Genomic DNA, 71,475 nt, shown 5'->3' with positions numbered 1-71,475 from the left:
CAATTATCTTTTATTTTTATTATGAACAAAATGAAAGGTGTTGACGAAGGTGTTAAGGTGTCCACCTAGTGGAGATATCTGGCTCACCTGATATCTCTTCAACGGGAGCTCAACTGTTCCTTTTTATCGGACAACTTAAGACTCCCTCTTCTCCTACATCTCTTCTCTAAAGAGCTCCATCATCAAACGTAAGGTTATCCTCATTGGTATTGTTGCAAGTCTTTGGAGCCTTTGGACTGAGAGAAATAATAGAATTTTTGGTAGCTATCCCTATCAAAAATCTCAGTTAAGCATGTGAGAGGATTGTAGAAATTTCATAGGCTATTGGTGTAGTAGAGATTCTTGTTTTAAAAACTATTCGACTGCAACTATAGCCTTAAATCTTAACGCTATTTGTAATTAGCTTTTCGGGCTTATCTCTAGCACCTGCTATCCTATCAATAAATTTTTAGCGCTTTGTTCGGTCTTAGGCTTCTTTTTGAAGTCCTAAGTCTCCGGCTTTCGCTGTTTCTCTTTAAAAAAAAAAAAGTCTAGTTGACCTGGCATTGTATTTTTTTCAAAAAAAAAAAAAATGAAAAAATGAAAAGTGTTCATGGGGTTGGTTGAAAAAGACAATTTAAACTCAACCTAGTGTTGTTTGGGTGGTAAATTTTTTCAACCAACCTTAATAGAAAAATGAGTCCAACTCAACCTTACCGATAAACATTTGAATTAGGTTGTAGTTCGAAGTACTCATATCATTTATTTATTTTTTTAAAAAAATAAATAGAATGTTAATACATAAACATTTGATTTAATATATTTTCATATATTAAATCAAGATAAAAAGAAAAAAAAATCAAATTCAATTTATTATCTTTTACTACTAGTAGTAGTATATTTGTGTTTGGTACAATAGATGAGGAGAGAAATGCAAATTTAATTAGAGGATGATATATACTAAAAAAAATAATTAACATGGGAGATGATATATTTAATTGATTTATGTATATTTCAATGAGAAAATAGGAATATAATCTTATATTATATTAGAGAGTTGAAATAATGGGTTTAAAGATAATGTAGTTTTTGTTTACTATATATGTTAAAAAGACAATTGATAGGTAAAGAAAAGTGATAAAACCAACAATTCAAAACCCTAACCCTAACATATATGAACCCTAGAAGTTTTCTTATGCATGCAATATGTTTTCATTTGTAAACTTTATTATGATGGATGAACTATATGATGCATTTGTAAGTATACGCCTCCTGAGTTCAATCTCAAAGATAATTTAGTTCAATTAATATCCGTGCATATTGAGAACTAAAATGCTTATCGTTCAATTTCCTACCCAGTATTTGTACTAAAAACAGCTTTAATGAAAAAATAAAATAAAGAAAAGATGGATAAATTTAATTAATTATTAGTTGATTGGTAGATAAAAGAGAGAGATTTGTATTCTTTATAACTTGTATAGGTGCTTGATGTGAAAGTACTTTAGCTTTTACTACATGAAGTATATTTATATATAATAATAAAATACCTTATATGTGCTATAGTCATACACCCCAATAAAAATTGTATGCATCTTTTATCCAAAACTACTTTTAAAGTTGAGAAGTTTGTTTCTTTGTTTTTATTAGATTACATTACATGCTTCCTACCTTGTCCGGATATTAAATGTTCAATAATGTACTATATGATTAGTGGATGTGATCATACCAGCACAAATGCATTGGGTCCCATCAGAACTCTGCAGTTAAACGTGCTTGGGCAAGAGTAGTACTAAGTTGGGTAACAACTTGAAAAGTCCTCGTGTTGCACCCATTTTTAAAGAATAACGTACTATATGAGTTATATATCTCATTAATGCTCAAAACCATGCATGGATAATATTTAAAATTTTCGAGAAAAAAATACTGAAAAGTTTTCGAGCCTTTTTTTTCAAAATCTATTTTCTTTAACCTCTTCATTAGCTTCTCATACTTTAATTAAGTGGGAGGAATGCACTCAATAATAAATTTGAATCTCGACTTTAATTAAAGTAAAACTTAGATTTTTCATTAAGATCTTATTATTATTATTATTATTACCCTAGAATAATCAAACTTAAAATTTCAATTGTTCTCATACATTTTTTGAATATTAAAAATAACACTAATGAGCTAAATCTTAAAAAAGAAAAACCAACTTCACGATATTTTGTGAAGTTAAGTAAGAAATTACTATTACTTTCATTTTTTCTCATTTTAACCCAAACTTCCATTAAATTTTATTTATAATTACATGCATATAAATTTCTTAAAAATCGTTATAAATTTCTTAGAAAACCAACTATCATAGGTTGATCTAGTGGTAAAATGGGTTATCGGACGATATATTCCAAGAACATCAGGACAAGATTTAAATATAAAGATGCAAATTATAATTTCTCCAATGGCACCTCTCATTTTCTTTTTCTTTTCTTTTCTTTTTTTTTTGCAAAGACTGATTTTCTTTATTGAAGCTAAACAGCTTGGCAACTAAATAAAGGGTATGGGCAGATATGAAATTTGACTTTTGTTTTTTCTTTAAAGAATATATTTATAAACATATAAAATAAAAAAAGAATTAAACTTAAAAACCTCTAAATATTATTCTACAAAAATATGGAAAAGACTAAATTTTATACCTTCCAAAGTTATTTTGTTTTCTAATTGGGATGTCTGATAAAGTTTCTAAAGTAAATTGTACTGATCTTAATTATAAAAGTAAAAAGTAAAGTCAGTTTGTGCACCACTAGTGATTCTTCCAAAATCAAATTTGATTTCTTGTCAAATATGATTATTATTTTAGAGCAAATTTATCTACAAATTAAGTGATTTTAGCTAGGGGTGTACAACTGATCCGAGTTGAGTCAATTTTCGTTCCAAACTGTCCCGGTTTTGTATAGATACATGACATTATAATTCGACCATATTCTACTAAACTGAACTAGATTGACAAATTCACACTCAATTGAGCTCCAAATACAAGTCCAACAATATACTATCAACTTATAAAAACTTGAAAGTAATCTTGGTGTTTGGGTTTTTACTGCATTTGCAAATTATGAACTAATTAATTTGTTATATATATTTCAAAACTTGAAATCAATTTCTCATATTTACAATTGAAACTTTATATAATTTTTCACTTACCCCTATTTTCCCCTATTTAAGCATGTTAGGGTTTCAATTTGATTGCTGATTATTTCAGGTCAAAATATCTTTTTTAAAACCCTATATTGTTCAATTTTAATACATGCAGTTTGAATAAATCTTAAACTTAATATCTTTTGCTAATTTATTTTTCATTTTTAAACAAACATTATTTGAAAACATATTCATATATATATATATATATATATATATATATATATATATATAGATATGACAAATTATTATTATTATTATTATTTACTTTTATGATTATTTTAATTATTTCTTTAGTGTGAGTTGATGGAAGAAGCAAGCATTGAGAAGTGTGCACCAAATGACCTAAATATCATATATCCAATGAAAAGAGAGCATGCGTGTTATTCATAAATGGATCGATAAAGAAACAAAGCCCAAAGAAAGACTTAGTATATATGGCCATAGAAATGGGCAATCAAATCCCTCCTGATTATAGCTGCAATCAGTGGTACCACATGTCAACATTGTCGATCTTTTCATTTTGTTTATGACAATTACAACATGTCAACATTGAATATCAATTAGGGATCAACATTCAAGTTTTGATACATCTGCTAAAAATTATGATTATAACAGCTTGAGCGACGACATTTTCATCTCCAACTTGATTAAGATCAACACCTTGAGCGACATCTTCATCTACAGCTCGGTTAAGATAAATAGTTTGAGCAACATCTTCATCCTCAGCTTGATTCAGATCATCAGCTTGAGTGACGTTAGCACGTTAAGAGCTGCTGTAACTAGCGAGTGATGTTGAGCCAATGCAAGAGAGGTATGGCATAGCAACAATCACATTGTTGGTAGCCTCGGTGGCAAAGCTCGACACTAGCATCAACTTCCACGTATGATGCAAAAATATTAGCTAGTTGATTGTTGTTTAGATACACTGCTACAACATGCATAAGGGCACTTGTGGCTTGAACAATTGCTATACCCAATTGCAAATTAGCCATGAGGCCGTTTAGAAATGGGATGAGAAAAAGAAGTGAACCAGAGAATGGAGAAGCTTTGGTAGTGAAGAAGAAGAAGAGCATGAATTAATTGACAGTGAAGTGAAGGAAGAAATTAAGATGTATTAAATAGATATATGATTTGATTGCCCATTTCTATGGCCATACGTCTTTCTTTAATTGGCTTTGCTTCTTCATCAATCCATTTATGGATAACTTTTTCACGAGCAACCTTCTTGTAGTACCAATACTTCATATATTTTTACCGGTACTACAAGAAGGGTATTCATTAGAAAAGTCCGTCAACCCATTTCTATGGCCATGCAAGTCTTTGAAGAAATTAAGAGCATGATTGCCCATTTCCATGGGCAATCAAATCATTTATTTAATCTATCTTAATTTCTTCCTCACTTCACTCCCATTTCATGCTCTTCTCCTTTCCTCCCAAAGCTAGCTCTTCTCCCTTCTCCTAATCACTTCTTTTTCTCTAATCTCATTCCTAAGCCTTAGGGCTAATTTGTGATTGGGTATAGCAATTGCTCAAGCCACAAGTGCCTTTGTTCATGTTGTAGTAGTATCTTCTGCAAACAACAATCAACTAGCTAATGCTTCTGCATCATATGTGGAAACTGATACTGCTGTCGGGTTGGCCATGGAGGCTTCCAATAATGTGATTGTTACTATGCCTAACACCGTCGATGCCTGTTGCGATGACTACAACATCACCCGATTCAACAACTTTTTATATTGCCACTGTAATTGTTGATGGTAAGGTGATGATTTGAACTAAACTGAGGATGAAGACGCCGCTCAAGTTGTTGATCATTTTAACCATGCTGCAGATGAAGATGTCACTCAAGATGTTGATCTTAATCATAGTTAGCTAGAGATGAAAATGTCGCTCAAGTTGTTAATCATAATCTTCAGCAAATGTATCAAAACTTGAATGTTGATCCCCTAGCTGATGTCCATTGCTATAATTGTCATACATCATAATGTAAAGACAGACAATGTGGATGTGCAAGACTACCAAAACGTTGCACTGCTGATTAATTGTAGCTGTAATCACGAGGGATATCCATGTCAAAAATAGATATTCACCTATGACCTAGTACCCATGTAATTTTTCTGCCCATTTTGGCACTACTGTCTTTAAGAAAATAGTTCCCTTTTGTTTGTGGTTGCTTTTTTCTTTTTAAATTTTATGTTTAGAAAATATGTTCAACTTTTTATCATCATCATTATTGTTATAAATAATTACTACTATTGAGTGTTATATTCTAAAAAATAATCAACAAGATTATTCAATTGATTGTAAATTTAAATGAGAAAATAGACAATGTGGGAGGTGAGGGATATATTAGAAAGTTTTAAAGAGAAACGACATAAGCCGAAGACTTAGGACTTCCGATAGAGAGTTGGAAATAATGGTTTAAACATAATAAACTTGGGTGACTGAGTAGTTGGGACAACTTATGGCTAGGGTTCATATTTTAGGGTTAGAGTTTGAGTTGTTGGTTTTATCACTGTTCTTTACCTTTTAAAAGTACATTAACTGTCTTTAAACATAAATAGTAAACAAACAGTACAATATCTTCAGATAGTCAGTACAATATTTTCTGAAATTGCAAATTTGCTTTTTCCCTACACATGTGATGAGTTATTACAATTTAATTCAAAGGGCAGATTCACCCCTTGTTAAACTTTAGGAATGCATGGTTGATCAAATTAAAAATTTAACGGTATAATTACAATCGAGTCTTTTATATTTTAGGAGAGATTTTAGATTTGTAACATTTTTTCAATTTTGTAATAATTTAGTCTCTAAATTTTGGTTTTGATATCACATTTGGACAATTCTCTTAGATCTTTTAACAAGATTGCAATGTTCAATATTGGTGGTTTAATTTTTGCCTAACTTTAGATGGGTAGATACCTTACTAATTGGTATATAGTTGGGTTTGAATTAAATATGGAGTTTCATTTACTCACTAAAAATTACAATATTCTAATTGTACCTCTCTTCATTCAATGGAGAATCTTGAGACTAAGAAAATGATTCTTATGAACATAAATTTGAGGCTTTCCACCCCATATTATTGGAGCAATCATCTCTAAATTAACTTTCCATTTCTCATTTACCAACTTGTAGTCTTGTTGTTTGTAAAACTTGGAATATAATCTTATTTTAGATTATGCTTCCCCACATTGTATATCGATACTGATCATAACATGAATTGATTTGAGGGTGATCGGTCATATATTGCAATTATCAATTCTCTTGATGACAGAATGAAGCAATATGTTACCATCGATTATTTTGGAGTTTTACTTATGTGAGCTTCAATTCAAGTCGGGATTAAGTTTAACTCACCTTAAGCATAAAACATTTAGTTTTAGTTTGGATTGAGATGAGTTAGTAAGTTATTTTAACACCTGTAATCATTTCCATTGATTATTAATAATTATTATCAACATTAATAATGAATAATTAATTAAATGTTTAGATTAAAATACTTAATTAACTAATTAATGACTTTTGTGAATATATTGAAAGTGAAGGAACCAAAATAAAAAATACACCAAAATAGAATTTAAATCATATAAAAAATAAATATCTCAATTAATTCTATATTTCCATTTTTTTAAGGATATTTGAAGGGTTCAATATTAGGGGATATTGGAAAAAATTCAAGTTTAGTTTTGCTAATTTTAGATGAGTAGTTACCTTATAAATTGGTTTAAATATGGGGTTTCACATTGGTTAAAAATTGCAATCTTGATCTTAATACCTCTCTCCCATTCTTTCATTGCAATGGAGATTCTTGAAACTAAAAAGAGGATTCCTATGAACATAAATTTGAGGCTTCCTCCCCATATTGTTAGAGCAATCTTTTCTAAACTCTCCATTTCCAATTTGCCCACTTGTCGAGTTGTTTGTAAAACTTGGAATAATCTAGTTTTAGAATATGCATCCTCAACTAAATTTCTTCCAACAACCACTCTCTTCCTTTCTATGGCCGATGAAATCTCCAATTACATTCCATTCAAATCAACACCTTGGTGCAATCCCAAGATACACTGCGTCGATATCGATAGTAAAACAAGTTATGTTGCCTCATTTGGGTTTGAGGGTGATTGGTCATATATCACAATTGTCAATTCCTGCAACGGTTTGTTGTATATTTGCAAGTTTACTTTTGACTCCCTCTGTGAAGGTATATTAAATCCAATGACAAATGAGTTCATGGAAATTCCTCAACCTGAAATAGAGTTAGATGTTCACTCCATTGGTTTTGGTTTCAGCCCTCGAACGAAGCAATACAAATTATTCAGAACTGAACCAGAAGTCCTTGAAAATTTGAAAAAGTGCCATTACATAATGGAGATTTTTACCTTTGATAACGGCTATAAGCAATGGAGGCATTTTGAGCGTCTACCTTTTGTAGTCTTCCATCATGGTCAGTACTTGAATGGAGTCATCTACTGGATCGGAAAGAAATTAGAAAAAGAGGGTGAAGCTGTGATATATGCTCTGGATGTGGATACTGAACAGATGGAATGCACTGCGACCTTAGAAATTGGACCTTCCTTGAAGAATGGTTCCATTAAGATATTTGAGGAAAGAGTTTATGCAATCATTTCTTTGATGGACAAACGAGTATCTCCAATATCTTATAAGATTGAATTGTGGAGGATGCAAAAGAAAGATTCATGGATTAAAGAATTTAGTATTGATGAGGAATCTTTTGGCCTTATTACAGTTCTTGAGGATGGAGAGTTATTAGTTGCTATCAAAGATAATATATTTCGTTTGGATAAGAGTAGAAAGAAGATCAAGATCAAAACATTGAATTCAAGTGAGAGTAGAATTAAAGTTATAGGGTGCAATACTATAAATTCTATTAATTTTGAGTGTTTTTCAAACATTTTGGCAAGAGATTGAACCTATTTTTGTTTTAGTTTTTGTATATGAGAATGTTTCTTTTATTTTTGTGGAATAAATCGTGGTCGATCTATCTAAACCTAATTTCTATGACAATATTAAATAATATAACAACCCCATATACATTCATATAGAAAAATAAAATACCCCATTTGAATATATTATTTATTTTTTTGAAATGTATTGTAATACAAGAGTTCGTGTCCTTTGGGTAAGTTGAGCAGAACTTATATTGGCAAGATTTTATGTTCTAACTATTTATGTTCTAACTATAATGACCTATCAAGATATTTTTATAAGTAACAAAATATTGAAACTATTTATACAATATAGAAAATTCATCGAATTCTATATCCTTTTAAAAAAAATTATTATATTGAGTAAATAGTTTCATTTTTTTATATCCATAACAATAAATTATATTCTAATTTTGCTCGTAATTGTATTTAGAATTCATTTACATATTTTATATACGATATTTTATTTAAAGATATGTTTTCTCTATCTTAAAGAAGTATAACAAGAAGATTGCTTTTTTTCAAATCTTCAAATTAAAATAGTGCCCAAATATTTCTATGACATGAAGAAATTAGAGATGCTTTCTTTTTTCGAAAAAACAAATTATTAATCCATTTTTATTTTAGAATTTTATTTGAGGAAATAATAAAGATTTTGAAAAAATGCAATAAATACGATAACAATAAGAACGAAGAATATGTTACTAACTCCTCCAAAGAGAAGGTGCAAGACCTTCGATTCATCTTTATTTTTATTTTAGAAAATATAAACTTAAATTACGTCGATTCAGTCTAATTGTTTGAGTAGTAAGGCTTTCAATATATATATAAAAAAAAAAAAAAAAAACGTTTTCTTTTATATTCGTTAGTGACTAGGCCTACTTAATTCCTAGGTAGATGGTTACCATAGAACCCATAACCTATTCATTAGTTATTGAGATCATATCTTCCTTTTTACCACTTGAATTAAAAAGAATAGAAAAAAAAACATTAGATTTTGTTATTTTCATATATTGAATTAGGATTAAAAACTCAATTTCAATTTATATTTGTTTTGAAAGCATTCAAAAAACTACTTTTAAGAGTCGTAGAATAAGTTATCCAAAAAAACAAAATTAAATAGAAGTAAATTAAATATAGGTACATCAATATTTGCAAAATTTAAGTATAATAAATTTTGTTCGATTTTTTTATATGTAATGAATAATTTTTTTTAGAAAACCAATTATGACAAAGATTATTTTAACAACTCAACTCGTAAATTGATTGGATTGATCAAATTTTTTAAGATGCTTTTTCCAACCTTTGAATCCTTTCTATTGAACATTAATAATTATTGAAAACAGTAATACTTGTAATTAAATATTTAGATTAAAAGACGCAATTAACTAATTAATAATTTTTTTTTTCTATAAATAAACCGATAAAATAATTCTACACTTAGTATTGACATAAAATGAATAGTTTGAAAGTTAAGGGAGCAAAATAAATAATAAGCCAAAGTACAATTTAAACCTTATAAAAAATATCTCAATTCTATATTTCCAATTTTTTAAAGCATATTTGAAGGGTTCACTATTAGGGGATATTGGAAAAATTCAAGTTTAATTTTGCTAATTTTAGATGAGTGGTTACATTACTAATAATAGGTTTAAATATGGGGTTTCACACTTATTAAAAATGACAATATTGATCTTCATAACTCCCTCTCCATTATTTCATTGCAATGGAGAATCTTGAAACCAAGAATTAACATAAATTTGAGGCTTCCAATTTGCTCACTTGTCGAGTTGTTTGTAAAACTTGAATAATCTAGTTTTAGAATATGCATTCTCAACTAAATTTCTTTCGACAACCACTCTCTTCCTTTATATGGTAGTAGAGGTTTCCGATTACATTTCATTTAAATCAACACCTTGGTGCAATCCCAAAATACATTACTTCGATATTGATCCTAAAACTAGTTATGTTGCCTCATTTGGGTTAGAGGGAGATTGGTCATGTATCTAAATTTCTTTGATGGTTTGTTGTATATTTACAAGTTTACTTTTGACTCCCTCTTCAAGATATATTAAATCCGATGACAAATGAGTTTATGGAAATTCTGGAATAGAATTAGATTTTCACTGCATTGATTTTTGGTTTCGGCCCTCGAAGGAAGCAATACAAAAAGTTCATAACAATTGGAAAAAGTGTCGTTACATAGTGGAGATTTTTACCTTTGATATCAGCCATAAGCAAGGGAGGTATTTTGAGCCTCTACCTTTTGTAGTCTTCCATCATCATCGTCAGTACTTGAATGGAGTCATCTACTGGATTTCAAAGAGGGTGAAGCTGTGATATATGTCAAGAACAGTAGCTATATATTGTTGTTAGTTTAGATCTAAATAAAACAAGTTTTAATTCTATTTTCATCTAATTGTAATACATCTGAGTTTAATTCCATCACTGTGTTTCAACTATTTAAATTACAAAAAAAAGGCAAGACAAAAATAAAAAATAATTAACCATTGAAAGAAAAACTTAGTGTATTTGGTACTGCAAGAAAGTATGATGTTCTGTAACCTAAAGAAAATAACTTTAGAAAAATAAAAGATCACTCAAATTTGATTTTGAAGAATACTTCTCTAATGACGAGGAAGAGGAATAGTGATTTTAAAAATTCGTATATAAACTTTTAGAATAAAATGTCTTTTACTTATCCTAATGAGTGTACTAAAACTTATTTAACTTTAGTCTTTGAATTTATTTAAATTTAAAATTTATTAATTTAAAGATATAATAACCAAAAGAAAGACATCAACTTCAAATAATTATGAGATGTTGAGAATTTTGAGAGCACATCTCAAGATCATGATATAATATTAAATTAATAGATGATTTAACTAACCCCAAATTTTATTTACTTCCTAATTAATATTAGTTTCTTACTTATTTACATATTTCAAACCCAAAAGCAAGAAAAAGTATTGAACATTTTACCTTCACCGATTAGTTTTAAAGCTTTTATGTCAATCTGTAATCTAACACAACATCTAAATCCACGTGGACGAAAGGTAAAGTTGACTATTTATAAGAAATCAAATAAAAAGTTGACTAATGAAGCTAAGAGAGTTCAACTCATAGGAAGCAAAGATGTCCTGACCAACAAACAAACAGAGGTGAACAAAATTATGGGTAAACTGAGAACCCATAATGAAATTGTGGTGTTTGATGGGATCCTCTTAGATTAGATTAGATTACATGAAACTTGGACAAACTGGTCCCTTGGACAGACCAAGGCGGACTTCCATTCCATGGTGCATATCCAATGGCCTCAATGATTCAGATTCCCTTGGGTCTGCAAAGTCAAGTGAAACGAGAACATAAGTATACAATCTATAAAACAGATCCGGTTCAAGTAACATCATGAGTTGTAAATTAACACTAACAGAAGTTGTTTATCTAAAATGAGTATTCTTTTAACCGTCAGATGGACTACAATAGAGATTCATTATGCTAAGTGCAAGAAAAAAATGGCCAAAGTAATTCATCAACCACCCCCCCCCCCCCATTCCCGAAAAGACAGCCTATAAGGATTTTAATAAACAAATGTTTTGTAAAGGCGAAGTAATTGATCCTTGAATACCATTTTCTAAAACTGAATTAATTCCTGATAGAGCTTGTATTATGTATCTACTACTTTGGCAATGCCGAAGAGAGTTTCCAGAGCTCCCCCTCTCCACATTGTTTCAACAAGAGCTACAATTTGGTGAAATAGAGAGGGAAAAAAAAAAAAAAAAAGAGAGAGAGAGAGAGAGAGAGAAGAAGATATCCTTCACCTGTCACGAAGGGTCTTTTACAACCTTTCTACCCACTATACAGACAACACTAACTATTAAAAAAAGCAAAACTACCCTGATAAAATGGGCACCCCAAAAGCACAGCACACACATGACACCCCAACCATGCCTTCCCACCCTCTCGCTTCTTCCCTTTTCCTCATCCATAAATACACTCGGGTGACTTGGGATTATAATATACAACCATACTTCATGAATAATAATTATCCCACCAACGCCAGATCATTTAATAAGAGTCCTAAAGAAACTAATTGAACTTAAAAGAAATGTTTAAGTTAATGGGAAAAAACTGCCTTATGATGCAAAGGGATATAGAGAACAGAATCAGTTGAGTCATATTGATCTAGGAGATTTCATAAATTCTCATCTTACCATTCAGATAATCTTCAAAGCCAAAGTCATCCAAGCTTCCAGTAAGAGCCTCCAATCCCAGCATTGAAGATGGAATAGGCCCAGGAGGCCTTTGAAATCTGCAACAGCATTGAGTTAGAATTGAAACTATCTTAGCTTAGTAATGACTTTCAAGTTCCAACTAGACAAACAGCGTAAATTAGCTTCACTCGGGTATCACACGTTGAAATGCTGAGGAAAAGTAGAGGTCAGATTTGAGCATCCCCAATGTAATCGATGCACATAAAACATCAATTCTACAAGAGACATCCTATTATCATGCACTAGCATATCATGGAATGAGGAAAAAGTGCTACATGAGTTGGAAGAGCTAGTGAAGAAGTGTAGCTGTTTTTCCTCCGACAACCGAGACATTATAAAACAATAACCACAAAAGTCATTATAGAAAATAAAATTCATAACAAAACTGCAGATTTTGATGCATTATAGCTTTTCAAAAGGTTATCCAATTTAGAACACGCCAAAAGAGATACAACATCTATACAAGAATTGCCATACCTAGAAAGAATTTGCCTGTCCAAATCCATCTTCAATGGAAATGCAGATCCATATGTATTCACAAGAATTTTCCTTTTCATTTCCTCCTGCGTTCTTCTTGTCTATATCAAGAAGAAAAAAAAGATAGGGATATACATGAATCAAATTGAAACAATTTTTGTTTTTCATCTTAAGCATTGAAAGGAACATATTCCATTTCGGTAAGAAGGAATCCTATTAGCAGATGAACAAAGACAAGAAGCATCCCAGACCCTGTAATCAAGCCAAGAGAGGCCTATTCAAATTGAAAGCGGCCCCTCTCCCCCTCCTCCAGGACTTTCAGTGTGCTAACAGGTTCACGACATGTCATTCTCAGTGGCTACTACCTAAAGTTCTGGTAGAATAAAAAAATAGGGCAAATTGCAAACCCCCCAAAGTGTGGTAAAAATTAAGCCCTTGAACTTAAACAAGTATTAGAATTGATTCTCCAACAATCGTAAGTTTGAGGGTCTAATTTTAACACTTCTATAACTTTAATGGCTCAATTTTTATCATTGAAAATTTAAGGGTGTAATTGCAACTACCACAGGGTAAAATATCATGGATGCTCTTAGCTTGGTCCTTTCCTTCATTGCCAATCTAATTGAAAGCAGAACCAATTTGCCCTAGTTTCCTTCACTAAAAAATGTTAATACGAGCTACTTGGAAGGTTTTATCCAATACCACACAAGACAAAATCACTCTTTCATTCATATTTCAGTACCCAGAGATGAAATTCCCACTACCATTTCACAATAATTTATAAAAACAGAACACAAGAAATTTTCAAAACATCAAGCTACAAGTTTCTAGTACAATTAACTTCATCGAACCCAGATTCTATTCCCAACAACAATCTATTTCTAATGGCAATTACTAAAACAGACGAATCTATATGAAAACGAAATGGATAAACTTAGAAAGACAGATTGAGAGGGGAAAATTACAGTTTCATAAAGGGATTCAACGGGATGAGACCCGACAAGATCGCTCTTCACGCCTTGAAGTCCAAATCGAAGGGCATCATTCTGGATCCCTCCGATTTCATGGGGAATAGCCTTCGAAGAGTCCATTTTTTTTCTTTTCTTCCTCTCTCTCAAGAAAACTTCTTCTCCAAGTAGCGACCGATTGCTTTGCCTCTCCTAACTCTGGATTGGTAAAGCTATGGTATTTATACAAAACATATTGACTTGAAAGAAAATTTATGAATTTTGGACAAATCATTTATTTATTTGTTTCCTTTTTAGATGAGGCTTAAGAAAAAGAAATTTGCTTTTGAAAGAAAATATCAAATATACCAAAATTTTAATTTTTATCGATAATAAATAAATACGATAAATTTAAATAAATATGTATTCATATAAATATTTATTAATGTTTATCTCGATCTATCAAATATTACTCATAGATATATAGTAAAATATTTTAGTATATATATATAAATAGACTCATTTTGTTACAGTATGCGAGTTAAAATCTTTAATATTATTTATATTCATATGAAAAATATTTTTTTTTTTTAATATTTAATGATTTTTTATGATATAAGGAAGTTGTTAGTATGTTAGTGAAAATTCAATACCATATTTACATAAGAGTCGATAAACACAAACAACAAATGTGAAATTTTGTAGTTCTAAGATTTTTTTTAACATCACAATGGCATGTACAATATGTGTTACCACTTATATATTAAAGGATCGCGTCCTGTCAATATCAATTGAACTTGTTCGATTAAGACTTTTACTTTTAAGATCATATTTATTTTATAAATTAATGAACGCCACTTGAAAAGTCACAATCACTTGGCAAATGAGTAACATGAGCGTTTGCGAAAAAAAAATGTAAGAATAAAAGAGAAATTGTTATTGATGGCACAAAATATTTAACTTCGTAAGAAATAATCCATGCTTCTTGGAGGCTTTGTGTTCTTATAGTTGGTGCTATAATTAATGCAGCAGCTATAAACATAGCCATATGCTCACATTGGTTCGTATTTGTTTGGGTATTGGTATTGGATTTTCACTCCAATCTATTCCACTACATGTTTCATGATGACCTCATCTAAATATGGAGGCTCTCTTAATGTTGTTTTTCAACTTTCTATTACAATTGGTATTCTAGTGGCTAATTTTGTGAACTATGGTACTGCTAATATTCATGGTGGATGGGGATGGCGAGTAAGTTCGGGTGGTGTAGTTGTGCACTGCATTGTTCATCACTGTTTCAGCTCTATTCCTTCCTGACACACCATGAGTTGGAGAGGGGCAAAAGAAATGCTCCAACGCATTCGCAGTGTGTCTGAGAAGGACATAAAGAAACATCCATGGAGGAATTTGAGAGAGAGAGAAAATAGACCATCGTTGGTAATGTCTATTTTGATACCATTTTTTCAGCAATTGACTGGTATCAATGTGATCATGTTCTATGCTGCTGTGTTGTTCAAGACCATTGGTTTTGGAGACAATACTTCTCTTCTTTCAAATGTTTATATCTAAACATGCAGATTATTAATATTGAAAGTTAAAAAGAGAATATATTTAATTTACCGATTTGTATATAGAACCCAAAACTAAATAATTATTTAATAAAACCGAAGAGAACAACTAATGTAGCCATAAATTAGAGGAATATTATTAATTAAGTGTTAATTAAATTATTTTATTTTATAATTAAATAATTTAATTTAGTCAAAATATTAATAATTAACTATAAAATCTTATATTAAACTGCTTTATATAATCAAGGTACCATAAACTATGAATGATACATGTATTAGTTAAAAGATTATTAGTATAAATAAATTGATATTAATTATATTTAACGATAATAATTAATTGATATTAATTTATTAATTAACCAAACTTCATTCATTTTTTAAATATAAATAATTAATTGATACCAATTTTTCAAGTATAAAAATACCACAAGTTTAGAGGGAAAAAACTTACGTTAGGTGGGTTTTAATGTTCCCTAAAAAATAAGACGTAGTACCTTTCTAAATTCTTAGGATAGCTCTTAAATTTTATTTTATTTTATTTAGCATTTGTAGGAACTCTATAACATTTAACATTATTGAATAAAATTTAAGAAAATATCAATTTATACTTGAAAGTTATATCAATACTACAAATTAATAATTATATCAATTTAAATTTTAAATTTTGAGAGTTGTATTAATTTAAGAGTTGTATCAATTTAAACTCTAAACTAATAGTTATATCAATTTAAACCTTAAATTTTCATAAATGTATCAATCTAAATATTGAACTCTTATGTATATATTAATTTAATTATAAACTTTTATTGGTGTATCAATTCATAAGTGTGTCCAAGTAAAACATAATATATTAATTAATATATTATATGAGTTTAGAATCTAAATTGATACACTTATAAAAGTTTAGGATCTAAATCGATACAGTTATTAATTTGAGGTTAAAATTGATGCAACGTCCAAAATTCAAAGTTTAAATTTATACAAATTTCAAAGTCAGAAATATAAATTTTAATTTTTCCTAAAATTTATATTTGCTCTATTGTTTTGTTAGTACCATTATAGATTCATGATAAACTTGTAAAGGTTAACATAAATTTCTTTCGATTGTTTATTTCTAAAAGAGAAATGTTTAAAAAATATTCCAATACTCTCTGGTAATTTTGCTATATATCGTAAATATTTTGGTTTTATATTTGAAAATGAGCCAAACAAGTTGGATATAGTTCTATAATTTTAAGGACTAATTTAACCTTGACCAATACTTGGAGATTTGGTAATAGAATATAATTTATAAAGTAATCCAAAACAATTATAAAACCATGATCAGAAGGGTAAAATTTGGTGTTTGTTTTTGGTTGAGAAAATGTCATAAATAATGGATAAAAACACATTTAGTAAAGATTTAGAAAGTTAATTAACTACTCAAACTTTTTGATTAATGAAAGATCATTCAACATCTTCTCTATTGCTTCGTCGTCATGCACTCTTCCTTTAGTCTGAAACCAATAAAAGTATTTATAAGCAAGTCTTTAAAATTTTAGCTGTCATTCAAAGGTTAAATTATAGATCATATCCCTAAATTTTACATTTTATATCAAAAATGCCTTTAAATTTTTAAAAGTTTCAAAAAATACTTCTAAATTTTCGAAAAGAGCTAAAAAAAAATACTCTTGCCGTTAAATTTGAACAGAAACCGTTAATCTTTTGTTTAAAAAATAGCATTTTTCATATTAGTACCTACTTATGACTCATCAAATGTCAATACCATTTAATATAGGCATAATTATAAAAAGTTGGCAAAAAAGAAAATACCTTCAAAGATGGAACTATGGAAGTAGCTTCCTCCACAGTTTCAGGGCAAAGGTTGCCAAGAACACATAACTGCAAATTTCAAGAACAATGCGATAAACCTTTCCATAGAACAATAATCAATAAGTTAATTTATATAATTGATCTCATACACATACCTCGAACTCAGCTAGTTGATATCTGCTTAGAATTCTATATGATAGTTAGTTAAGATTTAACCATACTTATGCCATTTTAAACAATGAAGCCAACTTTTCGGTTCTTAACTTAAATTGTATTTCCCTCCACGAATTAAATACCAAAGTAGTACAGTTTTCTCAAATGGATACCTAGGAAACCTACAAAACACTATAAATAGCATGGATGTGTGTATATATATATATAGCAGCTAATCAGAGAGTTATTGGTCTAGCAAGAAAATGACAAATTTAAATTACTAGTTCAAATGGGGTTAGTTATAGCATAGAGTAGATATACACAACTCATCCTCCCCACCATCCCATAAAATAGAAAACATTAATGTATATGATTTATGTTAAATATAACATTAATTTACCTTCATCCACTAGTTTAAGCTTTTGGGTGAACAAGTGATTTAAGATAGTATAAGAGTAGTGTGGTCCAAGTGCGTTGTTGTTTCTTCCCTATTTAATATTCATTTCCATTTATGTTGGATTTTTCTTCCTATTTCAAGTCCACAAGTGAGGGAAAAGTATTATATATAATATTAAATTTGTCTTCACCCACTGACTGAAGCTTTTGGATAAATCGATGATTTAAGAAAGGATACTCTCGAACTTGTCTAACAGCATCAGGGTTCTTGTAGCGACTGAAGCGTTTCACATACTGCAGTGACTTCTCGAACACTCTGCAAAAGAAGGCCAAGTTAAAAATCCATTGTTATTGTATGGCAAGTGAGAATGAATATCGTAATGAAACTATACATTTTAGCTATTCCAACAGAGAAGAGAAACTCTAACTTATGAATCAATAAAGAATAAACATAAATCTCACTGAGAAATTTGATTTGTTGGATCTTCGGCCCTTTGTTGAAGCTGCTCATACTTGTGTTCCAGGATCAAAGAAACCTCACAATTCATTAAACACTTAGCTTTTAAGAACTCTGCAAGTAGACAAAGAAAGTGTTAATTATGATGCCTTATATTTTCTCTTCATGGACCTTAGCAAAAGGAGCACAAAGAGCAAGATAAATACAAGAAAATGAAAAAGCTGCTAGAGTACTCCCCAAAAAGAATTTGATGGCAAATGCTTAAATTTTGAATAATTACTTATCCAAATCACAAAGGTTTGGCTAGTCTCAGGCCTTATCCATTATCCTGGAAAACCTAGCAATAGTTTGTGTGTCTTGCTGACAAAATGATCATAGATTAGATTTTGCGGAGATAAACACTCACATTTTGCTATTTTAACCTTAAACAAGTACGAAGTGAGGTATCTTAAACATGTCACAAGGACTAGGGCTTTTCAGATCCTATTGGCCAAGTTTTCACATCATTAAGGAATTGATGCTTCAACTAAATGTACCAACTAAAAATATTAAGAACATACATTACGGAAAATAATAGCATGATATCATAAAAAACAAATGGAAGGAGCATGCAAACAGAACTTTTCATAAACATGGACGTCCAAACTACCTACATAATGACTGTTTCTTACCTAACAATATTTGAAACAGGTAAGAGATTCTAAGATCCTGAATAGATGGGTACAAGATGCAACCACATAAACTAATGGCCTTAAAGAAACAAGGAAGTTTACTATATTTCTCCTTTCTCGACTAAGCAAAACAACCATCCACGAGGTATGTGATTTAATGAAAGAGATTGCAACTTCTTTGCATTGTAATCGAGGACTTCTTTTGTGGGATTGTTTGCATGCACCAGTACACTCTCGCTTTTCTCAATTAAATCTCGAACTCTCAGCCAAAAAAAAAAAAAAAAAAAAGAAAAGAAAAAAAGTCTTTTAAGTTACCACTCTAACCACAACATTTCTTTAAGATTAATTAATGTTTACATTGACTGCACATTCCCAATCCAAACTAAAGGCATTGTTAAAAACAGACAATCTCCACATTGGCAAGTAGAAGGTTCAAAGAATGTGCAATAAGGTTACATTAAGGCATGGGGAACAGCGTAGTGAATTAAGTTTCTCACTTTTAAGCAAATTAAAAGATCAAACACACGAATTGCTCAATAGATTTAAAAAAATCAAATATACGAAGCAACACATTGCAATGTAAGTTAGTGACTTAAAATCTCATTGAATTGAATAATGATAGAAAATTAGAGATGTACAGAAAGAATGGTACCATCCCCAATTTTAAGCTCTGCAGCATTTTCTTCCTCTTCTCCAGACATGCTTCAAATTAAAGATTTGTCCAACCTACACTATATGGAAACGCGTAGATCAAGATCAAAACCAAATCTACAAATTTGATATTACAAAAACCGCTCGAGAAGCTACACTAATTATAATTAATCAAAGCAAACTACACAACCAAATTGCAAGGCATCAGAAGAATAGTAAAAGAAGGGAAAATTTAAAGCCAGCAACTAAATATACATAAAACTGATAGCCTTAAGAAAGAAGAATTTGAATAAGGTATTACACAAGAAATTCCTTCATTCACTTTTACTCGATTTAGTCTATAACATTACAAATTGTCCTCAAGATGTAAATCATAAAACACAGAATACACTCTTATACCTCATGATTTCTACTTGGTTTTAAATTTAGAAGTACAGTTTACGAGGCTGTGAACATCACAACCTTTTAACTTAAATTCCAAAAACTGCATCAAAATCAAGTTTGTATGAACTGTAATAATCAGAAATTTTATAGATTAGAAAAAAAGAGATTCATAATAATCTTAATGAACGGAAATGAATGTCAAATTCTAGTGTTGAAGATTCAATCATCCTCTGAAATTAGAATAGAGAAATAACCGAGAGAGGAGAGAACGCAGCACAAAATGCAGAGATCTGGCGAACTGCAAAATCAGAGGCAGCTTCTTCGTTTTCAACTCGGACAAAGGGCAATAACGGTGATCATAATATTTGCACGTTCTTCGGCGGCATTTCTAAGTTTTGGGAAATATAGCCAAAATTTCAAAAGAAGTATTTATAAATATAACAAAATATTTTAATCTATTTATCGTTTAAATAATAATATTTTATTGTATTTTTTAAATATTTTAATTTATTTTATATATTTAAAAATAATTTTAATAATAATAAATTTCATGATGCGTAAACATTTTTATCATAAATAGAGTTTACAAAATTTTCTTGTCCTGAAAATAGACAATAAAGTGATTCCAAGAATTAATTATTGTATTACTGGATGTAAGCAAACTAACACGTTCTAAATTATTTTAAAATGAAACAAAATTTAAAGTATAAAGATTAAAATGTCATTTTATTTTTTTTTACTAATAAATTTGTATTTAATACCAAAAATTTAATATTCCTTAAAAATATATATTTGATTTTTATTAAACTACATTCTAAAAATTAATGCTAGTTAAGCTTGATGCAATAGTGAATTGAATCTTAACTCATTGTATCAAAGCATTGTGTTGTGATGGGTGGATTATGGAACGGAGGGTAGGACAAGACAACAAGAGAAGAACGAAAGAATAAGCCAAAGAAGTGTATGGCTTGATTGACCTCGGCCACACCAAAACTGAAACTCGAGCCCATGATGAAAATTTGTTGACTAAATGTTCAACTTATAAAATGAATAAAATATGAACGTACTTAGCTAGGATGCTGGGTCGATCAGTCTCGAAAATATGCATGTAATATGTCCAATGTAGAATCATAAAATAGGTTGAGGCCGAAGTTGATCTTTTCCATTTGACACGCCCTAGTCCATTCAACTTGAAAGATAACATATATTACACGAGACTCATATCCTAATTCTAGTTGGACAAATTTAACAAACTCTATATCAAATTTTCCATAAGTACATAAGGATTTCATATGATGAAATCGTAAACTTTTGGCTTCTTCTCTATTTTATAGTTATTTTTCTTTTATTACTTAGACATCATAGCCATTTTTCTCGTATTGAACGTGTATTTTTTCTTGACCAAGTTTGACATCAATTTAAATTAATAATTGAGTTATTAAAACATATCTAGAGTAAAGGTTATTTCAATCATCTAAAGAAAGAGAAGTTTTTAGTTTGAATTAAAAGAGGATAAAATTCATATATATAATATAATAAAACGAAGGTCGCATAATAAATAAATAAATAATTGGGGGATATTATTGGGACACGTAGTGTAAATTGGCGGGTTTAGAGAAACGAATCCCATTCTCGTTTCTTTCTAACCAACCGAGCTTAGCTTCGCTTCCTCTCCGTTCATCAGAGCTTCACAGACTCAACGGAGAGATTCAATGTCAATCACTGCAATATCTCCAACTCCAGGTCTTTCTACTTCCTCCCATCATCAATTCACTCTCTCCAATCGCCTTTCCCTTCTCTCTCTCCCTTTCTCTCGTCCTAACCGCCCAATTCCACTTCCCGGCGGTGGCAATTTCATCGCCAGAACCAACGTTTTTGTCCATTTTGAAACGAAAACGCTTCTGCACAAGCCTCACCGATTAGCTTTCACTTTCTCTACTCGTGCTGCTGATTCTACTCAGCCCTCTGCAGTTTCAGCTTCGCCGGATAAAGCAGTAGTTACTGACGATGAATTCTCGCTTGCGAAAGTACGGTTATGTTTCTTTATGATTTATGAATTACTGATAATATTGGCAATGGAGGAGATGTTTGAGATGAATGTAGTGTTTAAATTGTGCGGGAGTAGAATTCTGTTTTCACGTGTCTTGAAAATTGTCCGTGTTGTAGAGATTTGGATTTAAGATATACTTTGACAATGTTCTAAAATATTTGTTGGAATGAGTTGAGTTGATAATTTAAAACTACTCTCTCTCTATTTGAAAAATATAATATGGCCCAAATTTATATGGAATAAGTAAACTACGTAAGTACCTGATACTTTGTTATATCAATAAAATACTTATGGGAACTGGCAGGATGGTACCCCTGATTACAAATGTGAAGTAGTATCCAAGAGTATCGTGACAGTATATTGATTTTGATTGTTGCCTTTGAATGAATGCAATGTACATTTTCTTTTCTCACTATTTATGTAGACACCTTTTGTCTTTGTGAATTGTGATTAATTCCTTTTGGTCTATTTGTTCTGTTGTTGTGGTGTTTTACCATTTTCTTTTACAGGTTTCATTTGGTGTCATTGGCTTAGGTGTTGGGGTTTCTTTGTTGTCGTAAGTTGTTTCCTCCTGAGGCTCAAATTTTGTAAATTTATAACTTGTACATTTGATCTGTTTTGTTTTTATAGGTATGGATTCGGTGCATATTTTAATATTCTCCCGGGATCTGAATGGTCTGCCATTATGCTAACATATGGCTTCCCTCTTGCTATTATTGGCATGGCTCTAAAGGTACAACTCTCTATTTATTCACCTTTTTCAGTTTGAGAATGGTTTAGTGCAATAAATGTATGATTTGCTTCAGTAGCCACATCCATCTTATGATCGTTTTAGATTTTCTAGACTCTGTATATTATAGTTATAACTTGGTACCTTATCCAAATTCAAAAGTACCTCAAAGTTTCTATCTGGTGTTTTAAGAAAGGTAGTGTGATTTTAGTGTTCAACGGCATTCTATGTTTTGTTGGCTGTTTCCTTTCTCAAATGGCCTTGCAGTGTTGCTTATTTTTACCTTATTCCTTAACTTCATGAACTTGAGCTGAAAACAAAAAGAATTGACAGAGAGAATTGGGTAACTCATTCTAGCCTTTGAGTGTTTTGCAGTATGCTGAACTCAAACCAGTGCCATGCTTGACATACTTAGATGCTCAAAAACTGAGGGAAACATGCGCCACCCCAATTCTTAAACAGGTTTTTTTTTGGAACTTGATTCTTTTTAATGACCGTGATTGTAAAATATATGTTGTAAACATTTTCTCTTGTGATTGCTTGTTTTGATAGACCAGCCATTATTGTACATTTATTTATTTGTTTGTTTATTTTGTTTGGGAAGAATCTTATACATTTATTCTTATAGTGGGAGTAGAAGAACAGAATTGAAATTGGAAAATTGAGGAGAAAAAAATTTGGGCCCAAAAGTGTGGGTAGCAATTATACTTCGGTAGGAGGGCAGAAGAGAGACGTGAAGAGGAGTTGAAGTTGTGGGAAGAATGTGAAAGGGCAGTCTGATTTTTGGCTGTTTGTGGAGAATTTATCAGAATTCTTGTTTTTTCTATTTATTTTTGCTTGTCACTGTGAATTTCCAGTTGAGACTTGTTATGTTTTTCTATTTACTGTTCTATGAAATTTTGTTTATTTAGGTTTATTATCTAGTCAATTCAATTTTTAGGTTTGAACTTTCATGTTGTTGATACTGTACTACAGCTTGGGAAAGCATGAATCTGTCGTGTTGTGTGATTATCATCTTTTCCACGTTATAAATGAAAAGTTATCAATTAATTCAGAAACAACAAAAGGCTTGCCTATTATTTCACTTTGACTTTGCTTCAAATAGTAGCAACTTGCGAGTTTAACTTAAATTGTTTCTAATACATTGTCATTCTGTATACACACAAGTTTCATTCTATAAATTGTTTCATATTTCTGATTACTTCTTAACGTTTTCACTAGGTAAGAGACGATGTTATTAGGTTTCGTTATGGGGATGAACAACACTTGGATGAGGCATTGAAACGGATTTTCCAGTATGGTCTGGTAAGTAAATTGAGGTTACTTGAATCATCTTTATCTGTGATCTTTGATTGCATTTTTACTTGCCAGTAATTTCACTCCTTTTCTTCTTCTGTCTGTTTCTTATTTTGTGGATTCTTGTTAACTTTTTAGAATTATATCAATTCAAAAGACTCGTGCCTTATCAATTTAGAAACTGAAAGTTGGTTTCACTTTTGCTTAGCCGTTGCACTGTTTTGAAACTAGAATTTCTATACACCACTAGAGGCAAACTAGTATGTGAATCCCAGCTGTCTGAACTCCAATTCATGCTTGTCCCACCATAATTTTCAATTTTGGATCCAGTAAATATTCTAATACCTTTCTAGGACGGCACATTTTGATGTAATTTTGAAAGTGATGTTAAATAATGTCGAGGTAGCCTCTTATCATCCATTTGCGCTCTTCCTGAAGGATGAAGTGTGGCATCCAGCGCTCAAAAGAACTCTTACAATCTCTACTGAATACGAAAGAGTATTTAAAGAGATTTAGTAGTTGTTACCATTATATAGGCTATGATATTTGAGTCAATTGATAACGCCTAATATTGTAGTAATAATGAACTAATTGAACAAAATAACTACTCAGCAGATTGGTCAACAACTTAGAAGACTGACTAGTTAGTAAAAATGTGACAAACAGAAAAAGATAAAGTACCATGTGAAACTAATTTCTAGACTGCACTACATATTGCCTATATTGTAGTTTTAGATGTCTGTCACATAACAGACACCCAGGACTCCCAACATCCATGGGACGCTTAAATACACTCTTAAGAGGGTTAATAGTTATTATCTTGGCCCTTTACACAAATAAAAATATCAAATAAAATTTATGATGTCGAACAAAATATTATATCTTTTGTTTGGAAAATATAATTTTCTGGATGTATTTGTTCATGAATGTTATGTTCTTACAAGACATTGAGCCATTTAGAACTGTGTTTCTCTGATTTTAAATTTTCCTAATAAACCTTAGCATAAGATGGTGCATCATGGCTATGCATTTGATTACTTCAACTTCTCTTAGTTTTCGTGTGGTTCATATTGTATTTCAAATGTTAACATCTAATTCAAAAGTAAACTTATGTCAACTTTTGAGCATCGGAATTAACTTCATCAAAAGTATACAAGTAGATGTCGGTTCTAACTCTCAACTTTTTGATGATTATGTGTTGTCATGTCTATCTCCTCTGGCTGTACCCTACTTTCTAGCCAATTAGCAGTTTGATACATGATAGATTTATATATCATAATACTGTTAGATATGAACATTTATCATAATGTCTTCAGCGCTTATTCATAAGTTTGTTCTTAGATTGTATTTTAGATTTTTAATGTACATTTCACTGTAACGTTTTGTATGGCTAAGACTTCTCAGCTTATTACAAGTTCTCTTCTTTCCGTCATCTATTCCCCTCATTTCTCTTTGTCTATTTCTTAGCTTGGTCATCCTGCCTTTAATAACTTGAAGAAGGTCAGGCAGATACATAAATACAGATAGAAGTTTTATTCACAATCTTAATGTGAAATTATATCAATTGTGTATTTGAATCCTCATTTTTATGCTTTACATCAAGTTTTGTAAATTGATCAATGTTGCAATCTACTTTTGTATGCACAGGCTGGAGGAATTCCTCGACGGAGTGCACCTATCTTGGAAAGTATACGTGAAGAAGTATGTTTGCATGTCTTTGTTTTTGTTTTAGATATCATTTGTTGGCATATTTGTCACTGCAGTACTTATCAGGCTTCTGATTGTACCAACTGGAAGTACTACTATATATAATAGCATGATAACAACACTGCTAGTTCTAATATTAAGCCATTGGATACAATTCTAGGTCACAGAAGATGGGAAGTATTGCCTGGTCTTGGTGTTCGAAGCCAAAGCCTTGACATTGTCAGATTTTGAGCAAAGACAGGTAATTGACATATGCTTCTTTTTATTAAATGGTTGAAGAAAGCGTGCTGTCAGATTTCTTTACCTTCTTAATTCTACAAAAGATCAATTAAATTGCTCAAAACCCAAATTTTGCTAATGCTAATGTAGTCATGATGGTAAATGTTTATCGTCATTCTAAAGGAATAATAGTTTTCGAAGACTTGAAACTATGGGAAGATATTATATTAAAAGATGAACCTATAACGAACTTGCAGGCCAAATTTGCTTCTTTCTTTGGACCAGGGATAACTGCAGAAGTTGGTAAGCTTAACGCCTTGCCTAAGTTATCCTTTTCCTTTTCTTTTTTTTTTTTGGTAATTATACCATTGTTTCTGAAATTTTCTTGAAACTTTTGCAGGGAAAGGAGAGAATGATTTGTATGAAGTCCGGCTTATTTCTAACAGTATTCCCGGTGCTTCACCGTGATAAAGTATATGGTGTAATCAAATTCTGCTACATATAATGGTTTCATTTAGTATACAAACTGCTGTCCACTTGTGAAGTTCTGGTAAGTATATATTCCTTTCAATATCCCTGCAATGGAAATATTAAATTTGGTCTCTAATGTTTATAACACGTGAAAAACATATAGACAAAACTCAAAAGATTTAGAAAGAGAGGGAAAAAAAAATGACATCCAAATGGGTTCCTTCCTGAATTTTAGAATTGCAAAATTTCTTCATTCTTAAAATAGAAACCGGACATTCTACCTTAGCATTACCTATTCCGGAACTTTTTCACGTGAGGCATGCATAGTTATTTGATTAACGAACTTTCCCTTAGAATAGTCACAGAATTATGAAATGTGCCCTTGCGAACTGGAAACTACGGCCTAAAAAGCACCCAATGCGGAACATGTCCCATAAACATGGTGCATTTCGGGCTTGTGAATGCCAATGTTGATTATAGTTTTTGCCACAATTTACTAGAAGTAGTAGAGCCTTATACTTGTACATTGATACATAATCTTGACTTTCTATTTTTGGAACAATAGCATTTATTGCCATTAAACTGTTGCCGTTGCCATATAGTGTACTTTGAGGTCTTATTCATCACATTTCGTTGAAGATTTTTGCTAATGAGTGATTCATCAATAATTAGTCTCAAATGAAGTTTTACAGCTTCTCACGGGGCCTTTAGTATTAAATGCTGTCTGTATTTAATCAACCTCATTTTATAACCTTTCGATTGTTTAAAAGCAAAATAGTAATAATAATAATAGATTAAGCAGTATTTTCTTAGTACAGTTGATGTAGGGGATTAGGACGACTTATATTTCAGTTGTGCATTTGATTTTAAAAAACTAAATGGCTAAGTTCTTAAATCTCAGTTGACTACGTAGGTCTTTGAAATCCAAAGCTAGGGGCTTCTCTCCTCGCTTCTCCGGAAGTTCAGTAGCCATTAAAACTTAACTGGCACCAAAAGGGGGGAAGTGAGAAACACGTGTTTTTATGATCTTTTGCCTTTTGTATAGTCTCTCAAGTGTCAAGTCCACGAGAAACTTCCATTACAGGTATCCTATTGTCTCTTCTCTTCCACCTCCTCGCTTTCCAGTTTTCCTAATCGAAAAGTTGGCATCTCCTTCAAATCACCTCTATGAGTGAGAATTGAGTCGATTAAAGTCTTTAGACGGGCTAGAAAAATACTTTTATGGGAAAGTTATTTCAAATTGTTGCTTTAGAACGGGAATATCTGAATGTTCACTAGGGGTAGGAATTGGAGATCGGGTTAAGTGTGAAAACATAAATATTCGATGGGATGGTTCCTTTAACTCAAGTTGGAAGATATCTACCGTTGAGGCATTGAGAAGATTCTTTGCATCATGCCGTGTATGTATATATATTATTGCAAATATATGAATAATTGAAAATATTGTTTCACATTTGTTCTAATATATTTTTGGTTTTTTGATTTCTCTTATTTTCTATTTTGTCTTCACCTGGTGAATTTGTTTAGCCCTTTTTTCTAAAAGAGAAAAATATCTGTTTTTGGTGTTTGAACTTTAAGAAACTCAAATTCACTTTTACTTTAAAAATATGTACATAAAATTTCAACGGCTGAGACCAAATTTTAATGATTAATAAAACCTAATTAAGGCTCTTAATTAAATATACCATAATTAAGCCATCATGTTGTTGTGAACATTCTAAGTTTCTAACTAATGTGATGTGTATATTTTGAATTTTTTCTTATTGTGATCTTAGTTGTCCTCGATTGGGCTGTTTTATAAGCTCATGAAGCACGTGTATCGTGCAACTGGTCTGATCTTCTTTATTCCCTTACACTTCTTAGAGATCCACTTTATGATTTATGGTATTAGAATTGGATTTTGAATTGATAGAAGCTTCATTTCTTAGTAACCAGTGGAAGCTAATGAAACTAATAATCCTACTTATTAAAAGCTTTGCTTTTTTAAAGGTAAAGACAAAGGCATGCACGTGAAGTGAGGAGGTAAAGCTGCTCCCAATTTTCACCATCCCAATAAACGAAAAATAATATCACTCGGCACCAACACTAAAGCTCAGAACCACAAAACTAAAAGCCCTAACCTTTCTCCGCAGGCCTGAGGTCCCTCTCCATGATTACTCTTAATTTCTTAACGCAAACACAAACCCCACTAACACCTGCAAAAATATGCCTGAAATACAAAGCGAATCTCCTTTTACCATTTTCTCAGTAACTTTTCAGCACCCTTTCAAATGAGGTAAAAAGTTTTTCTTTCTTGTTTTGTGTTTATCTCTCTGTCTCGTTCTCATCCATGACAGGCACCCGCCTTGACTCCACGTTTGCTCGTTTGTACTGTTTCTATCTCCCTTTTCTTCTTTTGTCATCTCCTTTTCTTTTCTTGCTTTAATTGTCACCTGCACTTAAATTAGACTCATCACTGTTTTGTATGGGTCTGAGGAGAATGGGATATCTCTTATATTTGCTAATCTAGGCATTGTCATCTGTGAACATGACCCTTATGGAAAATTGTAGAAAATGCTCAAACTTTACTAAACACCTGGGGTTTAAGAAAGAGAGAAATGCAGTATCTCTGTGTTGAAATCAAATTTAATGCCCAAAGTGAGAAGATTAGCCACGTGAAGGACTGTACGACTAAACGATCTTTTGAGCCCCATTCATTTCATTGTGAAATTGAAGTTTTGATTAATTTAGAGCTGTTAACTTTTCCTCTATAACTGAAAGGTATAGTCTGTTGTTATTGGGGAGGAAAGGAAAAAAAAAAAAAAAAAGACAAACAAAGTTACAAATTATGACCACCCATTTTGATTCTTACCAAACAATGTTTAAAGCCACTGGTGAAAAGATGCATACCAGTAACACATAATCCACAAAGGGTCACTTCTTCTGCTCAACAATAACCTTTGAGAACTGTTTTTTCGTTTTTACTTTTTTGTTTCTTTTCACTTTTAGTGTTTCCCTTGAATCCCGGCCCTTTCACCTGTGGACTGATTTTGAGATTATGCTTATTGATATTGAGGTACAAGCATGTGGATGTCTAATGAGTGACAGATGCAATGATTCAGAGACTTTTCTTTTCATTATTTTAGCCATTTGACCATATCCTTCAAATGCATAACCATTTTTTCCAGAAAGAGAGAAATAAAGTAGAAATTTCAATATAAAGCAGCAGAAACTGTGAGAACCCATTTTGTATTTTGCAGGAAAGAATCTCTATGGGCTCCACAATAAAGCAAGTAGGGTGGGATGGTTGTGGTAAGTGGGATTGTTAAATGTTTTGTAGTACAGAGTTTATGGTAGTTGGGAATTTGTAAATAATGTTTTGTGAAATTGCCTTTGCTTCTGATACTGATATATTATTGGTTAGAGTAGAGTCATCCATTTTTTTTTCTCTTCTCTTTTTCGTTTTCCCTTCTGATTGATTCTTTTTTGCTGTCCGTAAAATGCTTCTCACAAACAGAGACAACCACAACTGTATGCGTTGTTGGGAAGCAGACAACCATGGGAGAAAAATCATAGGTCTGTAAGCTAGATAGAGTCTATAGGAATATGTGAAGAGCGTGGTCCCTTTTTTACTCTTACACTTCTCCATTTTGTTAGATCATTGATCTGAATCAGTCAAGCCTAATCTTGACGACCCCATTTGTAGAAACGCACAATCAACGAGGAAGAAACTGAAACATCCAAATTATCGCTGTTTCAACTCTTAGGTTTTGGGGAATGGGGTTAATCACCCTAAAATATCTTCCTACATTTCTTAATTAGTTACATTTGCACTTTGTTTTAAGCTTCCCATTTCAAATATTCCTTCTACTAAATCATTATTTATCATTTGAAATATCATTGAATGTACTTACCACTTTCTCTAATTTCTTTTTAGGAATGGAATAAGAATTTGATGAACCAGTTTGTTCTTTCCCACATTCCTTCAACGATCTCTCTTTAATGGGAGGCGTCGAAGCCGGACTAGGACTCGTTGAACTTCTATCAGGTGGTGTGCTTTGAGTTCCCACATCCTTGGTTCTCATCCCGTCCATTTTCTTTTCTACAATTCAAACAATGAACTTTGTTTGATATTGAATCCAACCTTTCAAACCTTGTGATAAGAAAAAAAGACAACAAAAGTGATGGTACCTGGAATTGGATAGTGATTAATTGCTTCTTCCTGTGGAAAACTAATTGGCCTTTCTTGGATTTGTCTAGAATTTGTAGAATAAACTAAAGGAGCAGACATGGTGATCCTAGTTCTGAAATTTCTGAATGACCTTGCACTTAGTGTTTTAGCTGATAAACACTCCATTGGAACTTCCCCTGAAAGAGGATTGCAAATATATTTCTCTGCTTCATACCATTTTGAGTTCAAAGCAAATCCCTCTGGTGACAAACTTTCCCAACTATTATAACTTGACCTAGCTTGCAATGCTGCACAAAAAAAAAAAAAAAAAAAAAAAAAAAAAAAAAAAACACCCATTTCTTTTATTTCCTTTTTCTCAACTCAAACCACAAAAAGGAATGGTTTCTTAGAGTCTTTGCACAAAGTCTCTTACCTTTAAGAGCTGTAGTGAAGGAATAGGTTGATGGGTCAATTTCATCTATACAAAATAATCCAAGAAATAAAAAGATGAGAATGAGAGAGAATCCATGACAGGAAAAAGAAAAGAAAAAAAACTGAGTTGAAACAGAAAAATAAAGAGGTACCTCTCATGGAGTAGCAGCCTGGGGAAGAAGCAGTGCTGGAAATGGTTAAGTTTGATCTAAAGGATCTTCCATCTTCTCTAAAGCTTCTTATATTAGAACCTGAAAACCTTCTAGAACTTGTGTTCTCACGTTTGATCCTTGCCCTAACTGGCCATTCTCTCAAATTCAACTCATCTGCTTCTTCTCTTCTTTGTGAACCATAATGAAATTGCTCCATTATTCTTTGAAGGAAATGAGTCACTAGTTGAATTTCAAGCCTTTTAAGCTTCCTTCCCTCCTTCCTTTCTTTCTTTCTAATATCACAACTCTTCTTTGTAGTTTTATAAGCCTAAATATTCTAACATTTTTATACTGTAAAAGCAAATATCATTAATTCCTGAATAATTGTCTCATATTTGTTTTTATCTGATTTGGTCTATCAACATTCTAATTGTTATTCCATATCTTAAAAGGAAAAAAAATATATAGGTGAATTCCTTTTTCCTAAAGAAAACAATCATCTCTGTTACAGCCCAAATTGCTTAGTTCTCCATTTGCAAGACAAAACAAGTCCATTTCAACAAATTTCAGTCTCAATTATTGGTCTTATATTGTTAGGATTCTGTTTCAAATCATGGGTCTCACCTTAAGTTGTTGTATAGCTCAATATGTTTCCCATGCAATTGTCACTTTGTTTATGGTGTTTTCCTCCTTTACAATTCCAACTTCCTTCCTAGTTTATTAACTTTGGATGTTGATGTCATGTCATCATCAAAACTTGTATATTCGTACGGTTACCGTTGTAGATTTTTAATACTTTCTTTTACATAAGCGTAGATAGTCAAATGAGTATAGTTCAACTAACGTATACTATCATCTTTAAGTCTAAGGTTCAATATTGAGTTATTCAATTTACATCATTCATTTTCATTAATGTATTCATATTTATTTGAGGGGAGATCGTCTTTAACTGTTTCTTTTTTCTATATATATATATATATATATTTTGCAAATGTAATATGGTTAATTATTCAGGTGACTATTTCCTTCCAAGCATTTGATATACAATCAAAATTAAAATTAAAATTTTTCTCTACATGAAAGAATTTTAATCCACAAATCAAAAGTGAAGGTGGAAGGCAATGTTAGATTTGAATACCATAACATCAAATCTAGCCTTTCCTTACAATTAATTTAGAGTTCTAAGGCACAGGGGCTTGACACGTGGCATCACTTCAATTGGTAGCAATTTAACTTTAGTTTTCTTTATAAAAAAAGAAAAATTGCAATTTTTACTTTATGATTAAAGAAAAGTTGCTTTTAAAAAGGTGTTAGCATGTGCTTCCAAGTGTTACAAAATTCATAAATTAATCTCATAAAAACAGCATTAGAACTGACTTGAATTTTTTTTTCTCTGTCTTGAAAAAATCATCTCACGGTTTATTTTTGCATTATCAAAACTTGAGTTTCTGAAATAAATTGATATTAAAGTTTAAAGCTTAATTTAGTATAATTATTAATTTAAAGCTGCAAAATTTTTAATTTATGATCTCCAAACTTTGAATATATCGGTGTACTAGTAAACTCCATTTCATATTTAATTTTAGACATTTATTTTCTCAATTAAACTTCTAAGCTATCATATAATTTAATCAACTTACAACTTTTATTAGAGGAAAATTCTCAAAGCATCCATCCTTAAATTCTTCAAACGCTTTGTTAGATTTAACATAATGAATCATTCTAATTCGCATGAACACATTGGAGGAAGAAATATTTATGGAAAGTATAAACTAATTGGGTTATTTAAGTTTAAAGATATAAATAAACAAATCACAATTTTTCTTTTTTTAATCTTCTTTACCATTTTGAAGAATGGTAAAGAAGAAATAGAAAGGGTTGGAGAGTGGACACGTGGGGATTTAGGGCAGAAGGAGGAATAGTAGAGTTAAAGAGTAGAGAGTAGGGGGTGGAGACTACAGAGAAAGAGAGGTCCCGTTCTGAAGTTTTCATCTCATCATTTTTAACTTTCTCCATTTCTTTCTTTTTTTTGTTTTGTTTGTTGTGCATGCAATCTTGGATTTATGAAAACCAATATGTGACCTTTTCTTTTCCATTTTTTTAAAAAATTTAAGTTTGGAATTATTCTCTCCAAACTTCCAAAATATCCCTATTACATATTTATACAACAGGTAGCTAAAAGAAATTTATAGTCGTGTATTAATCTATCTTGATCTATTGCAATTTATCGTAGATAGACATTGGTTCATATTTTGAAAATAAAATTAATACATAAAATTGAAAATGAAAATTTAAATATAATGAATTGAAACATATTCGTAAAAAAGAGGGAGAGATAATAACAATAATATATAAATATATAAGGGACTTTTTCAAAAATAGAAAAAACCGATAAATTATTTACACTTATAGAATAAAATCACTAAAAGATAAAATTCATTTCTCTTGGTTTTTTTTTATTAAATGTAAATATTTGGTCAAATGTTTTATTTTTGAAAATTTTTCTATTAAAAATTAATTGAAGAAACATAAAATCCAACAAGCCTTTTGGATAAATATTCATTTTCAATTTGGCATGTGGGATTGATGAGATCTAAGTAGATCTTAGGGTAATTTTGGATTGATTTATTGTTGTTGTCAAATGCCTAATAATCATAAGAAAAAGAATGTATGTATTTTAAAGCATCACAGGTTTTATAAATTAAAAATCAAACTTATGTATCTCATGCTATTGAAATCTTCTTTAGGTTTATAAAGTAATTGAAACATGAGTCAAACCAAATAAAATAAATAAATCTTAAGTATTTGATTTTAATCCAATGATATACATTATATTCGTTCAATATTTATTAGCAATAATAAATAAAGTGTATTGAGATTTGAAAACATTTCTAGTTAGATCTGAATCAGGATTTCATTTGAATATAGGTTTCAAAGCACTATTACTTGATAGTAAGTTTTAAACCTTTATTAATACGTCCGGCAGATGGAGATAATAGTTTTTAAAAGACTTAGATCATCACACATACTAAGCGTCTCTAAAAAAATTATGTATGTTCTTATGTTTAGTGAAACAAAATCTAACACAAAGATAACCGATCTTCAAAACCATAGTTTACATCTAGATGATTTCTTTATATGGTGATGTTTGTTTTTTTGTTTTTCTCGGTTGTTACTAAAAAGAGAACACTTACTTTAATAATTCTTCATATATTAATAAAATACATAATTAAAGCATTTATAAAATGATATGAAAACAATAATAATTGAGTGTTATAAATTTTATAAACCTAACTTTGATATTTCCAAAATTCATCCACTCTGTGCTGACATTTTCGTCGAGTCCCTTTCATATTATGTCATTTTGCATTACTCAGTTTAGTATCTTTATCGGTTTTATTTTTCTTCGTGAACCATTGAATTATTTTAGTGCACTATTGAGAAAAATAGCACAACAAAATAAATCATAACAATGGAAGATATCCATTTATATTCTTAATATTCAGAAATTGTATCTTTGACAAAACTTTCTTAGATAATTGTTTGTTCATTTACTCCAAGTGATCTAATCGATCTAATCAATCTAAATTGATTAATTTATAAAAATTTAAGAATTTAATTGATCCAAATCAAATTATAAATGTTTTACGTTACGGAATTTAAATATTTAAATTGATATGGTTATTAAATATATGTTTAAATTGATCTAACTTCTTTAAAAAAAATTGATATCTATCCTAGAATAAGCTAATCGTCGGATCATAAGTAAGAAATGTTAACCTACTTCATGGGATACAAAAAGGTTAACCAAGCGATCTTATTTTTAGTACGGTAAAAGAAGGTTCCTTTATGGTAAAAGATCCTATCAATTATTACTAAATTAAATTCACCTTGGTGAAACAATTTTATTATACACTGAAATTACAACCTCTATATCAAACACTCTTGATAGTCTACAAAATTACAATTCATATATGAGAGAAAATATCATAGCTAACTAGGCCAACGAATCGAAACCATAACTAAAACATAAAAGAACATAGTATAGTTGCAAACCAAATTAAATCTAACTAGTTAAGACATCTATCATCGCCCTACAAAGGAACATATGGTTTATAGAATGGATTGAGAAAGGAATCGAGAGGGCTAACCGAAGTAGGATTAAGTAACCAAACCCTTAGTCAGTGTAACCAGAGATGGTGGCATGAGGATGACAAGCCTTAGCATTAGGTGTGGGCTCAGCAGCCGGGGTGGGCTCAGTGGGCTTGACTACAAGTTCCGGAGGCAAGTCCCCAATGTCCTTCAAGTAAAAGGTATAGAAGAGTTTGAAAGGGAATATGATTTGTTGTAACTTAACCTGACCCCTAACGCCTTCGAAGATACCTGACCCACCAGTCACGGCAAGGTACGTGTCCTCGTAGGTGAGGTAAGGACCTTGAACTGCTATGTGACCGTAATCCCCGAAGTAAAAGCTGTAAATTGCCTCGTAATGGTCACCTTTCTTCTCCGGTTTGTTTTGCACCAATATGCATAGCCCCGACGTTATTCCTACCCGTTTTTGTAGATCTCCGGTATATAGCTGTCATTTTTCAAAATATACACATTATTGAGAGCTAAACATAAAATAAAATCAGTGCTTTTGTCCTAATTTTGGATCACCTTCTTATTTTATACACCTATCCATTGTTTCCTTTATCTCAACCTTTTCTTGTAGACTGTAATTTTGTTACTTTTCAAACACAAACTTACTTACTCTAACCTATTAATTCAAACTTATCGATCTTTTTTCATGACTAATTAAGCTCTAAGCAAGTTTTGAGTTTAGTTTCAATTTATCCTAGCATATTAAGATTTTACCTTATTGATTTGAATTTTGTTTCAATTTAGTCCTAATCTTAAAGATGTTTTAAGTTTAAATTTCGAGTTGTTCCAAATGCCCTTTCCTTTGAGTTTTATTTTAATTTTGTTCTAATTTTCAAAGTATCGAAGCTAGTTACCATGTCTCAAAATGTTATAATTTTATACAAAATTTGAATTTTATTTTAATTTAGTTTTTATATTAAAAGATTTACATTAATAATCTCAATTAAACCTTCGAATTATTTTAAATGATTAAACTTTTTTTTTTTGTTTAAAGCTTTAAAATTAATCACTATACGTCAACGTTAGATTACGAATGTATTTCAAAAAGAAAGTTAGAATTGTGTTCAAAATCTTTTTCATAATTATTTAAAATCAATTCATATATGTTGTTAGATTATCAATGTATTTCAAATACAATGTTGAGACGTCACATTTTCCAACTTTTTTCCTTTTTTAATGTGACAGAGAAGTGGGAGTATAAATATCGAAACCCAATAGAAAAGAAAAGATGAGATATTTTCCCTAAAATTAATAAACTATTATGGACGTGATTCCTTCTACTTTTTCTTGCTTCATCTATATCTCGAATCTTCTTCCAAATTCATACATACTAAACCTACAAATCCTTGCATTTCAATGGCGCTAACTAAGATAAGATTAGTGTATTCATGACTAACAATTAAACAAACCTACCTCCAAACTATTCAACACAGTAGAAATTTCTCCAGATCAAAATAAGAACAAGAATGATCCAACATTGATGAACACAATTATCAAAATCAAAGCATAGAATTAATTAATTAAATATAAACAGATCACAAAATTTTACTTACTTTGTTAGTGAAAGGAACCAGATCACCAAGCGCATTCGTATTCTTCTGGCTTAACCTAAGATACGCAGGACTTTGACGATCTCTTTCATTGATTTCATAAACATATAATTCCTGAACTCTACCACCTGACAAAATCAAAATCAAAATAAAAATTAAAATCCATACAGATCGTCATAAAACAAATGTCGATTCAGATTCATTGAAAGAAAAGAAAAACCTAAAAACACACTTGGATTGGAGGAATCAGAGGCACTGGCTTGAGTAGAGGAAGAGAACGATCTTCCAGTAGCGGAGAAACTCAGATTCTTGGAAGGGGAGAAGAGTTTGGAGCTTTGAGTGAACAATGGACCGGAAATCTTGACGGAAGCAGGCCGATTAAGAGAGGAATTACTCGGATTTACGCCGGCTAATCTAATAGAGCTGGAAAGTACTCTTAGAGTTGCCATGGGAGAAGATTTTCGAGAGCTCTGCTTTTTGGTGTTCGGATGAATAGAAAAATGGAAGAGAGAGTGTTTGAGAGCAAAAGGGAAAGGGGATTGGTATTTAAATAGAGAGAATATTTGGGTGCTTTCAATTAATTAATAATAAATTTTGGCCTTTGGGTTAAATTTTTGTGGGAGGTTTCGCCGCCGGGGATGTGGACGGTGCGCACGTGGGAAGGAGTGGAGACGGCGGGGGACAGGAGTCAACCACCTAAGTGGCACGTGGCAGTTCCGGAGTGGGAGTTTTGGGGAATAGTCTTCCAGTTGTAGGGAGGGTTTGGTGCGAGCGCATGTAGGTGATTATGGCGTGTGAAAATAAGTAAACAACGGCCGGTGAGAATATCAAAAGTTAAAGAATAAAGAGATCGGAGTTTTTTAGTGGAAGCGTTTTTCATATGTTGTTTTTTAGGGAAAATGGTCGGCAAATAATATAATAATAATATGGATAATTGAATTCACAGAAAAGGAAAAAAAAAGCTTTTTTTTTTTTCTTTTAAGGGAGAAAAGAAAAAAAAATAAAAACGTGGAAGTAATGATTTGAATTTTGTTTTTTTTTTTTTTTTTTTTTTGAAATTTAAATTTATTTCATTACTATGTTTACTAAGTAATGTTATTGAGTTCTTAACCAGATTCAAAAGAACGAAAACTGTCTTTTGTAGATTTGAAAATTCGGCTTGATTTTCTAACCCATCGATGGATATATGTACAGTAAAAAATGAAAATTAGGATAGATGTAGTGTCTATAGGCTTCATTTTAAAAAACAATAATTTATGTGAGAGAGGTTGTCTTATTCCTCTCAGCTATCTCAAAAAGAATGATGAACACTCCTAACTTTGTTATATATGTGAGAGAACTCTTTTCTTATTTCCCATGACTATCTCACTATTGTTGGGATTCTTCGGTTATAGGTCTTTGGAAGCTCAATGTTGATACAACGTGGTTCTATAAAAATGAAATATGAGAGCTTTGATAGACTGTTTATGATCATGAAGGTCATCCATTTTAAGTGGTTGTAAATTTCACACAAAGAAGAAAGGGGAATAGTCTTCTTGAAGCTAAGGCTATTATAGAGGGACTAAAAGTGGCAAAGTGGGAATGACATGGTCCTAGCTCCCGATTGTGATTGAAATTTGATGCACTAGAGGTTATCAATCTAGTCAATGGTGTGAATTGATATATCTTTGTTGAGGATATTAATTTTTGTCGGTAAAATTGTTAATTCCTCTCACTTTTGTTATGTTCTCCAAAAGAAAAAACAATGCAACTCATGTTATTGTTGTTTTGATATCCTCTCTAAACGTGCGTTTGAAGGAGGAAAAGAATTATCGGAAAAAGGATTATGGTAATCCTAGTGTTATGATAATATGTGTTTGGGGGAAAACTTATTATTGATAGTGTTATGATAATATGTGTTTGGGGGAGAGATTATAATAGTACTGTTATAATAATATGTGTTTGGGAGAAAAGTTATGATTATAATAATTAAAAAAACAATAATAGAATTTGGATTAGGTTATTTGGATAGGGTAACGTATGGGTGTAAGAAAGTAAAAGAAAGGTTATGATAGGATTATTTAGGAATTATGATAACCCTAATCCCCATTTATCATAATCCTTGGGCCAAACACGGTTTGGTCCAATTTTCTAATCTTTTTCCCCCTAAAACCTCACCCCAAACATATTCTGAGTGTCTATAGGTTTGCCTAGAAAAAGAGAATGAAAGATTAATTAATTACTACCTTACTTAATCAATGGATAACATGACAACTCATTTTAAGTTCGAAATGATGATGAGTGTAGAGTGATCATTGATTTTATTTTATAAAATAAAAGAACTTGACGTCATTGCTAAGGTAGGTGAGTCAACAACATTATTAAAACTTGACTTATTAAATTGATTAATAAATATACCCAACAAAAATGGGTTAAAGTCCAACCATATTAATATAAAAAAGCTCATTCACAACAAAAATAATCAAACAAAGTAAAATCGAAATCAATTAAAATACTTATCAAAGTACATATCCTATATGATAAAGAAAAAGAATTATACAAAAAAATCACTAAACTTTATACTTACTATAAAAAATTTTAAAAACATTTTATTTTCTCAAATTAATCTAAACGACCCTTAAGTCGATTCTTAACGAGATTAAAATAATTGTTAGAACGATCTCAACGCTATCTCCCTAAACTAAAATACTTATATAGAATCTAAGTTGAAAGTATAAAAATGAAGTTAAAAAGTCCAATTAGGCCCATAAAAGTTGTGTGTGTGTGTGTGTGTGTGTGTATATATATATTTATATATACTTTGGGTTAAGTGTTGGTTAGGGTAAGAGGGAAACCAAGCCTATCTATCTCCTTTGCCTTTGTCAGCTTGGCAGCCTTTTTCACTTCCATATCACTCTCCCTATCCTATGCCTTCACCTTCTCAAGGCCAAACCCAACTCTAATTTGTTTGGGCCTTTTACACATTTCATTCAAAATATTTTTTTTCCTTTTTCCAAAACCACTAAAAAAATTTATTAGTAATATGATCTACCATTAATAAACCGAAAGAGTTATATCTATGTTAGATGATATGGTCATCCAACGTAGAATTACTTCATGCTAAGCACGCATAATTTAGAGTTTCTAATCTCGATTCATTCATGTCTTTTGAATTAGAAAAGTTACAAAAATTCTTAAATTTATAAATTAATTTTGTTTGGGTGAGAATTAACGATGTATTTAGTAAATTATTTGTAATAGTGGAAATGATAAATTTGTTGTGGAATAGTCTAAGTGTTGTTGGTTCAAATCACAAAGCATACATCATGCAACCACAACTTCTACATCACCAGCCTAGCTACAACTAATTAAGTTATTGCTTTATTCTAAAACAATTTTAATACCAACTAATCAATTTTGTTATTATATACATTATTGTTGTTTTTTATTTGTAGTTTATTACAATTTATCAACTAAACTTATAAAATTAAACACAAGTCCAATGAGGTGGAAATTGGAGGATTCATATGAAGTTTTTTCGAGAGGAAAAGTACTTTTTAGTCCGAGAATATGTGCATTCTGACCCTAATTTTAAAATATGTACTTTTTAGTCTTCATATTCATAAGAATGTAGATCTATTTAGTCACCGATTTTGCAAAACGTAAATTTTTAACAAGAAGTTATTCAAATAAGTGTATACTTTTATTTTAAATAATTATATTACATTTAAAATTAAAAGTGTATTTTTTACAAAAACATATTCTTTTCAAAAGTATTTTTTTAAAAAATATTAAGTATTATATAATTATTTTAAAAAATAAAACAAAAAAAAAAGAAATACTTCTATCACGTTTTAAACTTATTTTTAAAAGATTAAAAGCCTAAAAAAAGAGAAGACTCATAAATAAAAAAAAAAAGTTATTCTTATAGTTCTAAAAAACCACATTCTTAAAACTTTAGGGACCAAAAATACATATTCTTACACTCGAGAAGAAATCTCCTCGAGTTGACTGACCAGATGCAGTGAATTGAAAAAAATAAAAACTGACGAGGGAGACCAACTTTTTAGATGTAATAATCAATAAAATATGGAAACTTTTGCAATATATATATATGTGTGTGTGTATATATAATTTAGGAAGAAGAAGGAAGCAGAATTTGGCTCCTCATCCACCTCATGTCTGTGGGTCAATGCCATCTACATCCATCCATTAGACAAGGAATGTGTTTTTCTCTCTTCCTTAAATCCTCCAATTATCAAAACTCCACCAATATCAACTCCTCTATTTAACTCTTTTTTCTTCTTACTTTAACCATCTTACGACGAGATTGGATCGTTCATCTTTCACAACGGTACATATTTTAACTGTCTTACAACGAAATTGGATCATTAATTCTCTTCTTATAGACTTATTGACGTACCAAAGAAATTTTCATGTTTTTAACCCTACAATTTTCATATACAAACTCTCTAATAATGTAATAGTTTCATTTCTATTCAGAAAATGCACTCTCCAACGATATTGTTTTTCCTCTACCTTATACATATATATGCACGTGGAAATCTCTACACGTTTTTTCTATTACGTAGTTGTTGATTTCGTAACATGTGCATATATATTACTTTGCGATTCAAATTACTACCATGGTTATTGTTTTTTTTTTAATTAGGCTATAAATTAAGCTAAAATTATTGTTTTAAGTAAAGTATTTGAAAGTACTAAAATTGGAATAAAATAGGTATTGGAACTTTGGTAATAAAATACCTCATAATATAATTAATATGTCCTACCATTTTGCAGAGCATATAATTTTTTTTTCCACTCACAATAATTAATATAAGGTACCAAATTGCAATTTTTAAAAAATTTTAAGGAAAAAAAAAAAGCTATATTTTTAAGTAAAAATTCCAACAATTGAAACCCCACAATATATTAACAAAGTAAAAAGAAAAAATAAAAATAAAAAGAATAGGCTGCAACATTGGCAATAATTTTGTCTTTAATTTGTTACATATACTTCTAGTAAAGTTTCATAAAAGTGGTCTATGGTCTTAGCAATTAATTATTATGTCGATCAATTAAGAATTATTTTGTAATATATATACATATCATTTTTTTTTAATGTCTATTTCTATACAAAGTTTTATCTATATGTGTTCGATAATTAAAAAGTGGTTCAAATCTCTCGTCCTTGATTTGTATGAGAAAAAAGTATTATGGTTTATTTTGTATTTTGTCTTTTCTAGTAAGTTAATAAGAAAATTATCATTTTAGTTCCCAAATTTTAAACATATTCTCAAGTTTTTTTAGATCAATAAGTGCATTAGATCTTTCGGTTCTTAAAAGTGTATTTGAAAGGTGAAATTGTTATGAGTAGAAAAAATTGAAACTATTTTCATATATACAAAAAAAAAATATTTAGATGAGATATAGAGAATTTGATAGGTTTTATTATATTTATAAATTTTTTTACTAAATTTTAAAAATATCCTTGTTTAAAAGTTTTTATGTAGCTTTTTTTTTCTTTTAATTATTTTAATGGTAAATTTTCATAAATAGAACATATCAGTAAAATATTTACGATACATGTAACAAAACCTATGAAGAAAACCATTTTTTAAATATTTCAGGTTTGTCCTTTCGTCTTTTTTTTTTCCTTCCTATCTTCGTCTGTTCTATCATCTTTCGTTTTTTTTTTTCAAAATCTGTATCAAATATAAAAGAAAGACGCAGCAAAGAGAAGAAGAGAAGAAGAAAGAAGAAAGAACAAACCTGAAATATTTAAAAAATGGTAACTTCATAGTCTTTGTTACACGGGCCGTAAATATTTTAGTAGTTTGTTATATTCATAAAAATTTTCCATCATTTAGTTTCTTTATTCTTTTTATTATTAGTATTAATTTAGTTCCTAATTTTATTTTCTACCTTTTTTATATTAGATAATTTTAAACTTTAAAGATGATTTGTATTTTAGAAATGTAATAATCGAAATACTTAGAACTCAAAATTATATTATAAAAATCTGAAATTACAAACGTCTGACGTCCTTAGATAACCATATTAAGTTGGAAGGAATATTTTTGAAGATGTCCGCAAATACTTGATTGTATTTGTTTTATGGAATTTATAATCGAATAACGTCTTACGTTTACGTAAAAATGTCTAATGTCTATTTGCTAATGTATAATTAATTAATATAAGCTGAACTTATACAACATATATATATATATATATATATATATATTTATATTTATTTTTTAAAAATTAATATAGTTTCATTATTTTATTGTTAGTTTTCTCAACCAAAAAAAAAAATTAGTTTAACATTTTTATAAATATATATGTTAATTTAAATTTAAGTTTGAATATCTTTTTTTCTAAAATGTAAAACAATATTTATTTTAATTATAATGTAAAATAAATAAAAATTCATATTTCGAGAGGACATCCAAAACTCTAGAGATGCATATACTTCATGAAAATCATGAAAAACTCTCGAGATACCTACTTCAAGTAAATCGTGAATTTCGATGAAATAAACGTCCTTGAAGATTAGTTTAACGAGTTTTTTCTATTGTGGGATGAAATAAATACAAAAAGATAATAAAATTTTAAGTATTCTATAATAAAACTTTAGGAACAAAAAATGAAAGAATGTTGCGAACAATTTTGACTATAATGGTTTATTTGATCAATTTTTGTTCTTTGCTTTTTCTATAGTTGGAAATAAGCTTTTTCTTTAATTAATTTTAGACGTATTAACACAAGTTTTTTCAACAAAAAAAAAATATATATATATTCTAATCAGTTTTAGAATAACTTAAATAGTTGCTTTGATTTCAAGTTTATTCTCTTTAGATTCTTTTGGAATAAAAGAAAATTGTACGTGTTGGCTGAAAAATTACTAAACGAGTTGAAATTTTTGTTATATATTCTATCAGAGTCTATCATTGATAAAATTTAAATATTTGTTATATTTTTAATAATTTTTTATTTACAATAATTTTCTTTACAAATAATCATGTTTTTTTAACATAAAATTAGTTACAATAGAAATATTTGTTTAATGAAAAAGATATTTTTAAATAGAGTAAAATGAACCAAAATATATACAAAATACATAAAACTTTCATATTTATCACTGATAGATCAGTGATCATATTGATAGAAAGCGTATCATCAAATCTAAATTTTTACTATATTTTATAAATATTTTCAACATTTTTATTATTTAAAATAATTCTTCTTAACAAATTCTAAAATTTCCATTTATCAACGTGTTGATAGGAAAATGAGAACTCTATGCGCAAAAACTCAAAAGTACATTGCAAATAAATTATCGATGTTTTTGGGATCTATTCTCAAATGTTTAAATTAGAAAATATTAGAACATTTGACAAACACTCAAAATGATTTTTAAAATGAAAAACATTTTTTCCTTAAATCAGTACAAACAAGATGCTATGAAGAAATTCAAATTTGGTAATTGATAAAATAAAAGAAGGTATTAGTACACATAGCTCTAACGGCTATACCACCGATACTTCTTCTAAGCCATTATAGCCATAGTATTAGTATTAAATTTTTATTGCCATCTTCGGATTTTCACTTTTTTATAAATCAACGTAAAAGATGAATCGATAATTTATATTATATCATTAAAAAATACATAAAACAAACAAAAATAAATATAAAAATATAATTAATTATATAAATATAATCTAAATAATTGACATATTCTTGCTTATTTAAAAATAATTAATTGATTGTATACTAATTCAATTTTTTTTTGAAATTTTTGTTTTACAAGTTCTATAAATAATATCCATCAAAATTGATATTTACATTTCCGTTAATTAAGACCAACCCAATATACATATTATTCATAACTACATATTATAATAACCACAGACTATAGTAACCAACTCGGTGCTTCAAACATTCCTTAAAAAGATTAAATACAAACAAAACTCTAATCTCTCCTTATATCCGTTTTTTCTCGTATTATCTTGATTAGACTCGTTTGTATTTCTCTTTTGTGGTAAGGAAGCTCCTCTCTATTGAGACAAAGGTATAATAATAATCAACACTATAAATGTGTTTAACCCTAGTTGAGAGAGATATACATCCAAATCGATGCATCTCCCGATCCTTACCGAAAAAAAAAATTTAAAAAAAAAAAGAAAAAGAGAAAACTCCTGACCTAAAGTTTGGTAGGGAAACAAAAACAGTTTGTGAAAGGACTTATGTGCAAAAAAGAAGAAATATAATTTTTTTTAAAAAAAAAGAAAAAACTCAAAGAGACACATATCATTATAATACACCATGGTCTAAATAGGAAAACTCTCACACATTCTCTCTCTAACCTTTCAGTTCATATGTTGTGTTGCTTCTCTTCCTCTCTCTTGTTTTAGAGAAGGGGAGGGGGGACCTGGGAATGTGAGAGAAACCCAAAAAAAAAAAGAAAAACCCTAATATTATTATATATAGTTTAATTTTTCTCTCCTCATATTATTCTCAAATGAATAATGCCTCAATGGTACTTTTAAGAGAATATCATTTGTGTTTGAAGCATTTCCACACACAAACACACAAACCAAATTCTTTTCTTCTTCTTTTTTTTTTTTTCTCTTTCGGTTCAAATGACTAGAAACATCTACACATGTTTAGATACTCCTAGTTTTCATAGAAACATAAATGACTACACACTAATTCAATCTCTACCATATAAGCTATTACTTTGTATTTTAACTTAGAACCTCTTATCATCGAGTTATCGTAGAAACAGAAATGTGTGTCAGTTAAGTTAAGTTCTTATACGGTTATTTACCTTTATATATCATGATATAAAGTAAAAAATCAAAATTTAAAAATAATAACAATCATTCACCTTTTTTTTTCTTAACCTAATTTGTTATATTGGATAAACCCTTCTAAAACATATAACCCTAAAGTTTTTAACCTCTTATGTGCCTTTTTTTTTCTTCAAAAAGCATTTAGATTAGATAGTTCAATAGAGTACTTTTCTCTCATTCCATTTTTTTTTTTCTTTTGGGAATTTCTTTTGTCGCTATTTCAAAATATAACACTGTTATGAGTTTAGAGTCTTATTTCAGTTTAATTAGTTTTTATGTTTCAAAATTTAACTCGTTCTTGTTGGGTTTTAAGATTTTCACTTTTAATCTTAATTGTTTTACTAGATATATATTCACTTGTTTATGTTTATTAATTAATAATTATTTAAGAGTTGTAATTAATTAAGTTTTATTTTACTTTTTCATCCCTATTAAAAATAATTTAAATTTTTTATTTCATAAATTAATTAGTAAACATTAACACCAACACCTAACAAAACGTAAGAGTATCTGGTAAGAAATCAAGGTTAAAAGTGTAAAAATATTAAATTTATAGATTAAATCGAAATAAAATTCAAATCGCAAGATTAAAACCCTAGCCATGATTTGAAACCTTACACCTATCCACTAAATCGAAAACAAACTTAAACCTATAAATAAAATTTTTGAAACTTAAAATCAAAAACTTATTCCTGTTTTTTAAAATTTTTGTTTTGAAAAAAGAAAACCTTAAACCCCAAGAAAAATCTAAAACTTTCCCCTATAAACTAGGAAATCATAATCAAGAAAAAGTTGAGATTTAGGTTTGAATTTAGGGGAAATTTCTATAGAGAGTTGCAGATGATATATATCTATATCTATATCTATATATATATATATATATAAACAATCTCCATCTCTCTTGATTTGTTGTATCCAAAGAGATTCTTTACTGAGATTTCTCTTATCTCCACAAATAATGCTATGGGCCCAATTTTTCTTTTGAAAGAATAAAAATTAATACACAAAGGAAATTATATAAATTAATAAAAGTTTTTTTTTTTTTTTTTGAGGAGATGAAAGTGACAAGACAAAGGGAAGCTACAAATTAGTCACTAGGAATATATACATATCAAATCCTTCTAACATAGGAAGAGACCTATCTTTTTCAAATGTATATATATTTATATATATATATATATATATATATATATATATATATATATATATATAAAAGAGAGATATTTGTCAAACATAACCAAAACATTTACTAAATAATTCTCCAATATAAAATATAATTACTTATTTATTATATTTTAGGGTTGGATGTGTAATAATTTGTGGAAGCTATCATTTGTCTTTGTAAAAAAATAGGAGTTTGTAAGTTGTCTTCTTCGGAAAATGTTGGTTCTTCACTGTGAGTACTGATTGATCTTCTTCTCTCTTTTCCCAAAACGTGTACCCCTTTTTTCTTTTTTCTTTTTTTTTTTTCTTTTTTCCAATTTGATAAAGATAATAATTTACTCGATCCATATTTATACATATAATAATTCGTAAGTCACGATTATTGAAACATAATTCAATTGACATAAATTCACTTGAGTATAACTATATATATGTGTTCGCGCGTGAGTATGAAACTTTGATATCGATATTTTAATTCTTAATTTCAAATGATCAATAGGTTCACACACATATTTTAATTCTGTTGATACATCTATAGTCCTTTTGTTATATGTCCTACTCACATGTTTTTTTACACGGTGTGAAAAGAAAAGTATTTTTCAGACATCACCTATCTTCGTACATCCCACTAAATTGTCTAATAAAAAAAATTCATTTAGTAATAATATTGTTCTAATTAATTCTTTTATGCAATACTTTAATTTTTTGTTTGATATAAGTGATGATAAGGGGATGCACAAAGATGAGTGCATTTTGAAATGCACCGAAGTATTATGTTACCCAGGTAAAAATTACAAACATACAATATCAAATATTTAGAATTAAAGTATATCATCGGTCGGACTAAGTCATAATCACATCAATTTAGCTAAGTACCACAACTACTTTCAATCTCATTATATGGAGAGAATTAAACATTTGATGGTGAATTATTTATATTAATGCTACTCCTACTCCTATCTTAAGTGGGGACAATAATTAGAGATAAAGTTTAAGATATAGAATAATCCATGCAAAAATACACAAGTCAAGGAGATATTGTTGTCATTAACTTTTTCTTAGTTAAAACCTAACATTCTTTGTATGATCTTTAAAGACAAGTCAAGACATTAACAATCTCTTCAGTCAATTACTTCTAAAAGTATGATATTTTCAATCTATCACATTGTCATTACGAGTAGATCGATCGTTCTCCCTATCACCTAAGAACCAAAAAACTCCCTTAAAAAGTAACCAACTTCTTCCAAACCCACACTCCCATGCAAGACCTCCTTAGTAGTCATGTGTTTGTTATTCTAATTAGGAGTTTGTAAAAATAGTAAAAAAAAATTATGATGATAGAGCTCATATCTCCATATTTTCTAAATTGCAAAAATAGCAAATTTAAAAGCGGATAGCCTTTTGATAAGTCTCTGATCGTCTTTTGATAGTCGTCTGATATATCTGATTACTTGTTATATTTGCAATATGCAAAAAAGATGTGTGCTATGAACTGCTTTTTTCTAATTTTTTTCTTTTTTTTGTCATTTGATACAATTTTCCTTCTAATTATCTAAATTGTACCTTCTGATCGAGTTGGAATTGGCTAAATTAGAAAAAAAATCAACCTTTGATTAAAAGATTAAGAACATTAAACACACAAACACATGAATTAATTGTTGCACAATATAAGCTTTTCAATTAAATCACGAATAAAAATAGCTCTTTGTAAATTACAATACCACCACTATCACTTTAAATATTCATGCTTTTCTATAGCTATTGAGATCCTTTTATCGGGCTTATCCCTAGCCCACTGTTGTACTCTTCCTACTTCCTGTACTCTATTTAATTTATATTTAATGAAGTGGGGAGGATGAGGACGCTAAATAGATGTCCACTAGATAAAGATGTCTGAATGCGCTTGCTGACTCAACCGTATCTCTAAAAAAAATACATTTAAAAAGCTTTTTAAACTTAGATAATTAGTTTCATGCTCAAAGTTAAAACCTATCGTTCTTCTATGACTTTCACTAAATGACCACTAAATAAATTAACACTACTTAAATTTTTTAATATCATGTTCTAATTGAAGTCCTACCCTTTGGAGTCAAAACCTAAATCAAAGATCATTTATTAAATGTACAAAAAATTAACAAAATTAAGCATCAAACATTCAATTTTCATGCAAGACACAATTGCAAACATTGAAGAGTCTTTAATGAAATTAAATAACTAATCTAAAACATCGATTCATCAAACTAGAACTCCATATAACTCAAAAGCACCATTTTCCGTTCGTGAGCTCCTCGATCTCAAGTCTTGAATTTCTTCGTAGCTCTCAAGATGATAAATACTCAAACAACTCTTTCAATATGGCAAGAAGTAGTAAGGAAACGTTGTTTCTCTTTAATTGATGATCTCCCCCTTGAAAATGAATCAAATATTTCTACTCATAAAGGGAAGAAAATGTCATAATCCTACCCTATTTTGGATCCTTAAACACTTTAGAAATTCCAATCGCATTTATACTAACTTCAAAGTTGGTGCTCAAGAAAATGTTTCTAGAATTTTTCGAAGAGCCACTACGTTTTTTTAGCTCCCATTACACTATTTATCTTATTTTCATCATCGAGCCTCCTTATTTAATCCATTTTAATTCTTTAATGTTCTCGTTTATCTTCCCATAGAAACTCGTTTTATTTATACAAAAACTAACACTTAATTAAGCTTGTTTAAGTGGAATAAATATGCCACTTATCAGCCCCAAACCCAATAAAGAAGAGATTCTTGTCGCAAAATGATAATTATAATACAAAAAGAAAAAATAACTACCAATAGAAAGAAAATGAACTAAAGAAAAGCTATCCATTAATTAGGTCAATCATACGTAGATGTTATCATATAATTAAGAAAATATAAAGATAAAATGAGTTTGATTTAGAAAACATGACCAGAAGAGGGCACTAATTAAGTTGATGATGTCTTCCCACAAGTGAGAAGATGATTTTTCAAAAAAATTTAAAGTTCTATTGTTTCTTTCCATATTCTCGAAGTGTTATGATTAAGTGCAATGTATAAATAAATGCTACTCAATTTTTCTCTATGACTTTTACATATATAAAACACACATAGACATTTCTCTCTTTTGAAGGAATCCCATAAATGACCCAAATGTGATAATGGCGACAGAAAGAAATCAATTCCACATGATGATATTTTTGAGATTTGACCAAGAATAATAAAGCTTCTACCACACAACTTTAATTTGATTTTGATTAATTTAGCTCTCAAACAATTTTATAAAACTAAATTTTTTATGTCTTCTAAACTTTTTTTTTTTTTTTTTGAAATAAACTACGATTGTATTACTATTAAAAAAAGTACAAAGGAAAGATAGATTAAAGGTAAACAAAGACATCTTAACTATGCTGACACCTATATATAATCCCCTGATCTCATCCCAAGATCAAAAACTATGTCATTAATCGATAACAAAGTAAAAAGCGAGCGAGAGAAGCTCGAAAAGTTGAAAAAAGATTACAAAAGCAAACAACAAAACACGTTGGTTTGTGTTATTAGTGTCATCTACTCTTTCATTTTTTTTAAAAAAGAAAAGTGGAATGTTAATTCTTAAAACATATTTTATTTTCAAACATATATAGAATTAAAATTAGTAACATGACTTTCCGACCAATTTGATTGAATTTAAAAGATACTTTCACTTAGTCTTTGAACAACTCTAATCAGAAGATACAATGTTACTTCGATTTTCAAATGAGTCAAGTTAATTTCACTATCATATTGTATGTTGTATAGTTTTCAATTGAGACATCTCGTGATACATCTCTTAACCTCTCAACTATTGGTATAATTTTTTTTAAAAAAAGAAACAAAGTAATTCCTCTTTCTTACTCTATGGTTATTGATTATATACTTCTCACAATAGACACACTACAAGAATAGACACACCTTTCACAAGAGTCTAAATGTAACAAATTTCATAGCTCATAAGTAGATTTGACAACTCTTCATAATATTCAAGATGTGTGTAATATATGTACTCAATTATGTATATAGTACTAGTAGAAATTATATACATGCACAAAAGATAGAATAATAACCAAACAAGAGGCAAAATAATATATTATTATTCATAGTAAGGCCTAATGAGTATCGAAAAACACTCAATCGATGACTCGAAAAATATAATCAACTCGAACCAAAATACTCCATACGACCCAAAAAAAAAAAAAAACATTGCATCTCTAGTAGAGATGGGTTTGACCACACTAAAATATGGCTATTGACACTTCATAAAATCAAGCTCTACATATACATCAATATGTCACATCTAATTAATCTTTGATATAACATATATTAAAATATGAATCTGTAAAATGGCATTAGACAGCATGGCTATATTATTATTATTTACCTCCTCTAACAATTGAGGCCATTTTGCTCTCTTGTTTAATTATCTGAAACCCTAATTCAAGAGAGGCCCCCACTCTATCTCTAAGATTAAAGAGAGACTTTTTATTTATTTATATTTATATGTATATATATAGAAATATATTTTATATTTTTTCTACAAAATTTGAAAGATTCATATATCAGTGCCCCTTTTATACTTTCGTACGTTGCTCCCACATTTAATAGCAAAAACCCTCAAATCATGTGTTTCTTTTCCAATTATATACATTTCTTTCAACCATTTCTCTCTATTTTTTGCATTCATAATTTTCTTCTCCTAGATTTTGCCCTAAATTATGTATCAACTTTTTTTCACATTTGGAAACTGTAAAAAAAGAAAAAAAAACAATAATTAATAATAACAATGAATAAAGAAAGAAAGAAAGAAAGAAAGAAAGGAAAAATAATTAAATAAAAGTTGGAAAACCCCTTTTGTCCCCTAAATATTCCACTTGTTTTGGTGCCATGCTTTTCATCAAAGGAGGAAAAAAAAAAGACCTAATTTTGTATAGAGAAGAGATGAAGCTTTGTCTTTTCATTTCCACTAGTGGTGATGTTGTTGGGTTTTTTAGTACATGGAAATATGCCATTTCTTCATCAAGCTTTTATTAGTCCACCAATTTTATTTTCCAGAAAATTTTGTAATTAAAAAAACAAAGTTAATTACAAACAACCATGTTGTAGAATTTCGACGATAAAATGATAAAAATCGACCTTGAAACTTCTACCATTATTATAGCTCTTTTTTCAGTATATTTATATATTTTTGAACAAGTTGTCAAAAGGGAGTAGTTGGAGAATATTACACAGTGGATGCACTTACATATATCTCAACTAGCTAGGTTGATACGCGTCCTTAACACCTTCATCATATTTCGAATCCTACAATTTTAACACTTGTATAAGTAGGAGGTCGGTCTCAATTTTTAAGCCTAGAAGTTTAAGGATATAATTGGTACGTACCACCCTACTTTTTTGGAATTTTTTTTTTTTAAAAGGAAAAAGAATGATATTGAGTGGAGCTCTTTGAAAAGGAAAGCAGCTGTGATCTTGCAGGTGCTCAGTTGGTTTAATTACACAGCCTTTGATAATAATAATACAACTCACAAAAAAAAAAAAAGGCAAAAAAAAGCCCAAAGAGGGCTAAAGTTTACCCCCAAAAGTACTAGTGATCATATTACAAACCACACAAAAACATGTTTTCTTCCACCAACAATCTCCACCTTTTCCCTCTTCAACAGTACTTCCCTTCTTCCTCCTCCTCCTCACCCTCTTACCACCACCACCACCTCGTAGCTCCTCTGCCGTCTCCGCCACCACACCACCACCACCCTGAACCGGTTTACATCGGTCCACCGCAAGATCCGGTTCTCTCCGGAGTAGTAGCTCCAATATTTCTACAAGTTCAAGAAGAAGATCGAGATCAAGCAAGAATGAAAAATGAGCAACAAGAAGTAGCTGTTTTGATGTCTCAAAATGGTAACAACAACAACAATAGTAATGGGCAGTGTTTCTCTTCTTCTACTACTCTCAACAACTTCACAAAAAAAGGAAGTGTTAAAAAAGATAGGCATAGCAAGATTTACACAGCTCAAGGTTTGAGAGATAGAAGAGTTAGATTATCCATTGACATTTCTAGAAAGTTCTTTGATCTACAAGATATGTTGGGTTATGATAAAGCTAGCAAAACCCTAGATTGGTTACTTACCAAGTCGAGAAAAGCTATTAAAGAGTTGACAAAAAAAACCCAATATCATAATAACAATAATAATATTATTACTTCTTCTTCTTCTTCAAAATTTCATTTTGATCATGATTTTGAAGAATGTGAGGTTATTTCCAATGATGATGATGATGAGGAAGCTGAGAAAATTATAATGTTGGGTAAATCATCTTCTAATTGTAAGAAGAATCTTGGATTTCATGATGTTTTGGCTAAAGAATCTAGGGCAAAAGCTAGGGCAAGAGCTAGGGAAAGGACTAAGGAGAAAATGATTATGAATCAACAATTTCGGTCTCCGCCGCCTCCGCCACCGCAACCGTCGATGCCAACGCCGGTTGTACAAAAAGTCGCCGGGTCGGATCAAGAAAACAATAATATCATTGGGATCATGTGGAAGCCATCTCCTATGGTTACATCTTCTTCAAGTTATCAGAAAAATTTGGTGATTTCAAAAGGAGAGAGTTGTAATTACAACAATTATTGCAATAATTTCTATTTTCCAGCTTCCAATTTGACTCCAAATTGGGATATCAATATTGACTCTACTTTTGCAAGAACACAATCTGGATTTTGTTCAATTGCCAACATGGATTCTCTCCCAGGTAATTTTTTTTTATTTTTACCAAATGTATGAAAAAAATTGAAAATAAATTTTGAAGAACATTGGATTAATGTTCTTGAGTTTTTTTTTTTTTCCTTTTTTATAGAATTTCAAGTGTGTGCAAAGCCATGGGATAGCTGCAACAACAACCAACACCTTCATTAACAGCTACAAATCCACATGGCTGTCTGAGGATTTTATCCCAACTTTATATATGTAAGATCTAATGATTCATTATCACTTCAATTTTCAGCTTTCAAAAGTTTTTTTTCTTTTAATTTCATTGTTTGTTCTTCTTTTTCAGACTAGTTTAATTGACTAAATAGGTGAAAAATCTAATAGAGAAAAGGGAAAGATACATTTGGATGAATTGGACTGATTAAAGTTTGTGGAATTACAAAAAAAAAAAAAAAAGCACCTTACTTAATTAATTATGGAGAGAAACGAACATATATCAACTTAGTTTAGATTTTTTTGTGCATTTACTCTCTATATCCCCTAGTTTCTAACGAAAAACACCTCCTCTTTGTTTATTGTTCCATATATATATATATATATATATATATATATATATATATATATATATATATATATATATGAAGAACACACCATGTGAATGGTGAAAGGAGAAAAAGAAGGAAAACAGTATTGAGAGAGGAGAAGAAGAAAGTAAGTATTTACATTAACTTTTCTTCAGCGAGCGCTCTCTGCCGTTTGAGCTACATCCTCAACATACCGTTTATTGGTAATTAAGGTGGTGAGAGATTAATTAACCTAGTGCTTCTAAGTTAACCTAGCTCATCTGGTTGAGATATGTATATGTATATATTTTCGACTAAAATGTGGGTGTATTATTGAATCATTCAATCCTATCCCTCCTTTCTCTCTGGGTAAACTAGCCACAACAGTACCCTTAGGAACTTCCTAAATTTGTGTCTTGACTGTGCTTTCAAATTTGTTTCTCATTTAGATTCGTAAATAAAAGGTCAGATTACAAATTTAATGGAGAAATTTAGAGTTTAGTTCCTATAATCATAAAAGTTATGAAGTATATGAGTCCCTGTAGTTTTATGAAATCCTCACACACAATTTATAAGGTGGTAGGAACATTTTAGGTATGTTTTATCAATTTTAACTTTTTTCAAAGGACTAAATATGCAATGTAAACCTAGCTAGATAAACATTAAAACACACATCCTATCAGAAATATATTATGTGACATTCTAAATATTGTATCAAAATTATCAAACTTCTAGTTTTGATCTAATAATTAGGCCCATATATTATTTCTTTTTTGGTATTCTAATTTTTAAATAATAAACTTATTTAGCTGATAGAACAACACTTAAAATCTTCTGCTCTCAAAACTTAATTTACCTAAGATTATATGAGGTTATTTTACTAAAACTAAAAGCAAGGAATTTAACTAATGTGTTTGGACAGGGGAATTTATTTGGGTGTTCAAAAAAACCAATAAATAAATAGAATAAGAAGTTTTGTAAGGGATCAATAAACACACCCGAAGATCACAACTAAGTTGACACTTTTGAAGCGCCAAGGTAAAAGATATCATACATAAATTGCTAAAAGCATTATTATAAACAACATACATAACCTTTATACAATTTATTAATATAATGGACTTTCTGTCATGAGAAAATTATCAAAACTAATATTTATCTCTCTGTCTATATATAATTAGTCTTGGATATATTTTTCTTGATATTATATTTTAGTCTAGAATCAGCATGAATATAAATATCAAGATGTAGGCTAAAGTTAATTTTACACTTAATACTTCATTTTCAAACATACATATTTTTGTGTGTGATTATATCGTTTGGAGGAAAAAAAAAACTTTAATGTATGATTTATGCTAGTTTAATTAAATATTGAAGAATATTATCCTTTTCTATAGAATAAAATTATTTATGATTGGAGACAAAACTTGGATGCACAGCTTCAATCTTGTTTCTCTTAATTTGCTATGTTGAATTTAATTAGAACTTAAAAGAGGATTAAGTTATAATGGTTAGACTAATTAAGGTATTCATGTGTACGTACTTATGATCTCTTTGTTTTCTTTAATATTTTGCTAAAAAAAGCATTAGATTAAGTGGGTTAGCTAGACTAGAAAAGCTTAAGTTAAATTTTATTTTAGGATGTTAATTGCTTCTCGATTTTTACTAATTACATCGAGTATTAGATGTCTAATCATGTGATGATTAAAATGCTTGCATGTTAAGTACGTAACATGTCTGTTTTTTCATTTATTTTCTTAAGGTTTTGAGGAACAAATACATTTGTGTACTCCATTGCTAATTAGTGTAGGAACAGTTAAGACAAAAGGTCTTGGTCATCGGAGGAGAATTGAGATTGAAAGTAGCACTCAATCATCTCAACTAGGTTTCTAGTTCTCAATTAATTTGAAAATGTGAATGAAATTACCTATACAACACCAAAATAACACTTTCATGTTATGAGATTGTTTAGAAATGGTTACTCAAACAAGAAGCAAACACACATGTAAGTATTTACGCATGCAAGAGATCAACACACAAAAAAAAAGTCAACTGTAAGTATTTTGTACTAATGAAATCAAAGATACGAGCATGAAATGATGTGGTTTCTACGATAGACAAGCTAGTTACTCCATTTGTATCGGTAATAAAACATCATGATTTGGCTTAGAGGTAATTAGTAGGAGTTATGATCTTGGTTAAGGGCTATGGTGACCACTAACCTATGTAAGATTATTCGAACATATGAATATCAAAAAACAATTGTACCAGTAATGTCAAAGGAGGTAACTCAAAGATGAAAAGAAATTGGTTAAAAGTTTATACCATTGAAATATATAAAGTTTTTTTTTTCTTTCTCTATATCTTTTGAAGGGATGATTATATATATCTAAGTTTGATTGTGATTTATATGTGAATGTGCAGCCAATTGATGAGTGTTTTGAAATCAGCTTGGAGTTGTGAAGGCATTTGCTGCCAAAGAGAAATGGATGGTTTTGTGATGTTTGATTCTTCTTAGGGAAATCCTTGGAGTGTTCATTATATATATGAACTATATATATAAACATGGAAGCATTTGGGAGATTGGATTATTTTGTGATAGTTGTACTTTTAATCCATTAATTAGGACATCAATTCCTATGATATCTTAATGTCTTTGTTGTTATTTCTCTCTTTCTTTTTGTTTTTTTTTTCTTTGATGTAATTAATGAAGCAAAAGTGATTGGAATGGAAACAATTATTATTTGGATCCTAATATCTTTTGAGTTATGAAGGTTGACACAATTTTTTTCATTGAGGTTGAAGATTTGAATATATGTGATCACTAGTTTGATAAGTGATAGTACAAGGTTTATATGTCAGTTGAACTATACTCGTTTTTGACAAAGTTGAAAGATTGACCTAGTAAACAGTTTAAGTACACATTATGTATTGATGTACAATGGTTTTATGTTTTTTTTCTAACAAAATACATCATACAGGGAGGTCGTCGTAGGTGCACCGAGAGAATTTAACTAGCTAGGTTGACACCTCCAATTGATCTTATGTATTTATCCGAGATGTTTGAGTATTTCTCCTAAACCCTTTTGTTTTCGTTAGCCGTTGTGTATTTATTTATCTATCTATCAAAGTGAAGTAGATGTGTTTCAAAGTTCCTTTCGAATAAGTAAATGCACAAAGTTCATTGTAAATAGTACTCGAACACCACAAGAAATTATTGTGGGTTTTCTTTCAACAATTTGGATGGAAAAATTCAACCTTCAATTATAAGGTTGTTTTATATCAATTGAACTATGTATGTTTTAGACGCGGAAGAAAGTTTTGAAATTGAAAAATATGGTTTCTATAGAATTCTCCTAAAACCCTCAAAGAAAAAAAAGAAACTATTAGATTATAATATTTTTAGTTTATTATCTAAAGATTTATTTAATTAATTTAGACAAAGTTATTGTTTTCTTTCAAAATCAGAGTCCAACAAATTCACCAAATTAAAAAAGTTCCAAATTTAGACTTAAATAATATCATGTGCGATTGTTAGAAAATCATAGGAAATATGTCGTGCTTTTGCTTCCTATTGTTGAACATTTGAAAATTTTATGCCAAAAATTTGTTGGATTTTTCTTCTTTTTCATAGTACAACATAAGATTATATAGACAAATCCAAAGTAACATACGTACTATGTGTGGGTTCTATGTTCTTTTCTTATCTTGTAGTACAACCTTGTATATTTTCATTGTCTTTTTTTTTCAATTTTCCTTAGAATTCTTGTATTTTTTTTCTTCTTAATTTTAATCTCCTTGAAGTAAGAATGTGTGTTTGATTTAATTTTTCAAGTTTTAAAATTTTAGAATACGCAATTTTTTTGAATAAAAATTTGGAGAGTGATAAAGGTTCCAAATAGTTTTTGAGAAATTTTTCAATTTTATTTTAGGAATATTTTTAAATATAGTAAAATAAACTAAAATATTTACAACATAGAGTAAAATATTACTACTACTATCTATCAATATGACTAATAGAAGCGTACTGGTGTGCATCTATGTCTATCATTGATAGAATCTGAATTTTTTTTATATTTTAATTTGTAAATAATTTGTCAAATTTCTCATTTTTTACTATTTCTCTTTATTTTAAATAGTATTTTTTTAAAGCAATTCTTACTTGGATTTTTTCTAAAGAATAATAGAAAAAAAAAACAACAACAACAAACTACTTACACTTTTCTATGTCAAAAAATCAATCTTACAATTATTTTTCCCTACATTTGTGGGGTGATCCACGTCAATTACACATTTAAAAATGATTAGTTGTAAATGATTTTAGATTCTCCTAAAATCAATTTCAATCTCAATATTTTTGCCAACCCTCAATTTTATTTGGATAAGGTGTTATATATTTTTTGGCTATGATAAAATTACATCAAAACATATACATATAATTAAAAATCATTTCAAAATTACCTAAAAGCACATATTGGAATAGAAAAGAAAAGAAAACCTAATGAATATAAGTACTAAATTAATTAAAACCCACTTGATCAGAGACCAAATAAATAAAAAGCAAATAAATAAGTGTTTTCACTTTTAAGAAATGAACCTAAACATCACAATTACATAATAATTCATAAATTATTACAAAGAACAAAAAAGTTAAATGAAAAAGAGGTTTTTGTTGTTTTGATGTCTTAAAATATCTCATCCATCAAAGGATTTAAGAATAGTTAATTCTCACATCTAATGGAATATATCTGCCTAATAATAATATCTTGTCAAACTTCTTATCTTTTTATTTAAATTTATTTTTCTTTTTTTTTTTTTTTTTTTTGGGGGGGGAGAATTGAAAAATATAGGAATCAGAGATGTTACTTCACAGCAACTCTAAAGTTAAGAAAGAAAAGGTAGGAAAATTTTGACTGAATTTTTTTCTTTTTTCTTTTATCTTAAATAAATAAATGAAGAAAATATTTATGCATATATATATATATATATATATATATATATATATATATATATATATATATATATATATATATATATGTATGTATGCAGGCCTAATTTGTATAGGAAAAGCTTTAGATATATATAGTTGTAGTTACTGGTGCCTACATAACATAAAACTTAGAGACAGTGCATTAATATATATCTACCCATCTTTTTCCAACACATTGTCATTTCAAATTCATATTTTATGTTCAATTCATTAATGGGCTGCCCCTATGTTAATTAATTTTCTTTTTTAAAAAAAAAAGAAGAAGAAGAAGAAGAAGAAAAAGAAATATATATATATATATATATATATATATATTTTCTTAATTTAATTATGGCTATTAATTTGTAATCATGAAGAAAGTACATATTATTAATACCACTATTAGTTGTAATTTTATATTGTTAGATATATATAAGAGAGAGAGAGAGAGAGAGAGAGAGAATAGTTTTAGTTGTTAGTTTGCTTCTAAGTAATACATTTGTTTAGAGTATATGATTTTAAATACTATCTTATTTCAATTTTATTTGCTTCTAAATTTTTATCTAATAAAAAATAGAATTATGATTTTAAAAAAAATATAAGAAAAGAAGCAACAACTTCTTTATCGAACTATTGAAAATATTTATCTAATATAACAAAATTTTAAATTCTATCGTTCATAAATACTAATAAACTATTACATCTATCAATAATATATTCGAAATTTTGGTATAGAGTATAAATATTTTGATATATTTTGTTATATTTAAAATGTTTTATTTATTCATTTATTTATCGGGATTTGTATCGGGTGAGAACCATATGAAAATGAGAGAAAATCTTTCGATGAGATTTTGCAGTCAATCACACGTTTAAGTTTTAATAACAAATGATGATTTGTTCAATTTTGAGAAAGAAAAAGATCATTTAGTTAATTACAAAATTATTAGACAATAATTACATGTTTCTATTACAATGTTTGACCAAACTAACATCATTACCTCATGGTTTTCTTTTTCTTCTTCTTCTTCTTCTTCTTCTTCTTCTTCTTCTTTTTTTTTTTTTTTTTTTGTGTGTGTTAAACCCAAAACATTTCATTTCCTCTTTATCCAAAAAAAAAAAAAACAAAACAAAACAAAGATATTACATATCCATTTTTCACTATCATACACATACAAACACACAAACACATATGCATATATATATATATATATATATATTATATATGTATGAAACATTATTAAAGTAGTGAAGGTATGGAAAGGGAAGAAACATAAAACATATTTGAATATTATTTTTAGAAAAAAAAAAACACATTTGAAAATCTAAACTACACTGTTACCTTGTGGTGGAAGACAGAAATTGCTGAAGCTTTATTTACTTGAGAAATTGAGCTGTACTCATCAAATATCCTTTTAACATAAAACATAAATCAAAATTAAAAAAAAAAAAGTGGAAGTTTTTCATCGAATAGTTCATATATATATGGCCATTCATGCATGTTCTTCAATATGATTTTTTATTATTTTAAAAGAAGTTTAATACTAAATGTTAATAAAAAAAAAAAAAGAAAAATGGAAAGTTCATCAATATCTCACCTTCAATAGAAGAAATCCAAAGAGAGGAAGAGAAATGGAAATCAAAAGTACTTCACTTTTTTTTTCCTTATCTTTTGTGGTTAAATTTAGAGGGGAAGAGGATTGGGGCACTGACACAATTTTGTACAAATTTATGGATTAAAAAGAAGAAGAAAAATCATTAAAATATTGAAACCTAAAAGTCTTTTATATAAATAGAGAAAAAAACTAAAGTCTTTTAGGTTTCAATATTTTAATGACTTTAGTTCATATATATATGCAAAAAGCTATATATATGCAAAAGCTATATGCAAAAGGTAAGATCAGAAAGGACACATTTTGCATATAGCTATATATACAATATAATACCCACATGAAAAATCATTCATTTCCATAGCTTTATTATATATATATATATATATATATATAGCTTTTGCATATATATATAAAAAAACTAAAGCCTTCCTTATCTTTTGTTTGTTTGTTTTTTAGAGAGACTTAGGCTAAAGGTAAGATCAGAAAGGACACATTTTGCATATAGCTCTATATACAATATAATACCCACATGAAAAATCATTCATTTCCATAGCTTTATTATATATATATATATATATATATATATATATATATATATATATATATATATATATATAAAGGTCAAAATAAAAATAAATTATAGTTTAAATTTTCAAGAGAGAGGTTTCAGAAACCATGGAGGAATAGGGTTAGGGTTTAGGTGTGAGGAAGAACGTCTCAAGTTAAAAAGTTTTGGTTAAAATTCTATTTTATTTTATGTACTTTATGACTTTATCGGTTACATTTAAAAAAAAAACTATCGGAAAAAACAAAGGTAAAATCATAAATGACACGTTAGAACATCTCAAAAAGATAGATACGATCGAACTTAACACCCTCATCGTCGTATCCGATATCTAAATAGAGATTATATTATTTGATCCTCAATTTTAGTTCTAATATATATAATAAATCCCAAAAAATAAAAAGAATATAAGAGGTACACCGAGACACGTGATCCTAAAGTTTATTATTATTTAACCAATTTAAAGTTAAGATAATTTATTGAAAATAATATAAAGACTAAAGATTCACGTTCTAAATTTCTAAAAACATAGGAAAATTGTTTATATATTTAGAAAGTCAATCTAAATGTACTCTAAAACTTGACTTTTGAATATATTTGAACTAAAATTGAAAAAACTCTGAGGTACAGTAAGTAAGTAAGTAAATATATATATATATATATATATATATATATATATATATATATATATATATATATATATATATATATATATATATATAGTTTGTAGCATTGCTGTTCATCTTCATCCTAAGCTTTTTAAACTTTTTTTCTCCTCTTTTTCCTGTTTTTCTGCTGATCAAGTTTTGTTCACTGGCCCCTCTCAAAATCTTCATTAGGGCCTCCCTATACTTTCTTTTACATCTACAAACGTAACTTTTTACTGTGATCTCTTGAAATGCTTTAACTTGAGGTTAAAATTCTTTCAAATAAAATAAAAATTGAGGTTAAATTATACAAAAAGTACTTTGAACAAATATATTATATTCATGAGCTTCCATTTTTCTTTAGTTTTAAACTTTAATTAAATTTATTTCATCGCAACAGCCCTTCTTCAATATCATCTTATTTTCTGTTTTAAACTTAACATTATTATTTAGCTTCTTCTTTTAACAATGGAGGTCATTTCGTTGGATGGCAACCTCCTTGGCCGAATACTTGGGAGGTTTTGAATGGATGCTTTGGGATTATCTTGATCGTGAGATCGTATTAAACTCGTTATAGTTGTATCTCAAGACGTAAATGTCGAGGTTGTCTCATCTTGACAGCGAGGGCTCTATTTGTAGTTGGCGTTACTGTCGAAAGTGTTGACGGACCCAATCTAAATTCACTCTAAATCTTGAAGAAACTTATTCTCTTGCAAAACTCAAGAATAATACATATGAGAAGAATATTGTTCTCTTGAAACTCGCTTTCTTTGTAAACTTCAATTTGCTTCTATTTATTTTTTTTTTTTTCTTTCTTACTTACAAATGAAAGAAATGAACTCTTTATGTATAGTACTCAACCGACACTTCCTAGAAGACAGAAAATAAATGAAATACATATATACATACAACTGATCTACTTGAACAACAATTAGAAATCTAAGAATGTATTATCCAACAGTTACATAGTATTTTATCCTTCAATTGCCATCGCACATCAGGGATGAATCTGGCTTTCTAGCGGTAGTTGTTAACATCTAAGTAGTTTCTCTATGGATATAACTGAAGTCTCTCCTTCTTCTGTAAAAGATCAGCTGAGGCATTATCTTTTGCACCAAGAACTAATTTAACGTCACATTTTTTCATGTGCTGAAGTTGCCACAACGTATGTTTGTGCTCTTACTTGTGCTTATGTTTGTTGAAAGAGTAGAGATTTTTTTTTCTTTTTTCACACATACCATACCTTAATTAAGTGGTTTTCTTTGCTTGTGTCCCTTGACGTAGTTTGTAGTTGATTGTGTTGTTGCTTTCTAACAATAATAAAAATTATATGGAGATCACTTTGTGGATATATATGTTCTGATTTACTTAGAAAAATGCTTGTATTTAGTTGCTATGGCTTGATGTCGCTAACTAGTGATGACGACAGTACTGTTTTCTTCTTCGTTTTTATGTATCCATTTTGTTTATCAATGTCATAGTAACTTAAAATAGAGAAAAATCTCACACTAGTGTCGTGGTTGCGAACCAATACTCAGATGATCGAGCCAGTAATATATCGGCCTAGAGAACTAGAGAGTATAGAGTTCAGAATATGCTTTAGCATACCAAATGTCGTGAGGGCTGCTCTCTCTCGATCATATAGAAATAGATTTGGTAACGATTATTTGGTAATTAACTTCTCGAGTCACTAACTGTTATGAACTATCATATTTATTTCACTTAATAACCCAAGCATGTGCAAAAACACAACACTTAGACATAAATTTTTGCTTCATTTGGGATCAACCTCTTTCTACTCTCTATTGTCATCGTCCTTATGAGTCGGCTTACATATACTTAGGCATTATGGTTGACCATAAATGCGTTAGTTTTCATACTTAGACAAATAAACTTATGATTTGGATGGTTAACCATATTGATCAGTCGTTATACTTAGTTAAAAAAAACTTGTGACCTGATCCTAACCTAACTATGGGTTGGTCTCTCCATACTTAACCAAATAAAATATTTACTATTTCATCCACTAACACATCTTTTCAAATAAGTTACTAGAGGAGAGAGAAATTAGGAGGTGCATCAAGATACGTCAACTAAGTTGACACATCTTTAGTGCATTTATCATACTTTGACGTTTGAAGTGATACCTTCATAAATAGGTGGTTCGATGGGTATACAAAGCTCTCGTTCTTTTCTTAAATTACAAAGTGTGATTCTTAAATTTTTATTTATGTTTTTATCTAATCTTCAATATTGTTATAATTAGTCATTGACAGTACAGCTATGTTGTGATTTTGTGTCAATTATAGTATTAATAAAACTCAGTGTATCACTTTTTCATTCTTAGTTTTAAGTTTTTTCGGAAATTTTATTTGTTTTCACCCAATTTCATTGCTACAATTTTCGTATTTCTGTTTGAGAATAGGGCTTGTTCTTAACCAAATACCAAAACCAAAAGTAAATTTTCAAAACTAGTTTTCTTTAGTAATTTTAAAAAATCGACTTGAAATTTGATTGATACATTTTGAATGTAGGTAACAAAAGACAGAAATTCATAATGAATATTAGTGTTTATAAAACTTAATAACATATTTCAAAAAATTCAAATCATCATCAAGCTAAGTGAGCCTAAACTTACAAATTTGTATCTATTAAAGGCATGAATTTTACATAAGGTTCAAATAAGAGACCAGACATGAACAAGATTAGAAGTTCAAATATTAATTAAAAGTCATAAAAATTTAGATATTTCAAATTGATTCAAACTTCAATTTAATTTTAAAAAAAAAATTATTAATTTTATTTCTTTTTGTCTCCTTCTTGTTTTGGGTTTTACCTGTTGGTTCATGAGGTGAATGAACAATGATCTGTTTAAGCCTAAGTATATTATATGGCCCTATCCTAATGACATCTAGAGGAATCCCACACCTTCATCTCAGGCCCTCCCTCTGTTTGTTTTCTTTTATGTTTCTTAGGTAAATGTAATATATTGTTTGTTGCCTTTCACTTTGCATCTTTTGTTGATTTTATATTCTTTTTCAATTGAGAACTGTGGTGATTATGTTAACATAAGTTTCTTCTGAGAATGTTAAAATAAGTAAATAATTAGTTCAATTGTATTCTAATTAAAACCATTTTATTATTTTGTTGAAAATATTTTCTATCTAATAATGACACTATAGATATCTATTGATATCTATTACTGATGTTATATTTAGATATAAGTTGACTCATTTGTTATACATTTGTATATGCGTATCAAGTTAATCATAATGATTTTTTTGGAATGATATTTCTTTTAGAAGTGAACGAAAACACTTCAAAACCCTTTTAAATTTTTTAGTGTTTATCATATATTTTCAAGTGTTTAACTAAAAAAAAGTCATTTGAAAAAAATTGAAGTACTTATCAACCACCTAGAATAGCTTTTGAAGTGTATTTTAAGTAATTTTTATAAAAAAATTAAATAAAAATGAGTTTAAATTAGTTGACACTTATTGTTTTTCATTAAAAAATTCATTAGATACAATATTGAAAGTTTGAAATCCTATAAGAAAAATGAGATTAGCTCAACCGGCATCAATACCACCCCACCCCGCTCCATCACTAAAAAATGACCCTCAAAATTAAAATACTGTCATTTAACATATTTAATATAATTAACAACATGCGAACAAATCAAACTTCATACGGTGAATATGAGAAATTTTAGACCAATCACAAATTACGGTGAATATGAAAAATTTTAGACCAATCACAAATTGTTAGTGAAGTTACAAAATGTTTGACATGTATCCCAAATTAAAATTGAAGACAAGACTAGTAGAGTTGTCGTCTTTATGGTTGGATCAAGTTAATTATTTTTGTCCATTTAAATATAGCTAAAAATACCATTGAACCAAAAAAAAATTAATCTAGCTCAAATATTAAATAATACATAAATACATATAGTTGGATCCATGGACCTACAACCTAAGGCCATAAAAAAATCCATCAAAGAACTCTATAAATGGTGAATCTCCTTCATTTGAAGGTTCGAAAATTTTGCTTTCTCCTAACATTCGACACACTCCCTAAATCTTGGAGGTTGAACATTCCAAATATTCTTCCGAGATTTCAACTTCAAGAACATGAACTCTGTTTCTTTAAATCAAGCGTACACATTCAATTAGAAGAGAATCGATTGATCAAGTACTAGAGATCAAATTACATCGCATCAAATTAACATAAATAGAAGTTCAATTCCAAAAAACACGTTTGTCAAGAAATTTTACGTGAACAACCTAGAATCATCAAAATTATTAACAATAATTGAATAATTGTGGGGGGTTTAACAGAAGTAAGAAATATGCTACTATATTCTTTAAAAGATAAATAAAGAAAGAGATAAAGAACCAATATCTTCTGTGAAGTTGAAGTTCCATCTCCCACCACCGCATGGATAAAGAAAGAGAAAAGAAGAAGAAACAAGGTGCTACTAAACTGGTCTTTTATTACGTAAAATTGATGCATGCAAGTTTTTACTACACAGAATAGATAAAAACAATCAACAATGCACAATCCATTCTTCCAGAGCTGCTAATCGAGGTAGTCTAATCCCATAATTATTATAGAAAGAAAGAAGATGGTCATCTGAAGAATCTAACCACCATTAGTTATTTAGCTTAATCCTCAGGTTTCCATTGTACCAGAGCTAATGTATGGCGGCCACCGCAGGCAACAAGCTTGGCAATCCAACGGCCATTCTCAGTCCTCCCCCGAGGAGGTGGGATGTCAATCGGAACTTCCTCTGGTTGCCCAGTTGTTACCTTCCTTCCATATCCAAGCCTCCCATGGTCGCCTCGCCCAAACTGCAATTAACATATAAAACAAGAAGAATATAACAAAGACTGGACAATGAGATTTTAGAATCAGAACAAATTTAATGAGAAGATTGCGGATTTCAAAATAGTTCTAAATCTAGAGTTAAATGTAGTGTATCTATAATATAAGACAATGACTTTGGTTAATAGTGATTTAAACATTGTTGTAATCCTTGAACTTTCCGTACTTTTTATTTGGTTATATTGCAGAAAATACTCCCAATTTACCCTTTGTTTCGAAAATATCCCCATTGGACCTTCCACAAACATTTCGAAGATATTTTGGGAGTAGAATCCATATGAATTTCAGATTAAAATTGGGATACGAAATGAGTGTGGTGGAGTTTGGGTCCCACCTTCTGTTCTAGGCTACCGCCATATAGTTCCATGGCTCAATTTTTGTTCAACATTCTAGTGGATTTCTAATCCCCAAAGGTAGTTTTGAAACAATTGTCAAACGTCAAGGGTAATATAGCAACTTTTAAAAAAATGTGTGCATTTTTAAACAAATGAAAAAGTTCAACGGAATTAAGCAAATAACCATAACTGGTTTCACCATATGATGATGTCTCAAATAAGGTTATTGAATAAGACTAACCGAAAACATGCGGCCGTCACTGGTTACTGCAACTGAGTGTGTGCCTCCACATGATACCTGTACAAATGAATGAGATTGAGGCACATTCAAAAGATTTCTACTTCTGTCAAATAATAACGGCATCTCTAATCTCTAATTCACAGCATGATCCTTAAATTTAATTCAAGTGTTCGCAATATTTGACTATCCTTTATCTTTCTTTTCTTGTTTTGAAGAAAGAAAGAAAGAGGGGAAAAGGGGGGAAAAGAAGAAAAAGAAGAAGCCAACGACAGTTAATTCCTTTTGGTAGTCACTCTGTTGCCTAGGAGTGCAAGCCACAATTGAAACATAATATTGAACTATTATATAAAATACACCTTTTATTTATTTAATAAGAAACTTTTCTTTGTATTCGTGAGCATCCAAGTTAGCTTGCACATACCTCGACCAATCTTACGAGACAATCCGCCTGACTTACAGAATTTTAGTCTCAAAAAAACTTGTAGAATATTAAATTCTAGATAAGTGGTATGTTGGTCACTGGCCATCATAGACTGAACTCACTCCCTCAAAGTCTTTTATCAAACCCGTGATCCTTATTGTTTGTAAGGAACTATATTTTTTATGGGTGTATAAAAGAAACCAAACTGTTATCCTTTTCAAACCAGAACTGAATCAGATTAGCAAAGAAGAATTATTTTATAGATTGAATGTATGAAACCAACGGGAAATGTTTCTTTTCCCATTCGTGTATCAAACTAAATATCATGTCACTAGAACATTATATCTATACTTCCGTTATAACTAACTTATAAAATCTAAATTCATTCAGCCTTTACGACACTTCCCAGATTTAGGCAGAAGTGGGGGGGCAAAATCATACAAATGGAATGATTGTTACCTGAACAATTTCCTCTCCAGAGAGAAGTTGAACCTTCTGAGGAACCATTTTGCTGCTCTTGTCATTGTCTCCAAACCCAAGCCTCCCGTGTTCTCCTCGTCCCCATCCATAGACCTGCAATACCGTCAGCTTAATCTTTCTAGTCAAACATAGACAATGGAGGATGCATCATTCGATCTTGAACGAGTCAGTAATTCATCAATTTATCATACCTTATCTTTTGCTGTTTAAGTTTTCAACTATGAACTAGAACTTTTTGTCTTCCCAAATCTCAAGAAAAGATGGATTTGATCGATTATCAAGCAGAACGATGTTTAACATATAAGCACTTAAACACAACAAATGCAAGTACACGTTATGTCATGTTTGTACTTTGTACTTTGTACTAGAATCAATGCCAGGCCCAAACGATTGAAATTCTTATGGAATTGTGGAAGGTATTTCTTTGCAAATGTGCTAGAAAACACCAATAATTATACAGCTCTCGTCTCTATGGAGATCGGCTTCTCTCAAATAATGTATTAGTATAATGTACTACAATATGTATTGGGGGGAGAGAGAGAGAGTACTCACCTCTCCGCTATCTGTCAATGCAGTTGAATGCCATCCTCCAGCTGCAATGTCAACCTTTGGATAAAGATGTGGTAAAATAATTAACAAGGTAGCCATCCATATCAGCTACTTGTATTTTAATGGCTAAACATAGGAAATACGTCTTTGAGTCCAAAAAAAAAGATGGAACACAAACCAAAGTAAGACCAGAAAGCCCTTGAACAGGAATTGGCTGTGATCTTGGTTGTGTGTCACCAGTTCCAAGCTGTCCGTATTCATTATTTCCCCATGCCCATAAAGTTCCATCTTCTTGGAGAGCTAAATTATGAAATGCCCCAACTGCAATAAGCCTCACCATATCGAGACCTTGAACCCGTACAGGAACAGAAATTTGCGTGCTGCAAAACAATACACTCTTAAAATACTAGTATCACTCATACAATGAAAACAGACTAAGTACTAGAAACAATTGTAGTTAATATGTGAATAACAACAATGACAAGAGTCTTGACAAAAAAACAAAAAGAAAATGTCTACGACAGTGAAACGATGGTCATTGTAGTTTAAAATAAGCAAATCTAGTTGATGAAAATATCTATATGGATAACTATGGCATCGTAAAAATTACCATTATAGTTCAAAATAAGTAAACAAAATAGAAATGCTCTCAGAGATATTAAAATTTATGAGACCATACATATCTCCAGGTGGCCAAGGTTGGCCCCATGTCCATACATGTCCTTCACGTGTAAGTACCACAGAATGTGTACCTCCTGCAGCAACCTATGACAAAGAAAAAGGAGATTGAAAAAGGGGCATACCAGAACGAACCAAACCTTTGGTCTGTGTATATCTACCTACTTGCATGTAATTTCAGGAACAAATTGTGCCAAAGTAATCGATAATGTAATAAGATCAAGAATAATCTGGACCTCAGAAGCCTAGTCATCTAACAGGCAAGCTTCAAATCCAAATGACATTGAATTCCTCATCTTAAAGACCACATTAACCATGTGTTTAGGATGCTAAGTATTCTGCAGCTAAGCATGTATCCCATAAGTTTAGTAAAAGTATTTATAAGCTACTCCCAAACATGGTTATTTAAGGGGAAAAAAACATTTTAATCCCCTTCATCAATAATGGCTTTCTTGTGTACAAATGCAGGGCAGTCCCTTCATAGATCTGTTAAGGGGCCACTCCGATGAGCCCCAAAAGCATTAGGGTGATTCAAATAATGCCAGGAAAATTGCTCCGGCTGTCAAGCTTGGTCTGCCTTTCCAATCTAGTAAATCTTGAAACACATAATCCAGCTCCACACTTTGATCCAAAAGTGAACTTATTCAAGCATTTGTAGTCTGTGTAAATAGTACTATTATAATAAATAAGGTCCATCAAGAGCTAGAGTGTTCTCTCCTTTCCTTCAAATAATCTTTGTTAGAATTAGTGGGCTTGGCCCAAGGAAGGATTTACCCTAATATCCTTTCCTTTCTTATCATAAGCTGTAACCTATTTATCTTCCCTTTTGTATCTTTTGTTAATATGAGAAATTAATAAGAAAGTCAATCGTTATTTTTCTCCCGATACTTGGGTTTCCACATAACTCAGTGTCTACTTTACTTCACCGCTTTTAACAGTCTCCTATAATACTTCTTCAACCAAGACATTCAAAAAACTATTTCACAAAGTGTTAGCTTAAACTTTAAAGAGAAAACTGACCCGCAGACTCAATAGTGAAATTTTTGGTACTAATTAGGTAAGCATCAACTGGACTGAAAGCCATCAATAACTTATTTTGTAAACCTATAGCCATGGAAGAAGAGAGAGAGATGGTTGGCATCTTCCTAACAAGTTTTCACATATAGCACCAGTTAAGGGAAAGCTTTAAGTAGAGATTTCTTGAAAAATTAGAATCTTTAGTATTAGTTCATTTCCATCCCAGTACCAAGGACCAAATAAAGACTATTTGAGGCCTGTGCGGATGGGGCTATTTTCATTCTCCAGAAAATCTTTGATAATCAAGAAAGAGGGAACACTTACCACAAAGTTGACCAGCCAGAAAACAGAGATTCACGAGAGAACAGGCCATCCTTTTCCCGTTTACGGCAATGTTCTTAATAACTTTTTTCCTTTTTTTTTTGGATAAGATAATCGTGAAAATTTATGCTAATCTTCTGGAGAAGGACAGCAATTAATTAGTCTGGCCCATACAAGTGATTACTCTTCATTCTCAATATCAGCGTCACAATGGCTCATTTTGGGATGTGTGGATATCTTCAATTGGCATATGGCTAGAAATGTTATTTTGAGAATCCGAGATAAGATTAAAAAAATCATATTGCAAATAGCTATCACTCTTAAGAATTATTTCATCTGATAAATTATCAAACACAGCAAAAAATATGTTTTCTTGGTAATGGACCAAATAGTTCATTTCCAGGAATTCAGGTAGGCAAGCTTAATTGAAGGGGCAATAATAGTGCGATTGCAAGTACAGGCTGCGTTGTCCAAGTGACTGCCTAATACACAAACGTGATCCAAAATAAATACTTCCATACATCAATGAAATTGTTTCTAACAAAAGGAAGGGAAAAAAGTTCACAAATATATTACCTGACGAACTATTAGCTTTGGAGCACATCGTTGAGGAATTGCTATATCTCTTCTCGGTGGCCTACCAGTGTCAT

At 29.9% G+C, this 71,475-nt stretch overlaps 8 protein-coding genes and 1 pseudogene across 12 annotated transcripts in view; 4 read left to right on the top strand and 5 right to left on the bottom strand.

The window, feature by feature from the left end:
* The first annotated feature begins 1,691 nt into the window (after positions 1-1,691).
* LOC127151075 (5S ribosomal RNA) lies at positions 1,692-1,810 on the top strand (annotated as a pseudogene).
* Positions 1,811-6,963: 5,153 nt separating this feature from the next.
* On the top strand, positions 6,964-8,094 carry LOC103498749 (putative F-box protein At3g16210). Its single transcript, XM_008461485.2, has one exon. The coding sequence runs from the start codon at positions 6,964-6,966 to the stop codon at positions 8,092-8,094; it is 1,131 nt and encodes a 376-aa protein (XP_008459707.2).
* Positions 8,095-11,157: 3,063 nt separating this feature from the next.
* LOC103498587 (cyclin-B1-2) lies at positions 11,158-14,075 on the bottom strand. Its single transcript, XM_008461233.3, has 4 exons — positions 13,828-14,075; positions 12,863-12,963; positions 12,326-12,423; positions 11,158-11,451 (listed from the first exon to the last, which is right to left on the bottom strand). The coding sequence occupies exons 1-4, from the start codon at positions 13,951-13,953 to the stop codon at positions 11,351-11,353; spliced, it is 426 nt and encodes a 141-aa protein (XP_008459455.1). The 5' UTR covers positions 13,954-14,075; the 3' UTR covers positions 11,158-11,350.
* A 2,574-nt stretch (positions 14,076-16,649) lies between these two features.
* Positions 16,650-20,308, bottom strand: LOC103498588 (DNA-directed RNA polymerase II subunit 4-like). 2 transcript variants are annotated; one of them, XM_008461236.3, is made up of 7 exons: positions 20,159-20,308; positions 19,522-19,600; positions 18,204-18,312; positions 17,980-18,057; positions 17,348-17,381; positions 17,193-17,261; positions 16,650-16,876 (listed from the first exon to the last, which is right to left on the bottom strand). In XM_008461236.3, the coding sequence occupies exons 2-7, from the start codon at positions 19,568-19,570 to the stop codon at positions 16,799-16,801; spliced, it is 417 nt and encodes a 138-aa protein (XP_008459458.1). In that variant the 5' UTR covers positions 19,571-19,600; positions 20,159-20,308; the 3' UTR covers positions 16,650-16,798. The 2 variants fall into 2 exon arrangements, with proteins under 2 accessions (XP_008459458.1, XP_008459459.1); XM_008461237.3 differs by having other exon boundaries at positions 19,522-19,595; positions 20,159-20,295.
* A 1,169-nt stretch (positions 20,309-21,477) lies between these two features.
* On the top strand, positions 21,478-26,513 carry LOC103498589 (uncharacterized). Its single transcript, XM_008461238.3, has 9 exons — positions 21,478-21,931; positions 22,464-22,510; positions 22,585-22,687; positions 23,060-23,146; positions 23,906-23,989; positions 25,628-25,681; positions 25,848-25,928; positions 26,164-26,209; positions 26,307-26,513. Exons 1-9 carry the CDS (start codon positions 21,617-21,619, stop codon positions 26,372-26,374), a joined length of 885 nt encoding a protein of 294 aa, XP_008459460.1. The 5' UTR covers positions 21,478-21,616; the 3' UTR covers positions 26,375-26,513.
* Positions 26,514-29,147: 2,634 nt separating this feature from the next.
* On the bottom strand, positions 29,148-31,426 carry LOC103498590 (uncharacterized). The gene is made up of 4 exons (XM_008461239.3): positions 31,112-31,426; positions 30,961-31,005; positions 30,548-30,835; positions 29,148-30,458 (listed from the first exon to the last, which is right to left on the bottom strand). The coding sequence occupies exons 1-4, from the start codon at positions 31,326-31,328 to the stop codon at positions 30,235-30,237; spliced, it is 774 nt and encodes a 257-aa protein (XP_008459461.2). The 5' UTR covers positions 31,329-31,426; the 3' UTR covers positions 29,148-30,234.
* Positions 31,427-34,957: 3,531 nt separating this feature from the next.
* On the bottom strand, positions 34,958-37,372 carry LOC103498591 (allene oxide cyclase, chloroplastic-like). Of its 4 annotated transcripts, none has more exons than XM_051090178.1 (4): positions 37,037-37,340; positions 36,808-36,932; positions 35,495-35,690; positions 34,958-35,411 (listed from the first exon to the last, which is right to left on the bottom strand). In XM_051090178.1, the coding sequence occupies exons 1-4, from the start codon at positions 37,251-37,253 to the stop codon at positions 35,368-35,370; spliced, it is 582 nt and encodes a 193-aa protein (XP_050946135.1). In that variant the 5' UTR covers positions 37,254-37,340; the 3' UTR covers positions 34,958-35,367. The 4 variants fall into 4 exon arrangements, with proteins under 4 accessions (XP_050946135.1, XP_050946134.1, XP_008459463.1 ...); XM_051090177.1 differs by having other exon boundaries at positions 37,025-37,335; XM_008461241.2 differs by having other exon boundaries at positions 34,958-35,690; positions 37,037-37,372.
* Positions 37,373-52,456: 15,084 nt separating this feature from the next.
* Positions 52,457-56,833, top strand: LOC127150979 (transcription factor DICHOTOMA-like). Its single transcript, XM_051090054.1, has 3 exons — positions 52,457-53,585; positions 53,691-53,800; positions 56,530-56,833. The coding sequence occupies exons 1-2, from the start codon at positions 52,457-52,459 to the stop codon at positions 53,747-53,749; spliced, it is 1,188 nt and encodes a 395-aa protein (XP_050946011.1). The 3' UTR covers positions 53,750-53,800; positions 56,530-56,833.
* A 9,538-nt stretch (positions 56,834-66,371) lies between these two features.
* Positions 66,372-71,475, bottom strand: part of LOC103498592 (ultraviolet-B receptor UVR8) — a 6,780-nt gene continuing 1,676 nt past the window's right edge. Inside the window, exons 5-11 of the mRNA XM_008461243.3 lie at positions 71,402-71,475; positions 69,489-69,574; positions 68,988-69,189; positions 68,813-68,866; positions 68,240-68,353; positions 67,360-67,416; positions 66,372-66,749 (exon numbers count right to left, since the gene is read on the bottom strand). The exon at positions 71,402-71,475 is cut by the window's right edge and continues 45 nt beyond it. Of these exons, the coding sequence (XP_008459465.1) occupies positions 66,564-66,749; positions 67,360-67,416; positions 68,240-68,353; positions 68,813-68,866; positions 68,988-69,189; positions 69,489-69,574; positions 71,402-71,475 (773 nt within the window). The 3' untranslated portion in view covers positions 66,372-66,563. The remainder of the gene's footprint in view (positions 66,750-67,359; positions 67,417-68,239; positions 68,354-68,812; positions 68,867-68,987; positions 69,190-69,488; positions 69,575-71,401) is intronic.

This window comes from Cucumis melo, chromosome 9 (genome assembly GCF_025177605.1).
Source record: "Cucumis melo cultivar AY chromosome 9, USDA_Cmelo_AY_1.0, whole genome shotgun sequence".
Taxonomy (NCBI): Eukaryota; Viridiplantae; Streptophyta; class Magnoliopsida; order Cucurbitales; family Cucurbitaceae; genus Cucumis; species Cucumis melo.
This window is presented reverse-complemented; position numbering and strand designations above follow the sequence as displayed.

Coding starts and splice junctions, on each gene's coding strand:
- LOC103498587 (XM_008461233.3), bottom strand. CDS start 13,953: ATGGACTCTTCGAAGGCTATTCCCCATGAAATCGGAGGGATCCAGAAT. Junction 12,964..13,827: donor TTGAATCCCTTTATGAAACT/GTAATTTTCCCC, acceptor TTCTTGATATAG/ACAAGAAGAACGCAGGAGGA. Junction 11,452..12,325: donor CTTTGAAGATTATCTGAATG/GTAAGATGAGAA, acceptor TTGACTTTGCAG/ACCCAAGGGAATCTGAATCA.
- LOC103498588 (XM_008461236.3), bottom strand. CDS start 19,570: ATGTCTGGAGAAGAGGAAGAAAATGCTGCAGAGCTTAAAATTGGGGAT. Junction 18,058..18,203: donor CCAACAAATCAAATTTCTCA/GTGAGATTTATG, acceptor CTTCTTTTGCAG/AGTGTTCGAGAAGTCACTGC. Junction 16,877..17,192: donor CCATAGTTCCATCTTTGAAG/GTATTTTCTTTT, acceptor TATTGGTTTCAG/ACTAAAGGAAGAGTGCATGA.
- LOC103498589 (XM_008461238.3), top strand. CDS start 21,617: ATGTCAATCACTGCAATATCTCCAACTCCAGGTCTTTCTACTTCCTCC. Junction 23,990..25,627: donor GGATTTTCCAGTATGGTCTG/GTAAGTAAATTG, acceptor TTGTATGCACAG/GCTGGAGGAATTCCTCGACG. Junction 25,682..25,847: donor TGGAAAGTATACGTGAAGAA/GTATGTTTGCAT, acceptor ATACAATTCTAG/GTCACAGAAGATGGGAAGTA.
- LOC103498591 (XM_051090176.1), bottom strand. CDS start 37,253: ATGGCAACTCTAAGAGTACTTTCCAGCTCTATTAGATTAGCCGGCGTA. Junction 36,933..37,024: donor CAATCCAAGTGTGTTTTTAG/GTTTTTCTTTTC, acceptor TGATTTTGTCAG/GTGGTAGAGTTCAGGAATTA. Junction 35,691..36,807: donor TGGTTCCTTTCACTAACAAA/GTAAGTAAAATT, acceptor GAAAAATGACAG/CTATATACCGGAGATCTACA.
- LOC103498749 (XM_008461485.2), top strand. CDS start 6,964: ATGGAGATTCTTGAAACTAAAAAGAGGATTCCTATGAACATAAATTTG.
- LOC127150979 (XM_051090054.1), top strand. CDS start 52,457: ATGTTTTCTTCCACCAACAATCTCCACCTTTTCCCTCTTCAACAGTAC. Junction 53,586..53,690: donor CAACATGGATTCTCTCCCAG/GTAATTTTTTTT, acceptor CCTTTTTTATAG/AATTTCAAGTGTGTGCAAAG.
- LOC103498590 (XM_008461239.3), bottom strand. CDS start 31,328: ATGGAGCAATTTCATTATGGTTCACAAAGAAGAGAAGAAGCAGATGAG. Junction 30,836..30,960: donor CTTCACTACAGCTCTTAAAG/GTAAGAGACTTT, acceptor TTTTTTGTGCAG/CATTGCAAGCTAGGTCAAGT. Junction 30,459..30,547: donor TAATCACTATCCAATTCCAG/GTACCATCACTT, acceptor TTTGAATTGTAG/AAAAGAAAATGGACGGGATG.